The 70,422-nt window shown below is 32.3% G+C and overlaps 10 protein-coding genes across 12 annotated transcripts in view; 4 read left to right on the top strand and 6 right to left on the bottom strand.

Annotated features, from left to right (window-relative positions):
• The first annotated feature begins 13,087 nt into the window (after window positions 1–13,087).
• LOC133675033 (BTB/POZ and TAZ domain-containing protein 1) lies at window positions 13,088–16,557 on the top strand. Its single transcript, XM_062096298.1, has 5 exons — window positions 13,088–13,300; window positions 13,540–13,673; window positions 14,075–14,378; window positions 14,454–14,770; window positions 16,070–16,557. The coding sequence occupies exons 1-5, from the start codon at window positions 13,148–13,150 to the stop codon at window positions 16,242–16,244; spliced, it is 1,083 nt and encodes a 360-aa protein (XP_061952282.1). The 5' UTR covers window positions 13,088–13,147; the 3' UTR covers window positions 16,245–16,557.
• Window positions 16,558–21,795: 5,238 nt separating this feature from the next.
• On the top strand, window positions 21,796–22,761 carry LOC133676213 (peptide methionine sulfoxide reductase-like). The gene is made up of 2 exons (XM_062097834.1): window positions 21,796–22,187; window positions 22,254–22,761. Exons 1-2 carry the CDS (start codon window positions 21,870–21,872, stop codon window positions 22,506–22,508), a joined length of 573 nt encoding a protein of 190 aa, XP_061953818.1. The 5' UTR covers window positions 21,796–21,869; the 3' UTR covers window positions 22,509–22,761.
• LOC133676212 (vignain-like) lies at window positions 22,505–24,579 on the bottom strand. The gene is made up of 4 exons (XM_062097833.1): window positions 24,035–24,579; window positions 23,579–23,814; window positions 23,343–23,483; window positions 22,505–23,204 (listed from the first exon to the last, which is right to left on the bottom strand). The coding sequence occupies exons 1-4, from the start codon at window positions 24,474–24,476 to the stop codon at window positions 22,941–22,943; spliced, it is 1,083 nt and encodes a 360-aa protein (XP_061953817.1). The 5' UTR covers window positions 24,477–24,579; the 3' UTR covers window positions 22,505–22,940.
• A 1,312-nt stretch (window positions 24,580–25,891) lies between these two features.
• LOC133675674 (vignain) lies at window positions 25,892–28,344 on the bottom strand. The gene is made up of 4 exons (XM_062097122.1): window positions 27,181–28,344; window positions 26,716–26,951; window positions 26,470–26,610; window positions 25,892–26,315 (listed from the first exon to the last, which is right to left on the bottom strand). The coding sequence occupies exons 1-4, from the start codon at window positions 27,620–27,622 to the stop codon at window positions 26,052–26,054; spliced, it is 1,083 nt and encodes a 360-aa protein (XP_061953106.1). The 5' UTR covers window positions 27,623–28,344; the 3' UTR covers window positions 25,892–26,051.
• A 1,494-nt stretch (window positions 28,345–29,838) lies between these two features.
• On the bottom strand, window positions 29,839–32,676 carry LOC133675495 (uncharacterized). Its single transcript, XM_062096898.1, has 2 exons — window positions 32,481–32,676; window positions 29,839–30,112 (listed from the first exon to the last, which is right to left on the bottom strand). Exons 1-2 carry the CDS (start codon window positions 32,583–32,585, stop codon window positions 30,026–30,028), a joined length of 192 nt encoding a protein of 63 aa, XP_061952882.1. The 5' UTR covers window positions 32,586–32,676; the 3' UTR covers window positions 29,839–30,025.
• Window positions 32,677–33,498: 822 nt separating this feature from the next.
• Window positions 33,499–37,143, bottom strand: LOC133675830 (autophagy-related protein 16). The gene is made up of 5 exons (XM_062097333.1): window positions 36,913–37,143; window positions 36,607–36,733; window positions 36,224–36,405; window positions 35,921–36,116; window positions 33,499–34,725 (listed from the first exon to the last, which is right to left on the bottom strand). Coding segments are annotated over exons 1-5 (1,530 nt in total). The 5' UTR covers window positions 36,915–37,143; the 3' UTR covers window positions 33,499–33,702.
• Window positions 37,144–37,380: 237 nt separating this feature from the next.
• Window positions 37,381–41,262, bottom strand: LOC133675831 (uncharacterized). Of its 3 annotated transcripts, none has more exons than XM_062097335.1 (6): window positions 40,755–40,893; window positions 39,869–40,111; window positions 39,389–39,425; window positions 39,061–39,297; window positions 38,907–38,954; window positions 37,381–38,112 (listed from the first exon to the last, which is right to left on the bottom strand). In XM_062097335.1, exons 2-6 carry the CDS (start codon window positions 39,970–39,972, stop codon window positions 37,627–37,629), a joined length of 912 nt encoding a protein of 303 aa, XP_061953319.1. In that variant the 5' UTR covers window positions 39,973–40,111; window positions 40,755–40,893; the 3' UTR covers window positions 37,381–37,626. The 3 variants fall into 3 exon arrangements, with proteins under 3 accessions (XP_061953319.1, XP_061953318.1, XP_061953321.1); XM_062097337.1 differs by lacking the exon at window positions 39,869–40,111 and adding an exon at window positions 38,620–38,624 and having other exon boundaries at window positions 37,833–38,093; window positions 38,903–38,954; window positions 40,755–41,262; XM_062097334.1 differs by lacking the exon at window positions 39,869–40,111 and having other exon boundaries at window positions 40,755–41,253.
• An 11,184-nt stretch (window positions 41,263–52,446) lies between these two features.
• LOC133675194 (alkane hydroxylase MAH1-like) lies at window positions 52,447–54,241 on the top strand. Its single transcript, XM_062096486.1, has one exon. The coding sequence runs from the start codon at window positions 53,090–53,092 to the stop codon at window positions 53,999–54,001; it is 912 nt and encodes a 303-aa protein (XP_061952470.1). The 5' UTR covers window positions 52,447–53,089; the 3' UTR covers window positions 54,002–54,241.
• An 11,473-nt stretch (window positions 54,242–65,714) lies between these two features.
• Window positions 65,715–66,452, top strand: LOC133676080 (alkane hydroxylase MAH1-like). The gene has a single exon (XM_062097651.1). It carries the CDS (start codon window positions 65,715–65,717, stop codon window positions 66,450–66,452), a length of 738 nt encoding a protein of 245 aa, XP_061953635.1.
• A 2,699-nt stretch (window positions 66,453–69,151) lies between these two features.
• LOC133675950 (leucine-rich repeat receptor-like serine/threonine/tyrosine-protein kinase SOBIR1) overlaps window positions 69,152–70,422 on the bottom strand; it is a 2,125-nt gene continuing 854 nt past the window's right edge. Inside the window, exon 1 of the mRNA XM_062097518.1 lies at window positions 69,152–70,422. This exon is cut by the window's right edge and continues 854 nt beyond it. Within this exon, the coding sequence (XP_061953502.1) occupies window positions 69,279–70,422 (1,144 nt within the window). The 3' untranslated portion in view covers window positions 69,152–69,278.

Below are 70,422 nucleotides of genomic sequence, written 5' to 3'. Positions count from 1 at the left end.
GTTTAATCTTGAATCTGTCGAAGCAGAGAGCATGAGACTGGCCATCACTTCGAGTTTAAACCCTGAGGGTACCCCAAAATGGGCCCTTCGGTTCCCAGAAGTAACCCACATACACAGTACAGATGCTGTTCCAGTGGTCACGGGACAAAAGCTTGAGGAGAGCAGGGGCTCGCCATTTTATTCTCGAAGGAGCCCACTCTCCTCCTGAGTGCTCAAGGCACATGCTCTAGCGAGAAAGAAAGAAAAACTCAGAATTCAAGCTGGCTAGAAAGTCCTTTTGTACGTTTGACATTAATAACAGCACGTTCAAACAAGTCGGATCCTCATCCCCACCTATCCCTTCCGACTATATGGCCCATGAAGTCGTTAAGGTGTAGCTATAACAGTGGGTTTTCTTCCATTAGCCGACAAACATGGCATGTGATTACTTAAACTGACTCCATGATTTGTTCTTGAACATGGCCATATCAATCCTATCTTCTTGTTTTCTAGATATTGCAAATGACACGGTTGCGTTTGAAATTTATATACGTTCTAATTTAGTAGCAAGGGGAGGCCATCTATCCTTACTAATGAAAGTGACAAATTATCATTAAACTAAAACAAACAAAAAAGACAGAAAAGAAAAGGGCACATTATGTTGGTTTTAGAGTTTGGATAAAACGTCTCATTATGGATTTATTAGATATTTGTTTTTGCATTTGAAATTGTATTTCATGTGTTTTAAGAGTTTGTTTAGTTTCATTAATGTTTGAAAATATATCACCGATTATTGTTTTAAATGATTTTCATTTAAAAATATATTAAAATAATATATTTTTTATTTTTTTAAAATTTATTTTTGATATAGTATGTTAAAACAATAATTTAAAATATAAAAAAATTAATTTTAAGTAAAAGAACAAATAAATTTTAATCGACTTATGTTTGGGATTAAAAAAATCATAAAATCAATATATTTTTTTTATATTGGTATAAAAACTAAAAAAAAATAAACAAATATTTTAATATATTTTATCACGCACCACAATCTAAAGCGAGCTTGAACCGTAAAATTGCCAAAAGATCATGTCGATCCAGGCCGTCCCATATAGATTCTAGTGAACAAAATTTTTTATGTAGATGAATTAATTTTGTTTAACTCATCAATAAATGAATTAATTGATGGAGAATCACAAATAAAGATTTATAATATAATTAATTTGATTACCGTATTTATCCTCGTACTATAATAGCCTTAGATTTTGTTAGTGATAAGATGGACCAATTATGTGTTTTCAAATTAATAGCTAAGAAGATCCCTCGGCCTCACTAATTATTTGTTGGCAAAATATAATTAATTTGGGCCTTCTTCTTCTTATTTTATTTTAGGTTTTGCCTTGCCAGGGAAACCAAAAACTTTAATCTCCCAGTACAGTTTTGATCCTCAACAACAGTATATACCATAGTTTTACTAAAAACTAAGAGTAAAAATATATCGAAATATTTTTTTATGTTTTAAAATTTATTTTTGATATCAGTATATTAAAATAATTTAGAAAGATAATAAAAATATTAATTTGAAATAGTTTTTTTTTAAAAACACTTTTAAAACATAAAAATAAATAGACTATAAGATAATGCTTGAGATAATAGTAATGATTGTTTTTCAAAGTGTTTTTTGCTTTAAAATACATTAAAATATTTTATTTATTTATTTTTAAAATTTTATTTTTCACATCATGACATTAAAAAGATCCAAAATCATAAAAAATAATTTAAAACAAAAAAAAATCTAAAAATTTTAAAAATTGTTTTTTTGAATGTAAAAACAAACCTAACCTAAAAGGTAAGATAATGTTGTATAAAATACCTTTTAATTAAAAATATATTAAAATAATATTTTTTTATTTTTAAAAAATTAAAATCAATATATTATTAATTTAATATATTTTCAATAAAATAAAATAAAAACCACTTATATATATATATATATATATATATATATATATATATATATATATATAAAAGATCGACCACTACAAGAACAAACGCACCTTAAAGGAACCCGTTGATAGTGTTTATGGAAGGCCCCGAACATGTGGCAGACAAGCAGTGGGAACTGGCTTAATTATGGAGGGCGACTAACAACGAAGACAAGTTGAGCAATTTTCCAAAAAGCAGAGCAGCAGCATGTGCCTTGGACAGCCACAGCCACAGCCACAGCCACAGCTACATGGGCCTAAAACAATTAAGAATGCTTAATTGGCTAATTGGGTGAGACAAGTTCTTCGTTGATTGAGAAATGCCATGATTTATGACTTTCGAAATTTAATGGCTTTTCTAGACCTAACATTTGATTCTTGATAGCCTCATTATTGTCTACATCCTGATCAAATCTCACCCAATTGAGTGCGCATGCCCCCACACAGCCACCACCGAGCTAGGTGGAGGTGGTGGTGGTGATCTAAGATGAATCTTTCGACATTCAAGGCCTGCCCAATTATGAAGGCTTAGGTTTGAACTCAAGATATTGTTCATTCAAATCTCACCCAATTGAGTGCATGCCCCCACAGCCACCATCAAGCTAGGTGAAGGTGGTGGTGGTGGTGATCTAAGATGAATCTTTCGACATTCAAGGCCTGCCCAATTGTGAAGGCTTCGACTTTGAATTCAAGATATTGTTCATTCAAAACCTCCATCATGGGCTTGAGGAAACTTGTTTTGCCTTTCTCCATGCTAGGTTTAGTAGACTCTCTACAAATATTTCCCCAAGTATATATTAGTCACGGAGGAAGTAGCCTTTTTTTAAAAAAAATTGACACGCTTTGTGTAAAGTTTAGAAGAAAAATGATATAGGTTAGAAAAAGTTTTAAGAAAATAGAGTAATTTGAATATAACGTGTTTTTAAATATTAGTTTTGTATGCAAGGGAATATCGGCTGTTAAGTGAAAAGTCAAAATGCATGTACTTTGTAATCTACATGTATAAAATTCAATCAAGATTTTTATGAAAATTCATTGGCTGAGAGATGATATTCTAGATTTAATGGTCAAGAAAGAGAAATGAGATAAATTAATATGACGGGGAAGAGAAATGAAGGGAAAAAAAAAACCAGTATATCAAGACTCTGTTTTTGATACACTTGACATAGTTAAAAAGATCTTGATGAGACGATTTAAACCACACCTTAAAATACTACTAAATGATTCTAATCCTAAATTAACCTTAAGCTATTTTAATAATAAATTAACCCCTAACAAATTATGACTTTATTTGATGTTTTTTTAAGGTATTGTTAGAGTCATCTCGTCGAAACTTTTTTAATGATATCGGCTGTGTTGGAAAAAAAACTGTAGCATATTTTTGGTGATCCATTATTTTTTTTTCTTTCCCTTCATTTCTCTTTCCTCACACATGTTTATCTCATTTCTTTTTTTTGGCTATTGAATTTTAAATTTTATCATTTTACCATTAAATTCTCATGATATTTTGAATTGATTTTTATATCTGTGAATTAATTTATAAAATATATACATTTTAACTTCTGACTAAACATGCAGTTGGGTGCAAAATCAATATTTAAAAACAACATAATTGTGTTCAAACTAAATTATTTTTCTAAAACTTTTCCAACTCGTGTTATTTACAAAATTATGTTGGAATGGTAAAAGATGCCGGGAGAAGAGACGCTAGCTAACACATCAATTAATACCTGTTTGTTTGATGGTGAGGGAACAACTTTATTATTATTATTATTAACGTGGGTGTCCGGATCAGTTATTACGCACCTCAATTAATCTTATGGATCCTGAAGTTAATAATTATTTAAGTTTTCAGTGGCCATCATATTAATAACCATAAGGCTTGAACTTGAGATCACAGGGAAAGCAAACGCCTGCCGAAAACAACTGCAATAGCCAATTCACAGAGAAGCCAATTTACTCAAATCGATTATGCTTTTCCAGCAGTCAGCAGAGCAAATAGTAACATAACATTAAATAATTTTCATCCATTAAATAATAAAAATGATTTCCAATAATAATAAATAAATAAACAATGTCAAAGCCTTTTCCCTTTCTTTCATTAATACAATTAGAATTACGCTCTCCAACAAAGACAAAGCTTTCAAGTGATGGAACTTGGAAGGAATCCTATGGGCCTGGCTGCATTTTCAAAATAATGAAAATGAGGATAAGGCCCATTACTTAAGATTTCTCAAATGGGTCGGTCTAAGCCCAGTATAAGCCCAATTGTATTCGGGGCCTTGAGATCAGGTTTTAATCCAAAACTAAATCGAATGTAGAGAGAGATTGATGGCATGTCTCCCCTTTAGATTTATCCATCAAATAAAAGAAATTATTGTATGAGCCTAGTTGTCTAGTGGATTTCATAATCATTTTATACTGAATAATTATAAATTTATAATATATTGAGTCATGTTCACCTAATTTTTTCTAATATATTGAGTTGCAAAATTTTGAGAAATATAGTTTTATATATCATAAGCAATTTTTTCCTGCATTTTGATTAAGAGCTCATTTCCCCTATAAAGAAGATAGATTTATTTGAATGTAGAAAAAAATGCTTTTAATTTTTATTTTTTTAAAAATTATTTTTTATATTAGCACATTAAAACAATATGAAAATACAAAAAATAATAATATTAATTTTTCTCAAAAACATATTTAAAATGTAAAAACAAATAATATCGTAATGTCTCTTTTGGTCAAGTATGCTCTAATCCACCATGATTAAACCCCACATTTTGCAGAATTGAATGTGTACATTTATTGGAATCATTTATTTTAAATATAAATTGAAAACTTGTTCATTTTGAATTTCCCATTGAAAAAAAAAAGACGTAAAATCATCAACGTCTAATGTAATTTTTGAAAAAGTTTAAGAAATCTGGACATTCAATTATTGTTTTTTTAAAATAAAAAAACATTTTTTCTAGTTTTCTTTTCAAATTCAATTATTGAATTTCCCATTTAAATAAAAAAGACGTAAAAGGGTTCTTCTCATGTTTTTTTTTATTTACCTTTACATTGTCTGAAAAATCAAATCTAATCTTAAAAATTTTTGGGTTTTAGATTAAATTTTTATTTTGCAACTTTTTTAGGTTATTTAAATGTTTATTTAATTTTTTAGAGTTTTTTCCCGTTGTTTTTATATAAAAACTGTTAAAATTTTGTTTTTGAGTGTAGAAACCCCAACTTATGGTTTCTAGTGAAAGAATTATTACGCAACTGAAATTGCTCGAGTAAAACTGTGTTTTCTCAGCGCCCCCCACGCACGCACGCACGCACGCACGCACGCACGTAAAGTCTGTTACAAAGGATTAGCTTTACAAGGGTCACACGCTTTTCTTTTAAAATAAAAAAAGGTGGACCCATAGAAAAAATAAAATAAAATTAGGAAGCCTAAACTCAGGGGCTAATCTAGTCCCGTGAGCCTGGGTTTTTATTTTTGAAAGCTCATGTCTTTTTTTTTTATTGGTTTTCTTCCCCACTTTGATGTTTTAAAATTAGATTTTTATTGGTTCTTTTTACTTAATTTTTTAATCAGTTTCATCATTTAATATTTTAATAATAATTAATGAGTAATATAATTTATTTCAGTTTTATATTTATAGATTTATCTCAATCTTAAACAAATATCTAAATATTTAGTTAATTCTCAATTTTATAAGCATATATTTTTATTATCATTTAATTAGATAAGAAAATCATTAAAGAAAGTGTTGAACCATGTTAAGTATATCATTTAAATCACGAGTTTTTATGATTAACTAACTTTGGTTAATTAGAAAATAAATTTCATAGTTTATTTTGATTTATTTTCTATATAGTTATTGAGGTCTCAAATAAATTTTATGATGCTAAGTTGATGCTTGACTTTACAAACAATTAATTTTTTATTATATGATTGTCTAAAAAAATAAAACTCAATAAAGTTTTTGACTCAAATTACTCATTCGGCAAGTTAGACAACAAAACTCAAATCGATCAAATGGATAATTATCTTAGTATATAAAAAAAACTTATGTCGTTTTTGGATTTATATTTAAACTAGATCATATTTTTATTAGTTTTTTAAATTGTTTTTAAATTTGTTATGTTGACTATATTATGTTAAAATAACTTTATAATAATTTAATTTAAAATACTTGGTAGGCAAGAAGACGAGTAAAAAAGTTTCCAGTATTGACCCACATTGGCACCAGAGAAAAAGTCTGTGGTGTTGTGCGGGCTCCATAGCTACTATAGATACAAAAAGTGTAGTTGTATATTTTCTCTTATATGCTTTTTTGTTATTTGTTTTTGAATAAAAATGCCTCCTAAAGCACCAATAGAAAATTAAATTTTTAATATATAAAAAAATTGAATCCATTCGTTTTGAATTTCCCATTGAAAAAAATGTAAAATCATATCAACGTCTACTATAGTTTTTGAAGAATTTTAAAAAATCTGGACAATCAATTATTGTTCTTTTAAATGAAAAATATTTTTTTCTATTTTCCTTTCAAATTCATTTTAAAAAACAAAAAATAAATATTATACCAAAAAATAAAACCCTAACAATTTATTAAGGGTTAAAAAAAAAACAAAGTCAATTTGATGGATGGTTTGGCGAATCACTTAATAACTGCATCATAATACAAATATATTTTCCAATATATGAAACACAACAAAAATAAAAATGTGTAGTGGCATGTATGTAATTTTCTAAGGTGAGTTACCAAGTTTGTACCTTACAAGGAACAAATTTTCTTTTACTCTTTTTTTTTTCCTTGTAAGGTAACTCGACTTGAATGATTTAACTAGTGGAGACTTAAGAATTTATTTGGAAGTGTGGTTATAATATTTTTTAAAATATTTTTTATTTTGAAATGTATTAAAATGATATTTTTTTTATTTTAAAAAAGTTATTTTTGAGATCAGTGTATCAAAACGATCCAAAACATATAAAAAATTAATTTTTAATAAAAAAATTTTGATTTTTTTTGAAAATATAGTTTGGCCCGCGTTTCCAAACGCTCACAGAGTCCTTTACATATTCAATCCTTTTACATTAATTCAAATGATTTGGTTGATAGGAAACCTGATTAGGCCAACCAATTCAAATTTAATAGCTTGATATAAATTATAATAGAATGATGCAAATAACTAGTGATTAATAATAACTAGTTCATCTCGCTGTGAGTGAAATGATGGAGCCGAAACTTTTCTTTACTTAGATAAGTGAAAAGGGAAAAGACACTATAGGTTAAATCCACTCAAACACATATGGAAAATCTAGTTCATTTTGGAAAATATATATATATATATATATATATTAGTTATTAAACTTTTTGTTTGAGCAATTGCACACATTCATGATCAAATTAAATATCAATTGCTTCTATTTTATTAAGAAATGATAAAATTAAAAGACAAGAAACCAACATAAAGTTGGAGAGAGAAATTTACTCGATTTTAGTAGCAGAGAAAGAACATGTTTGTTGACAATGATCCTAACTATCAAAATAGTCAATCTTGATGAGTTTTATTTTATGAATAAAATATTCCTTTACCTATACATTGCTGGAAAGATCAGATGTAACCTCCAAAATTTTTGGGTTAAAATTTTGTTTTGCAACCTTTTTTGGGTTATCTAAAGGCATGAATATATGAGTGTTTCTTAACTGTTTTTGTATAAACAATAGTTAAAAAACAATTTTTTAAGTGTAGAAACTTATAGCCCAACTTTCCAGCAACTTATGGTTTCCAGAATTTGGATAGAGTAGGAGACACGTCACCAACTGTTTTTTATATATAAAAAATAAGGGTGAAACCATAGAAAATAAAAATAAAATAGCAAGCCTAAGCTCATGGGCTACCCTAATCTTGTAAGCCTTAACCTTTTTTCCCTTTTTTTAAGATTAGTTTTCTTTTTCATTTTGATCCTTTACAATTAGATTTTTATTGTTGATTTTTTTTATCAATTTTATTATCTTATATTTCAATGATTTTTAATGGGCAATATAATTTGTTTCAGTTTTATATTCATAGGTTTATTGCAATCTTAAACAAATATCTATATATTTAGTTAGTTCTTAATTTTACAAATGTATATTTTTATTATCATATAATTAGATAAGAAAGTCATAAAATAAATTGTTGAACCATGTCAAGTTTATCACCCAAGTCACAAGTTCTTATGGTTAACTTTAGTTGATTAGAAATCAAGTTTCATAGTTTATTTAATTTATTTTTTATAGAGTTATTAAGGTCTCAAATAAATTATTCGGTATTGAGTTGATACTTGGTTTTACAAGCAATAATTTTTTTATTATATGATTAAATAAGAAATAATTTAAAAAATTAAAACTTGATAGAATTCATAACTCAAATCATCTGTTTTGCAAGTTAGGCCGTGAAACCCGGATCGATTCAATAGATCCATGTCTTGATATTTTTTAAAAAATTATGTCACATTGAGATTTATATTTAAACTAGACCATGTATTTACCAGTTTTTTAGCTTGTTTTTGAATTTATTAAATTAATTATGTTATATTAAAATAACTTTAAAATAATTTAATTTTGAATATAGGGTAGACAAGTAATTTTTTTAGCATTGATCCATTGGACACAAAAAAATAAAATAAAAATCTCGTCACTTTGAGATTTTTTAGTGCAAAAAACAATTTTGAGTGTAGTATATGGTGCTGTGCGGGCTCCATAGCTACTATAGATACAAAAAGTGTAGCTGTATATTTTCTCTTAAATGCTATTTTGTTAAATTTTTTTAAATAAAAATGCCTCTTAGAGCACCAATAGAAAATTAAATTTCTAATTTTAAAAAACCAAGAAACAAAAAAATTCAAATTAATACGAATATTGTTCATGATCTACCCAGAGGAGGCTATTTTCAGAATACTATGCCCATCAAGTATCTCATAGAAACGGAAAGAGCCGCCTGAACAAGGAAGTATATTCCATGAAAAGGACCTCGGACAGAGCTCTATCTTTATCCTTCAAAGATACCAACGATCTTCCCACTTGAATTAAAACTACCTTAACGTTCTTCTCCAAGTGGTTCCATAAACAAATCCTCCCCGTCAATTCACCTCGTCACCTTTTCTCCATTCAAGATTATTTCTTTTCCGGTGGGGCAGTCCACGAGGCCACTACTTCTATGCAAAATCTTCCACTTCCATTAAACTAGCTATTACCAGTCTTTATAAACAATATCAATAAAGAATACCGGAGATGAGGCCTTCCTGGCAACCGGCCACCTGGTTTTCTTTTGCCCTGAGTGGGTCAGCCGGCCAGCTGCAATCGTCCATTAACATCAAAATAATGATTAAGGTCGAGATTATGTGCCACGTGTGGGAACTTTACTGGCAACCCGAGGAAGGAAGTTCACTGCACAGCACAACCTGGGATGTTTTTGTCTTGACGAGCAACTAGGTCTCTGCCACGTGTCATTTACAAGACGTGTCATCTTGTTGGAGGTACAAGTGGAGTAGGAGTGGATAAGAACGAGTAACAGGTCAGACTGAGCTGAGACCCTTCCGGTTATCCAAGAGACGTTTATAATATTTCCGGCCTTAACCCTTCTTCCAAGCTGGTTTATCCCTTCCAGGTCACGTTCTGGCGGCCATTTTTCAGATATTATATATGGGACACGTCGACAGAAAAGAGCTAGAGGTGAAATAAAATATTAAAATGTATGGGGGTATTCATTTATGTGCAGAGTGACATGGAAGCAGGAGGTACATGCTTAGCGTGACGCGTGTTTCCCACGCGCCCATGGATAAATATTTCAGCCTTATCGAAGAATCGCATTGGTTGGTGGGTAAAAAGAGGGAAAGAAAATCTAATCTCAACTTGCCTCCAAATATGGGACCTAATTTGGTTGGTTTTGGATTGGGTTGCCGGAGATTAGAAATGGTTGGAGGCCCGAGGTGAAAAACAAAGTGATTGAGTAAACACTTCAAATAAATTATATATAAAATAAAAATAAATTTCAGGAGTTTTTTTTTTTTTTAAGTAACACATGTCAATTTTTGTTTTGAATATAGCATAAATAAACAAAATAAAATCATAACTATGTAAATTAACTAAATAAACTTGACTAAATATAATTAATAAGAAAAACATAAATTAATTGACTAAATTTAGAATTATTAAAATAATGGCTAAACAAAAAGTCATTGATAATATCATAATCTATATAAAATAGTTTTCATAAAAGTTGCAGATAATTGTCTTATCTTTCCAACCCAAAATAAATGGGATTATTTAGGTTTCTAAAACTTCATATATGGATTGAATATCGAACAAGTTCTGGACTATAAGATATATTCAAAAAAAATTTTGTTGCTAATATTTAAACTTAAAACAAAAATATTGAGTCTTAAGCTTTTCATAAATGTTTTAGGTTTACATCTTATATTTTCATCAAATTAAACCGAACCTAAATCCAAGATCAATATATCAAGTTATAACCTAAAAACCAAATGGTATTTGAGTTTCAATATAACTAGCCCAACTAAGATTTATTCTCTAAGTCTAGTCATTTCTTTGTCTCTTCACATAAACTCTAATTTCAATAATTAAACATATTAATCAATTATTTTAATTGTAAGATATGTTTTTTTTACAAATCTACATTTAAAATCAATATTTATCATAAATTAAAGATATTTTATATTATCAAATTTGTTGTTATAAAACGTGTTTAAATTAGAAAAATTAATAATACTTTAAATTTAATATAATAATATAAAATCCTAATAAAATTCGCCTAATTATAATGAGAGATAAAAAAAAAGAGAAACCTTGTCAAACATTTTTATTGACGGGCAATAACTTTAGCTCTCTTGACTTTTTTTTTTTAGAAACTCGTTAAAATTGTTGTCAATGTTATGAGAAATTAAATTCTTGGATAAATTATAAAAATCAAGCAAGATATTTAAAAAAATAATAAGAAAAGAATAAATCAAATTAGAAGAAAAAATAAGTAGTAGGACAATAAAATCCATAGAAAATAAAAAAAAGCAATTTTAGGCAAGGTTGTCAATTCCGTTTCGGCAGGTGTTTCGTTTTTTCAATTGGAATGGAATGTTTCAGTTTCGGAGTGTTTCGGCGTGCCGTTTCGAGATTGTACTGTTCATATATCTTGAATTTGAATTATGTTTGTTGAATATATATATATATATATATATATATATATATATATATTCAACAAACATAATTCAAATTCAAGATAAATTAATTATAAATTATGCAATACAAACACAATGCCAAACAAATATAATTTTAAAATTTAAAATATTTCTAAATAGTCAAGATTAAATAGATCTTTAACTTAAAGTAATTCAACTTAAACAAAATATCAAAATATTATGAAAGTAAAATGTTTTAACACAAATATTTTAAATATAAAGTTAGGTTAATGTTATCAAGGCTAATAGAATCTAAAACATCATTTGTTTTGCTCAAATTCCTACAAAGTATAAACATGAAAAAAACAACATGAATATAAACCATATATATTAGTGATAAATCTAATTTTAAAAAATTAATATCATTGTTAATGAAAATAGTAATAATAATTTTCAATATTATTATTAATATCATTATTATTGAAAATTGTAATGAAAAGGAACTTTTTATAATTGGGTGGTTTAATTAATTAAATTGAACAAGGTTCAATTTGATTCAATGGCTTTTCAAGAGTGGAACGTAACATGTGGAATGAAACATGAACGTTTCGGGTGGAATTTAGCCGAAAAATCCGGAACGGATCGAGATTTAAAATGAGATGAAATTTGTTTTGTTTTGTTCTGTTTTTTGAATTGGTATGGAATATTTTAACCATTTCAAATGAAACGGAATGAAATTGACAACCTTGATTTTAGGACGAAACCAATAGTAGACATCCATAAAGTGGCTTGGACAAAGACTCCAGTCAACGACGATGGAAAAGTGGTGTACACTATCTCCATGTTGTGTCTGTTCCTAAACTTAGTTTTCCTTCACATTTGAAATTCGATCAATATCACAAAAGCTATTTGCAGTCATGTAAAAAATGCAGAAAATAGACAACAAATCTGACCAGCAGAGATAACAGCAAACCATTAATGGCGAAAGGCAGGAGATAAGGAGACAAAAACGGAAATTATTGGATCTTGGGCTTCATATTATTATCCCTCAACAGGATTAAATCCATGACTACAACTGAATTCTGAAACTAAAATCCAAAGTCATTAAAAGAATTCCTTTTTCCATGGTTAATCTGCAGTAAAAAAACAAAATCAAAGCAAAGAAGAGAGAAATAATCTTGTTTCCTGCCATGTAATTAATTCTCATAACATGTTCCATCTTTTGCAGTTGAAAGAGGATGAAAATACGATTCTTTTTTGTGTCTGTGCTAATTGATCATCAAGAAACAAACAAAAATTAGTTACAATTCTGCAGACAGTACTGCCATAACTTTGATTCCCGAAGCAAGCTTCATTGGTGGCACCTGTAAGAAAATGAACTTGACATTTACAACAGGAGACATCCAAGTTTCCCCCATTTAAATCTGGGTTAATTGAACCAGAAGAAACAATTATCAAAGGAGAAGAAGGCAATCGCCTTGTTTTCATCTATAACTCTAAGCTCTAGATAAATATTCTCAGTGGCAGCGAATCCAACACCTTCTCTTTTATCCCTTGATCTTATTTTCATTATAGATGTTCCTCTTCCCATAAAAAATCTCCCTTGGAGTAAGATCCCATAACTAAAAAAATTAAATTGAAAAGAAAAATTTTAATTTTAATGAAAATTCAAGAAAAATTTTAATTCGATTAAAGTTATGAGTTAACGTTTTATCGAGTTTACTTGCAACTAAGGGTTTTTTTTTAAAATGTCTTCCTGTTCGTCTTTACAGAATAGTAACTGACTTGAATGGCGTTGTCAAGTGAAACCAAAAAAAGGGATAAAAATATTTTAATAATAAACGCACCGCCAAAAGCGCGTGGGTTAGATATTTCAGTAATTTTACTCCCAATGTCCATTTTCCGAATCACCTGCCTCTGTCATTAGCTGTCTATAAAGCCCGAGACAACCAACCCCATCTCCCCCATATGCATTACACATCCCATAGAAAAACAAATCGTGCATCTCATGGAGGAATTTAACAACACCGCCTTCCCCACCATCTCCGGCGACCTCATGAGCGATCATTTCCAGTTCTCCGATCAAGATTCATTGACAAAACCCGACGTCGAAATCCTCACTTCCAATGGCCTCCGCATCCCGGCTCACACTGGCATTCTGGTACGTCATCCCCTTTTCTTTTCTTTTCTTTTCTTTTCTATTGGCTTGCACTTTCACTTATGTTAATTGATTCTCAGATCGAGTAATCTTCGGAAACACCTATAAAGGGTCCAAATCTTTTAAACCCGTTTTTGTTTTTTTCAATCGAAGTTGGCCTCGAAACGTTAACAACCAGCAGATTTGCTTTGAAGTTTTATATTCTAATTCTTGTCTTTTATATGCTGTTGTTTTTTTGGCAGGCCTTGGTGTCACCGGTGCTGGAGAATGTCATAGAAAGGCCTCCTAAACACCGTAGCTCCGAGAAAACCATTCCTATCCTCGGCGTTCCATGCGAAGCTGTTTCTGCTTTCATTCAATTCCTTTACTCCTCAAGGTTAGTTTTGCCTTTTCATTAATTTTTTTGAATTTTTTTGTTTGATTATTATTGATAAGGTTATTAATTATTTATTTAATTTTACATGCTTTTTTGGTTAGTAAATTGTCATGTTAATCAGAGCCCTTCATTCTTTGAAATCCAAATCAATTCCAACGGCTAAAAATTAACAAGAGCTCTCAGTCTAATTTGACGGCTTATCAGATATTTTTGACTCTTTTTTTCCTTAAATTCTTGGTGTCCGAAAAAAACCTTACCACACAATGTTTTTTTAGGCTACTTTAGCTTTAGTATTTTGGTCGGTTACGTAAGCGAAAATAGGGATATTTTCTCCAAAATCCGAGGGGCAAATTTGATTAGTCTTCAGTTTCTGTGAAATGATGGGAGTGGCCCTGGTGCAGGTGTAGCGAGGAGGAGTTGGAGAAGTACGGGATCCATCTTCTGGCATTGTCACACGTTTACTTGGTCCCACAATTGAAGCACAGATGTTCAAAAGCTGTTGGGCAACGGTTGACCATTGAGAATGTGGTGGATGTGCTTCAATTGGCTAGGCTCTGTGATTCACCGGATCTTTATCTCAAGTGCATGAGGATATTGTCTAGTAATTTCAAGGCTGTAGAGAAAACAGAAGGGTGGAAGTTCATGCACGAGAATGACCCTTTTCTTGAGCTTGAGATTCTCCAATTCATTGATGAAGCTGAATCTGTAAGTTTTAATCGTTAATTTATGGGAATATAATTAAATAACAAACACAATTGACCCGATCGAGATGATGCACAGAGGAAGATGAGAACAAGGAGGCATAGAGAGGAGCAGAGATTGTACATGGAGCTAAGTGAAGCAATGGAGTGCTTAGAGCACATATGCACAGAAGGGTGCACAACTGTCGGTCCATGTGACTTGGAACCTAGCAAGAAACGGGATCCGTGTGACAAGTTCTCCATATGTGAAGGTCTCCAGCTTTTGATCAAGCACTTTGCCAATTGTAAGAATCGGGTTAATGGAAAATGCTCAAGGTGTAAACGGATGTGGCAGCTCTTAAGACTTCACTCATCAATCTGTGACCAAACTGATTCTTGCAGGGTTCCACTTTGCAGGTAACTGATTAAAGTTCCATTATTTTGTTTCTCTATTGTCTACTTTAGCTTGTTGGATCTTAGTTAGTAAAAGAGTTTTTAATTGTGCATTATACAGCTAATTGGCCTAACACGTTTCTTAATCATCCGTGTTTGATATGTACATGACCTGAACTTGCTAGTTGGCTATTAGTGGTCCATGGAAAGAGAGATTTTTTCTACTGGGATGTGGAAACAGTGTTAAACTTATCATTTCTGATTGGATCTTGCCTTCTTTTTTTTGGAATTGGAACTCTTCAGAGATTCCCCACCAAAGAAAGAAAGCCCTTTTAAGGATCTAAAGTTGACACGTTTTACATCATTGCTTCCTATCCCAATGGTTCCAAAATGTCTTGCCCTGGATATGACCCCATGCCAGCCTCCACCTTTTGCCTCTTATCACTCCGCGAATCTTCAAAAAAAAAAAACAAAAATCTTCCATTTAGTAGGTAGGGCTCGCAAAGTGTATTTCGCCGCATGATAATAACCTTCAATTAATTGACACAGAACCACTTTTTAGTAGTTAGTTGTCATGTAGTGTCGGCTTTTGGATTGCTTTTGATTTTTCAATGCTAATTTGTTTGCCTCTTGAAGAATAAAACTGGTAGGTGGCGGCTTATCACAGTTGCTTAGCCTTTCTCTGTTGAGCCTTCTAGGGTTTACCCTATTGTGTGGTCATTCTTTGGCTCCGGATTCCGCATAAGAATCCGGGGGAGGAGTTATTTATGTCCATTAAATTCCCAATGAAATGACTGCTGGTTTAATCAAAAAGAGGAACATTGAACCAATCTATCAAGGCCAGGCGAGGGCTACCTCAATGTGACAGATAAAAATGGAAATTTCAACAGATTTTTTTTAATCTTGATTATGGTTAAGCCGACTAAGTATTTTGGCTGTACCTGGGGATGGCCCAACTTGACTGTTTATGGACTGGGAGGGACCGAGGGAGGCATAGAGCCTCTGCTAGTGGATCACTTCTCTCTGCTTTTAGGAGGCATAACAACGGAGAAAATGCTACTATCTTCGATTACAAGACAACCAACAATTTATTGTCCTGTTAGTAATAATTGAAGATGATTAAAGTCTTGTACAAAAATTTCTTGGAAGTTCTTCAAGTTGTCGTGTCCTTTTATAGAGCGATAAGGGGTTCCATATTATGGCATGTTTTTTATTTGAAGTAATGCTATGATATCATGGCTTTGAGTTGTAATAATCTATTGCAACTGTACCAGTCCAATACCTAAGCTAGTGCTATTGCTGTTTGTTTTTAACCTGTGACAGGCAATTTAAATTGAAAATGCAACTAGAGAAAAAAGGAGTTGAAACGCTGTGGAGATTACTGGTGAAGAAGGTTGCGTCTGCCAGGGCCATGTCTTCTCTTTCTCTCCCCAAGAGGAAAAGAGAAGAACCAAGGGAGACCATGCATGATCATGGTATTAGGAACTTCAGACTATAATTGGACAACTGTACAAGAGTCATTATAATTTCAGTTCTTTTTTTATTTTTGATATTGAAGAGCTGTCTCAGGTTTTTGTTAAAAAGAGAAGTGTCATGTTGTGATAGTTTAGTCCTCCGGTCTCCCAAGGAGTAGAGCTTGTAACTTGCATGATGAGAGAGTGGTAGTAGATAGGAATGGTTGCTTGAAATTCTAAACCTCTTTAAGTTATGCAAGCAAGTCTTTCTTTTGTAGCTTGCCTTGCATTCCTTAGCTTTCATTTCTTTGTTCAAGTTGTCAAATAATATAAGAGTATTTGATATTATGCAAACAAGATTTTCAAATTTCAATGCCAGAAGAAACATGCCCACAACTAACTCTTGATGCCTGTCTCGTGTTCCTAATCAACCATTTCAACTCTTGAGATTTGTCTTGCTCCATGGAAACTGATGAGCTCCAACAGGTTGCACATATGGGAAGTTACAGGAAAGATCAGATGAAGTAAAGGGACTTCCGATTAGTAATCACAGAAGAGTCCTGTACTCTTGTTCAAATTACATTGAACAAGTCAGTCAAACTCGGTTATCCTCAATTTCGTGACTTGGATCTTGACTGGGTTATTGTTGGAGTCTGGTTTGATAACCTTTTGCTTTTTATCCGGGGAACATACAGGAAATTTTATTCAGTCATGAAGGGCCACTCTCGGACTATTCTGCACATTTCCTTTTTCTTTTTGGAGTGATGTTCCTCAGTAAATTTACACGCTGTAATTCACCAGGGAAACATGTGATCATGAAACATAAGCTTTAGATCGTTTCCAAGAAAGAAAATAAATAAAATAAATAAAGGGAATGCCTTTCAGAATCAGAGCACAGATAGGATGTGAGTAACTTTAGGCCCCACTGCATGCTCAAAAGTTTCTTTTTCAGAACAAACATGGATGATGCAGAAACATTCGAACATCGATATAGATTGACCTGATCCCATTAGCGTTATCCCACTAACAGACTTCTAACTTAAGTAAATTCCTAATAAAACTAGAAACACTGAAGGTGTTTACAGTCTATGCATGAGAAAGTTAAAATTAACCTCTCATCCTTAGTCAGATTAGTATCTTGACGACAAGTAAATAAGAGATGGCAAAAAATGAAATGAAATCCGAGAATGGGTTTTCTGAATATGTTATGCAGGTGAAGCTGAGATGATGAGACCGTACTGTTAAAGGGCAACAAGAAATCAACTCAGGGGTCTACTTGGATTTGTCATCATTGCATTGCTTCGATCACAGTGATCCTCTTGCTGTTTAAAGCTTCTTCTCGAGAAACAACATGTGAAGGCCCTCCTAAACAATAACATATTGAATTAGGAGGGCCTTCATATGTTTTTTCTCTCACCCCATTGCGCACAATGACATATTGAATTAGGTTTTTGTTAGCAGAAAGTGCTGCTTCTTCTTCTTTTTCATTGCAAATAGGTGTCAGGGTGATCATTATTATGACGCAATCAGCAGTCCATTGTCAGGTGTTCAAGGCGTTATTGATTCGGGTAGAATCCTTCCCATGGGAAAAGATTGAATGTGTTGTAGAATTTTGGTTCGCAAGTATAACTTCATGAACAAATTGGGTGCACAATGCTCGTATCAAGTACCTTTCTTTCCACTCCCTTGGGATAGGAGAGGGTGGGTTGCAGTTGCAGCCGATATTTGGGATGGGGAAAAGGATAATCACCGGCGGGTGAGAGTTGGGTTTAGCTGTGATGTTGTCGATTCATTTGGAAGTGCGGTGGCAAGGAAATTCTAATTCCAGGTTAGGTCGGCCTTAAAGTTCCTCTGTACAGAGGTTCAGTTGCAGCAAAATTGGAACGGGAAATCAACATAGCCTTTTCAGCTATTAACCAAGAACAATTCATTTTTTTTCACGTTGCAGTAAATATTTATTTTATCATCATAAAAATAAATAGAAAATAATAATTTATTAGTGTTATTAAGAATATTATATAATTTAATTTTCTATTTAAACCAAATTTTAAGATTTTCAATCAACTAATTATAATTATCATCATTATATTTTTTATTTTTTATTTTTGTTTTTGTTATTTTTAAAGACTTTAAAACTATTCTTCTCAATGTATTATATAAAAGCTTTCTCGACAAATTTTTAGTTAACGAATGTATAATATTTTTAAATTGCTAACTATTCTAATATTATGTACCCTTTCAATTGCTGACTATCACAATGCACAGAAATAACTGGTATTGGTTTAGTTAACATGGAATATTCTCTAAAAAATTCAAAAGTCATTTGGCTTGCTCTCCAATTTTATCAAAAATAATAAACTCCAATTCTATAGCGAATCTTGCGATATACATTTATTTAGAGAATTTTCATGATACATCTGCTCCACTAAGTGTGAAGACATATCTATTAGTGGATTTTAAATTCTTAATGTCAGATATCTAATTAACGCTATTATACTTTTCAAGTATCGTTAAGTAATCAATATAGTGTAGCTATAGTTTAATTTGCACATTAAATATTTAAGTACCATTTATATTGCTTCCCAATGATCTATATTTAGATTACTTGTAAATCTACTTGATTTGTTAACTGAGTAAATAATATTAGGTGTTGTATACTTCATAATATATTTGAATTCAATTTTAATTTTTCAACTATTCATTTTATAAACACCAAGAAAATCTTGCTTCTTTTCTATGTTGGATAAAATTATTTTAAAAAGTTTTAAGTTTCACCAAAACATGTCAACCAAGAGTTTTTTTAGATTAATTTTTTATTTATCCATAATTTGTTTAAAATATATTAAAATTTGATTTTAAAGAATTTATTTTGAAAATTAAATTCCAATAAGATTTTAACTCAAAAAGTAAGGGAATTCTAATTTTTAATTTGATATCAAATATACTCATATCCAAGCTTTAACAAATTTTCCAACACCATTTTCAAGAAACCAACAAAAGAAATTGCGTAACCTGTAATTAAAATATAAAAATGTCACCTTTACAAAACTTGAAATATACTCCCTCGCTCTGATATATAAGGGAAAATCAATAATTTTTTCTGTAAATATTAGACTTATTCTCTGGGACAAGCATAATACTTAGAGATATTTAATTTTTTAACAACGTTTTACATACTAATTAAATGATATAGCATCTGTCACAAGAAAATAATAATCATATAATGGTATATAGAACTTAATTACATATTTACTGAGATAATTATAACAATGAAATTCCATGACACTTAATAAAGAATTTTAGTAAAGAAATTAAGTATTTCTAACATTAATTATTCTATCATGTAATATGTTTCTTCTAGTTTGAAATCAAGATTATGGTAAGTGTAATATTAAATGATATATAAAGATTCCCCCTCCATGATTTTAAAAAACTTTCTTCCATAATTGATGTCAATATAATATTTTGATTACAAGTTTACTATTATCACACATCTAGATTTGTTCAAGGATTATATAAATATATGACAATAATTGATGAATCAGTTTGTGGTTTGAAATTTATTATATCAAGTGGAAGATAAATTACATCAAGTGAAATTAATATTTTTTATACAAATATTTAAAATTAAAAAATTGAAGTTGATATCTATCATTGTTATATACTTGATATTAAAAAATAAAAAAAATTGAAAAGTCTTGATTAGATAACTACGGGATTGAGATAAGAACAATTTAAACTAGATAAGGAGTTCCTTCGAGCTCATGAGGAATTATAGGGGACATTAATTGTTTTATTACTAGGTAGCTTCATTATCGTGCCTTTTCTTCTTCAATTAACATGACAGCATCCCCGCTTCCATATTCTTCCTCGCAGAACTCAACTTGACAGTAGTATCCCCAGAACTCCACTGTTTCAGCAAGCATTTAATGGATTTGACAAAATTTGCCACCAAAATTCAGCCACAGTTAGAGAGTGATTGCTAGGATCTAAAATGGTAAGATTTTCTCTCCTAAAATCTCATCTTTAGACACAACGAAACTGACTTCCCTTAGCCTGTAAAAGTTTTGACGGATCAAACTCATTCATCTAGCGAGTAGCAAGAAGAAGAAGAAGAAGAAGTTTTTTGGAAGTATAAACGGGCCTGGCTACCCTTGGAATGAGATGTCACCTTCATTTGCGTGCCCTCCTCCACAAGGGTGATAAGGTGATGATGCGTTGCTGGTCTGACTTTACGTTTGTTCTTACAGCTCAAGCTACTGAGAAATGGACCAGACATGGATAAATATAAATGATATCTATATAAATGACTACCATGACATGACATGTCATAATATGATATGGTATTTTCAAGTTCGTATAGTCTATTTCTATTAAAGTAGAGAGCAACCATTCTATCCTGCAGTGAGTGATCATTGACTTCAAGACTCTTGCTTTTTAATTAACATCTTCAATCTTGATCAAGATGAAATGAAAATAAAATAGAATAAATCTTTACTTTCCCACAAAATTTGTTTCAATAATAAATCAAATACCCTTGTGGTTTCGAATTATGATTAAAAAAAATTGAGTTTCAAGATCCTAGATGGGATTTTAACATTTTAATTTTATAGTAAGCTAAGATTCTATTTGAAATTGCATTTGTTAATATATTAAAATCATGATTGATTCGGACTATAATTGATTTGATAAGTTAACTTATGAGTTAGAAAACCTGAGTTTAAACCGACTCAGGTTTGAAAAGAGAATTAAAATAAAACATGAAAAACATCTGATACTTGTATTTAATTCGGATGCGAAAATTCTAAGAAAAAAAAAGTAAATTGAACAAAGCCTAAAAACAATCCTTCAAGTAACACTTTTTTATTTTCAAAACAAATGGAAAATCTAATAAGAAATGGAAAAAAAAAAACATCTGAGCCGTTATATAACACACACAAGTATATGTAATTTGTTTGTAAATAAATTATTTTACTTGGTGGTTATAAACTTATAATTAATATAATATGCAGGTGTTTATAGACATAATTATTTATATAAAAGAAATTATTTAAGAATTCATATATCAAATATAAAAAATCACATTCATATAAATTAAATTTGCACCAATTATATTATAGCAAAACGTCTAAAAATCGTATACCAAACTCAAAAAAATCATTTTTTAGAATTGAGTTTTCATTATCTAAAAAATCAAAGACCGACGCCTGTATTAGAATGATTTTGGATTCCAAAAGTATTCATAGGATGGGCACCTAATTAATTAAAGGAGTAATTGGTTGGAATTAATATCAGGATACCCATCAAAAGATAACAATTGTTGTGATATTTAAAAAAATATTTGAGATTGGGTTATCGGTTATTTTTTAAAGTGTTTTAATTTAAAAATATATATTTTTTATTTTTTAAAATTTATTTTTAATTTCAGTATATAAAAAATAAAAAAATATTTTAAAGCAATAAAATAAATTCAAAAGATTTTTAAAATCATTTTTTGAATATAAAAACAAATGCACTCCAAATGAGCTGGCGAATGGCGATTGATGACCCAGTACCCAATCCCATACTGCCAACGTAATCAAGGGCTCCCTACCAGCTTGCATAATCATCCTCCACAATATTTATTTACACTCGTATTTTCAAGCGCCTAATACAGTCCACGACAGAAAATGGCAACCAGCACCACCAATCCTGCTCTGGATCCGGATCTAGACCAGCCAGACAACCCGAATCACGAGTTCGCTCAATTCGGAGCTGGATGTTTCTGGGGGGTTGAGCTTGCCTTTCAGAGACTGCCTGGTGTGGTCAAAACTGAAGTGGGCTACTCTCAGGGTCACGTCCCTGATCCAACTTACAAGCTGGTATGCACCAACACCACCAACCACGTTGAAGTTGTTCGTGTCCAATTTGACCCGGAAGTTTGCCCATATACCAACCTCCTCTCTCTTTTCTGGTCTCGCCATGATCCTACCACCCTCAATCGCCAGGTATTCGTCTTGCTTGACTTTGCTGGCAAATTTCCGATGAATTGATGTTTTGGTTTGATTTTACAGGGTGGCGATGTTGGTACACAGTATAGATCAGGGATTTACTACTACAATGAGGCCCAAGCTAAGTTAGCCCAGGAATCAAAGGAAGCTAAGCAGTTGGAATTGAAGGATAGCAAGGTTGTGACAGAAATTCTGCCAGCAAAGAGATTTTTCAGAGCTGAAGAGTACCATCAGCAGTATCTGGAGAAAGGTGGAGGTCAAGGTGTTAAACAGTCTGCTGAAAAAGGTTGCAATGACCCTATTAAATGCTATGGTTAAAACTTTTTCTTTTTTCTTTTTAAATAAAACATCTTTATGATGAAATAATATAGGAATTACACTACTGGGGCTAATTTAAATGTGAAAAATTCATTTTGTTTCAAATTGAATTCCACATTTTAAACTGGTCTTGATAGTTTGGTTTCACTTTACTAGGTTGTCCTGTCCACTTGCACCAAGTATCAATAAGCTTATTGTGTATTGTATTCTAAAGACATCCTAGTATCAATGAACTTCCTTTTTTTTTGTTTTATTTATGCAGACAAGGTATTTTGGAAATATTTATTAATCCCTGACCAGTAAATGGATTTGAAGCAGGTACATCGTTAACAAAAGTTTGTATTTGTTCAAGAGACCTGAAAGTTTCAAACTTTGATGCAGTAAAAACAACATGAAATGACAGCAAACTGAAGTCAATGGTATATGTGTAGTTTAGAGTTCGTCCTTGGGAGAATCTGTGGGTCCTATAGGATTAGTTGAGGATTTCTTGATGGGATAAGAAGCCTCCATTGCGATACCACAGAGTCCCCTTCTGTCAGAGATGCCACGCTGCATCCTGATGTAGCCTTTCTCTCCCCATTCAGGTCCCCAGGAATTCCTCACAATCCAGTACTTGGTGCCATCAACTGTTGTTCCATAGCCTACAATTGCAACTCCATGATCCAGCTCTTTTCCACACTCTCCAGTAAATACACCCTGCGTTGATATTGATATTCAATTTGTAAATGTTTAATCACAAATGCCTAGGCATTTTGAATTTCTCATTGTCTTGTCTGGTGGCAATTCCTTCTTTAAATTGATAAGTTTTCAGGAACTTTTCCGAAGTTAATTTACCTCTGAGTAGAACTGGAAATCTGAACCTCCAGCGTCTATGGCAACAGATACGGGTTGGTTTGCAACAGCTTTTAGTAGTGCATTCTCATTATTATGAGGTACATCCTCATGTCCATCAATAGACACTGCTGGCTGGTTTGCCTGCAAAAAACATAAAAAGAGTAATGCTTTGTGCTGATCATTCTCCAGCAATTTACTAATTCCATGAACCATATTAGTTGAATGTGAAAAAACACCTTGTTAGCATCACAGTGTCCATCTCGAGCACGGTAAGGATAATTAGCTCCTGTTGTTATGCCTTTCTGTTTCGTAATGAACTCAAAAGCATAATCCATTAGCCCTCCATTACATCCATAGTTTTCCCCAGTGTTACAGTCCACCAACTCCTGCTCAGACAAAGATATCAACTTATTTGTCTTAATAAAGTTAATACCTTCAACAGCTACAATTGTCGAAAATGCCCAGCAACTTCCTGTACCACATTGAAAACATTTTACAATTAAACAGCGATTAATTGTTCTACCCCCCTTTTCTGACAGTGCTATGTTCAGAAGGGAAGTAACCTTTATTTTTGCTTAATCAAAGCACGAGTATATTCCCTTGTACATGTTTGTTGCATGCCTGAACGAGCTACAGAAGGGAAATACTAAGGTGAATCTATATTCATGTGAGAAATGAAAAATAAGCCTTACCGCATTTGCCCTGGTCCTTAACAGGAGTGACGGCGCCTTTCTTCCTCCAATCAATAGAGGCTGGTACTTTTTCTATGTTCCCATACATGAAGCTTCCATTTCCCAGCGGTGCTCCCCGAAACATAGTATGATGCTTAACTTTAGAGCTAGCATAAGCGGTCCTGAATTCATGGTTTGTCATGTCTGCAAACTTATTCAACTTCAACTTATAAGGCTTATCCATCTTGTTAGTATTATGAACATGCAAGACATTAGCCCTGAACACATTGAAACGCTTGCGTTTCTCGTCAAGATTCGTAGAAACAGTGTGGTGGCTCCTCCACTTCTCATACAAATCCCACAAACTTTCCTCGGATTCTAAATCCTTTTCATGGAAATCAAAACTCTCGGTGAATCCTAAAACCAAAGCTAAATAAAGAGCAACAAATAAGAGTTTCTTCATTTTCGTTGATTTGCTAGACTAGAACTCAACACAAGATGGGAAATAATTAGGAACTAATGATTGCTTTATATAGAGAAACGAAAGGAGAGGAATGATGGAAGATAAGTAGAACAAACCAGAATAGAAAAAATAAAAATGAAGAAGTTACAAGTTCCTTAAGGGCATCAATTATCTGTATATAATAATCGATCAATGTACAAGAATCACCATATATAGTTTCAGTTCTTTCCATTGATATTGAAGGAATTTTATCAGGTTTTTGTCATCATATTGAAAGTGTCATCTCTAGCTACGTCATTCCCTCTCCATTTCTTTATCAGGGTTCTTTAGAGAAGTTGAAGTGTTGAAAAGATATGAAATTGAGTGGAGTATTCTTTAAATGAGGGAAGCGGTAGCTGATAGGAGTACTAGTTGCTTGTCACTCTTAATTTCTTCATTTTAAGAACCAACTTGTTCTCTTGTATCTTGCCTAGGAATCTTTCAGCTTTCATTTCTTATCTAACAAGTTATCAAGTCAAATTAACATTTGAAAGCACGAAGAAATTTTCAAAACTTGAAGAACAAGGATGCCATTTCATTGTCTCGGCCATCTGGTAAATGAATTGTGAGTGAACTTAGCTCGGCCCAATTCCTGTACATGTGAGAAGTTGCAGCAGATTGGATAAAGGGATGCTGGATCTCCAATTAGAAATTACAGAAAATTCCTGTCCTTTGTTTACTGTCTGGAGAACATATGATTAGGAATTAAGAAATTCAATCATGGAGCACTACTCTTCCTCTAAAGGCTTTAACTCGCATTTCTGTTTGTTTTACAGTGAATTCATTCGTTGACTCACCAGGGAAACATACAACCATGAAACTAAGCCGATTCTAAGTGCATTGTTAGACTCACCAGGGAAACATACAACCATGAACATTGTTAGATTGAAATTTGAAAGTGGTAGCTGTAGGCTTCTGTCATTTCTATGTGCATCAGAAGTCAGATTTCTCTTTTTCTCCGCCATAGAGAGTGCATGCTATAAACATCCTCCTACAGCTACCCAACTAACATCATCCATAAGCCGATTCGGAACACTGTAGTTATCTGTCATTCAATTAAATCATTCTCGTAAACTGAAACGATGCCCCCTTTTAGCATAAATGTGAAATTTCAACTTTTTAGTTGAAAAGAATTAGTCCGAAATTTCATTTTTTTTTAATCTCAGATTTCATTTCCTTATGCAATGCTGATAAATAATGCTGGTAAAGCGGGCAGCTGCTGTTATTTGGGAGAAAGCAAATGCAATGGTTGACAGCTTTGTTGGGTTCTGTAACGAGAAGGCAAATAGTCCTGACATTGCCTTGGATGGTTTAGGACTTGATTGACTTGCTTTCCTTATTTTGTTTCAAGTTTCTTAAGTTCTGCAACTGTGAAGTTTTTCAAAAATTTATTCTTCAATATATAGTATAACATTTTAAGAAATTACATCATGATCAAATTAGGGATACGTTATTTTTAAGAAGCAAATCTGATACAGCAGGAAAAACAACTGAAATGGATAGCAATTCTGAAACCAATGATATTGCTTATGTAGTTTAGAGTTCATCCTTGGGGGAAGATTTGGTTCCTGAAGGATTAGTTGAGGAGTTTTTGATAGGATATGAAGCCTCCATAGCAATACCACAGAGTCCTTCCTTGTCAGAGATGCCTCGCTGCATCCTGATGTAACCTTTCTCTCCCCATTCGGGTCCCCAGGAATTTCTAACAATCCAGTACTTGGTTCCATCAAGAGTTGTTCCATAGCCCACAACTGCCACTCCATGATCCAGCTCGGTTCTGCACTCTCCAGTAAAGACACCCTGCATTTCCCATTAAGCTTGTAAATATTTTGTTTCAAATGCAAGTCGTTTGACAGACTACTCAAATGAACATTCTATTCATCATCTTTGAAAGTGAGAGTTCTCGGATTGAGGCTAAATTCACAAAGTATTTCAGTAACTTTCTGAAATTTACCTCGGAGTAGAACTGGAAATCTGAACCCCCAGCATCTATGGCTACAGATACTGGTTGGTTTGCAGCAGCTTTCAGTAATGCATCCTCATCATTTTCAGGAACTTTCTCATACCCATCAATAGACACTGCCGGGTTGTTTTCCTGTAAAAAAAGGAGTTTTACTTTTATGTTATGCTGATCGTAATTTAGCATTGATTAGTTAATAAATCAAATTTAGTTTAATGTAAATGTAATAAGAAATGAAACCTTTGCAGCATCACAATGTCCATCTTCAGCTTTGTAAGGATAAGTAGACTCTGTTGTTATGCCTCCCTTTTTCTTAATGAACTCAAAAGCATATTCCATTAGCCCTCCATTACATCCTTGATTTTCTGTAGTGTCACAATCCACCAACTCTTGCTCAGACAAAGATACTAGCTCATTTGTCTTAATATAATTAATACCCTCAACTGCAACTATGGTTGAAAACGCCCAGCAACTTCCTGTACCACATTGAAAAGGATATAAGAATTAAATTGCAAGCAATCCAAGCAAGCAAGGAAGGATGAAAATTTGCAGTGCTGTTTTTGATAGTTCTATGCTCAAATGGGATGCAGCCTTTCTTTCTTCTTGATGAAATGTCATGTATGTTGCTTTGTGATGAATGAACGAATTATAGAATTTAAAAAATAAGGTAAACCTTCATTGTAAGAAATGAAAAGTGAGCCTTACCACATTGACCTTGGTCCTTAACAGCAGTCACAGCGCCCTTCTTCCTCCAGTCAACAGATGTGGGGACCTTTTCTACCTTCCCATACATGAAGCTCCCATTTCCTCGTGGTGTCCCACGAAACATCCTATGATGTTTAACCTTTGATCCAGCATATACACACCTGAATTCATGGTTAGTCATGTCTGCAAACTTGTTCAATTTCAACTTATAGGCCTTGCCCATCTTGTTAGTTTTGTGAACATGCATAACATTTTCCTTGAACACATTGAAACGTTTGTGTTTCTCATCAAGACTTGTTGAAACGGTATGATGGCTCCTCCATCTCTCATACAAATCCCACAAACTTTCCTCAGATTCCAAATCTTTTTCATGAAAATCCAAACTTTCAGTGATTCCTAAAACCAAGGCTAAAGAAAGAGCAACAAGTAAGAATTTCTTCATTTCCGTTTGAAAAACTAGAACTCAACACAAGATGGGGAATAAGGAACTACTATTGGTTGCTTTATATAGAGAAATGAAACAATAGTGGAAGATATGTAGATGAAGTTGTAGAATAGAACAAAGGATCATTAATTAATGAGGTTACAAGTTCCTTATGGGCATCAACTATTTATGTATAATAATGGAGGAGGATATGGAGATAGTGTTTGAGAAATATGGAAAACAAAATGTGTGTGTACAAATGGAGTGATTTCAACTAAACAAGAAAGTCCAAATATAAGTGAGTTTGGTTCACATGTATGTATCAGAAGGAAGGATACAAGTAGTTCCTGAGCAGTTAATAACATAAAAAACTTGTGGGCTTAGGGCATTTTACAGGATGATCCTTACATGCAGAACACGCTATCGCACCATGTTATGATATAAGAAAGAGAGGGGAAGAGAAAAGGGGCGGTGACCACTGATTTACTAAAATGGTTGCGTCCATAGAAGCTTTTGAGCCACGATAGTTTTGCAAGTTCGGAAATAAAGTTGCTTGCAACTGCTTCGGCTTTAACTGAATCCACTGATCATAAAGTCTTTGAAATGGTTTGGTAGAAAAAACTGTAAAGGGATTGAGTGAATTCTGCAAGAAAAATCTATTTTCAGACCCAACGAAACATGAGGACGGAGAACTCTCTCCAGATTATGGCACTGAGCCACGTTTTTTGCACATGTGTGCCCACCGGCTACTGCCAAACTTTCCCACAAATTGAGGTTAAAAGTGGATGAAATGTTCTTTAATTACCACCAACGTGACCATTCAGTATCTACCTTTTGCGTTTTTTTTTTGTGGGATTATTCATTGAAGGGTCAATTATCCTCAGGTAGTTTGCTGATGTAGTAGTTAGACAATGAATCAATGGAAAAATCCAATTTCTTTAAACAGAAAATGACTGGATTTTTTGTCAAGGCATTGCTTGTAGGACTACACTAGCGTAGGGTGTTGGGTGCTTATCCCTTCCACGGTTACAGCTCAAACCACACTATATTATCACTTCCGCGGTCACGAAAACATCCTTGAAGCTTAGCTGTCGTTCGATTTTCAGCATTTTTCAAAAGCTAGTCATCCCTTCTTGAAATGACAAAAGATTTTGATATACTATCACTTATGAGCTACAAGACGGACATGATTTTCTGCTTGAACTAAAGGGGTTGCGTGCCTTGTTCATCTTATAAGAAATTATGGTAGGCATGAACCCCATTTCAAATGATTAATGATCCTAAAGTACGGCTCAATTCTTGAGGACATGTAAATAATTAAGGAAATCCAAAATACCAAGGCTAGGCTGTTCCTCCGTCATCTATCAACAATATATCCAAGCTCGGCAGTTTCTCTGCCATCTATTAACATGGCATGCCGGGATTAGGCCAGGTAATACAAGTAGAACCATAGCACGAAACCTTTCTTGTAGCATTATTGTTTGATTGATTGATCCGGTACACCCCAAGCAAGTATAGAAGCATTGGTAAAGCAAACTGGAAGAAGAAATTAGTTAACAACGAACAATCTCTAGAAGTTGGCCGGAGAGAAATACCAGTTCACAAACATACTGGTAACTTGGCCTGGAGTTGAAGGAAAAAAAGAGAGCATGCAAATGCTTATGGTCGTCTTATTAACTTCATTAGATAACAGCATTGAGCTTCTTCAATCTACATGGTGGGCAAGGGAGGTCTGTTTCCAGGAAGAACGTTATGGTTTTGTGACTGCAAACGGGTAAAGGAAGAGAATGACAGAATACAGGACCACCAACAGACCGGCATGTTAACTCCTTTAATTTATCGTGGGACTTCAATTATCAGCCATATAAAGATAATTAACAACGGTTCACTGAAACTATTGACTTTTGCAGAATCATCTAAGACAATTGGTCATGCTGTTTTTCGCATACCATATCTACGAAACCTCAACTCTTATATCCCCAACTCCCAATTAAGTCCATATAGCACGGGCAATCTGTGCTTTACAGTAATTGCAGTTGCAGGTTCAAAAGAACTAAAGACATGATGACGCTGAAATCACATCAAGCAGTCTAGCTAATGCAAAGGCTATATTCCTCTGTTCTCTTTAGTGCCAAAGAGTACTGAAAAGGCCTTATTAATTATTATCTCTTATGGTATGATTAATTAAGGCATGCAACTCTTTCAAAAATAGCAGCTATTACTTCAACAAACAATTAAACAATTTCCATATGTCGTCCATTAAAAAAGAAGAATAAGCAACAAGAGATAAGAAAAGATGGCATGGGCAAACTAATTTGCCAATTCATTTATTTTCAGTGACAACATTTGTAAAACGAAGTACCAGCCAATTATGGTACTTTGGGGAAATGTGGGAAATTGAAATTTGACCATACAAGTAACTCATGCGAGAGCATCCTTATCTTTAGCTTGTCGCAATAACTCTTCTCTGACCCTCTTGATCTCCATCTCCTTTTCAAATCTTTCTTGCTGAAATGATGATAGACAAACCCAATTAATGGCAAGTATTTATACACAAAAACTGAAAATTCAAGTAAGAATTGATAAAACAGTGGGTAAAGACACCTCCAATAGCATGATGAAGAAGATGAATAAAAAATGTTTTTAAACAGCAACACAGTTTATTTTTCTGACTATGTATATTGCTCTGCATACTTTTCATAAATACTTCCATTTAAAATTTGGTCTCCGTGTCTGCAATGCTATCTGCAATGCTCAAACTTGTAATTCCTTCTCCAAGCAAATAAATCAACTCAATAATTTTAAAACCACTAAATGACAGCTTTGGCACATCCATGTGCCACCTTTTGCCTTGACAAAATCAGCTACAGGACATGAGTTGTCTGTAATGTCTACAACAAGAATAGTTAACTATACCCATTGTTGTAATGAATTCCCATGTCTACTAAAAGCAGCGATACTGATACAAGAAAAAGTTTCAAGCTTTGCATCCAGAAACTTGTCCCTCCATAATGACATACTATAATTAGCATTCATGCTGATGTATAACAATCAGAAACTTTTAACTTATCATTAAGAAGCATATCAAACTCTGGAACATCCTCCATGAGACTAACTCATCCTCCAAATGGTTCATGGCCAGATTTATTACAATCTACATTGTCCAAGGCCCAAGCAAGATCACCTTACCGGTTTCCGTTTATTTTAAGATATTTCCTATTTAAGAACCAGATGGCACAAGTAAAATCTCATGTAAATGATTTCAAAGCTGGCTAAACAGTAAGGAAAAAAACTTGAATTCACAATGATTTCCAGTAATCCACCTAATCCAAAGCCAGCTATGCTTTCTTCGGTGGAAGGATAAGAACAACGAGCACCAAAGGAGTAAAACACAAGGATGTAGAGCAATCCTTCCCTCTAGTTTTTTAGTTCTTGAGAGGAGCAATGAAACAAGAAAAAAAATACAGATAAAAACACAGAAGCTCATGCCTTCCTCATACTATCCCTCCAGTTTAGAAGGATTGGAAAAATGTGAACCTAGGAGGAGAGCATAGAACTTCTCCCATTTCTTGGGTGTATATCCACTCAACCTTATTGAATGGGTACTTCATCCTTTTAATCGTTTCCCTCCCTCCCTACCCATCCTGTTTCCTCTCAAGCAAACATAGTGTGAATACATATCCATCAAAATTCATGCAACAGGATGTGGTACACAAGAATGTATAATTGCAGCTTAAAAAATGAATGAAATGCTAGCCTTTGCCAATGAAAATTAAAGTAGAACTTTTGCAATAGAAAGACACAAAGGATCAAAAGGAGAAACTTCACCTACAATCAAAACATTTCCAGGTACCTTATCTATCAAAACCATAACATGCTATTCATCTTTTAAAACTTCTATAACTAAAGTAGCACTACCCTGCTCTGTAAAACAATAAAGGGGAGAAAGAGGGTGCAATTTGGGACAGAAACCAACTCCAGAATCATTTCCGACAATTTAGAGTTACCCTATCACCACAATAAATTAACAGATGCTCAGTGATTGATAGAGCCACTTTTTTCATAGAATATGTTTTACTTATGGAGATTAATCAGATCAATGGTACAAAAGTAGCTGGTAACAGAAAACTAATTAAACCAAGCAGCTGTCTTGCGGGGAATGCAGCACCAAAACTTACAGAACGCCCATAACACATTTTTCATTATTAGTCACTAATCTCAATAACGACATGTGCAAGCAATTACATCACAATCTATTAGAAAGGAGTTGCAGAAATGCCAAAAAACAATTACGCAAGACCATATCTTTAGTATATTTCATCAAGCCTATCATTAGAAATCTTTCAAAAACTCAAGTATAGGCATGCATTGTGAATGGAAAGGATACCCCATTGTCAACCAAATACAAAGACCCAACAATCGATAAATTTCTACTTATCACTTAACCTAGCAGGTCAAGATTTCTTCTAGGAACCCAAACTTAATAATATGCTTTCTATTAAGCTAACTACTAAGGATTTCGATTATCTTTCTCACTCTCTCCTTTCATTAAATAAATCAATCAATTTCTAAGGGCATATTTCAACTGTACCATCAAATTACCAAAAAAAAAAAAACCCACATCAAATTCCAACCACATTTTAACCAAGTAAACTATTTTCATCGTAAGAAATAAAGATTATCCAAGAACAAAGAAACAAATTTATACCATCATTAGACAAATTGGTGAAGATCCATATTAAGAAATGAATTGGGAAGCTCCAATTCACACTTAGTTTTTGTTTTTGAAAAGGAAAAAGAACGAAGGAAGTGATCAGAAACAATATTCAATTCAAACTTGAAAAAACAAGAAGTGAAGAAGAGATGAGAGACGAACCTTCTCATCCTGGCGAAGAGCATTCCAGACATGGATTTTGTCCATAGTTTGCCAAAATATAAAGGCTCCCACTGACATGGCGAAAAAGCCGGCTACTTTCACCATCTTCGCTTAGCTTAGCTTCTCTTCGCTTCCTTCAAAGTGTGTCTGATTTGGGAATCAGTTCTAATGATGGATGGGTAGACGCGGCTTGGATTCAATGGCCTATATCTTAATGATGGGACTGTACAAAATTAAGGCCCACGTGATTAACTAATACTCTAACTCTGGCCCAATCTCACAATACTTTCTCTTTTCTTTTTCTTTTTTCCCAACAAATTTAACTTCTTTTTTTCTCTTTACAGAAAATAATAAAATTGAACTTCTAGCCTTTAAGGTGCTGCTTGGTATGATTCTTTTTTCTCAATGAACAATTTTGAAAACAAGAAATTTTATTTGGACCTTCAAAAATGAAAAATCAAATTTTCATTAGTTTTTTATTTTTCTTTTACAAAAGAGAGAGATTCTAGATTATAGTTATAAAACCTAATTTAAAGCAATGTTTAAGCTCAGGTTTACTTGGACAATAACCCTAGATCCCAACTTAATAAAAAATCACAAGAATAAATAAAATATATTTTCCAATTATACTTTATAGAATTTAACAAAAAAAACCCCAAATACAAAATGAAGATTATCAGATATGTCTGACATACATTAAAAAAAATCTTAAATATTTCTTAAATTTATAAAATGAATAAAATTTTATGATCCTAAACACAGACGCATCTTTGTCCTGTAGACATTATTCAGAAGAGGAAATAACCTAATGCATGTCACCACCTGAACACCCTCTTACTTTCTGCACAAATCAATTTCCAACAGGTTCCTTTGTGGAAATTATTCAACATAAATGTCCTTGTACTGTAATCTTCGAAACTTGAAACACTAAGGACAAGTACAGTAACCAGTACGAAGCACAAAACCAGTAAATCAAGAACGTTATTAAAAAAAAAAACCTGTCATGCTCTTTCAGCAATTGAATTCAACCAACCGAATAATTCAGTAAGAATAAACTAATCAACTATGTCTGTACAGAAGAAGAATTTTTTGCCATATTGCTAACTTTGGGTTCCTTTGTGGAAATTATTCAACATAAATGGCTTACAGTGTCCCACACACTAGTTTGAAGAAATTCTCCGTGTAGACAACCTATCATATTTACAAGTGAAGACTCAAACCATCATGTCCAGGTGTAGATAATTCCATTCTTGTCAGAAGAGGCTAGTGGTTTGCCAAGACCACTCCATGAACAACAAAGAACTGGAGCTGTGTGTTCCTTCAGGGTGCTTACTATATCACCTTGAGATATTGACCAAATATGTACAGATCCATCAGCTGAACCAGCAGCAACATAGTTGTCATCAGGACTGATACAGGAGCGACTCCAATTAGAAGCCACCCTGTTTCCAGTTGCTCTTAGAGTGCCACAAACTTCCAAGGATCGCATATCAAATAAGTTATGCAAGTTGTCTCTCCCACTTGTCAATACAACACTTCCATTTCGAGACACAGATATAGATGTAACAGCAAGCGAATGTGCAGCAACTTCACTAAGTAGCTTTCCTGTCTGAATATCCCACAAACGAAGATTCCCATCAACATGACCTGAACAAATAGTCTGTCCATCCATGCTGAAGCAAAGAGAATTGCAGTTGCTGTGGAAAATGATCGTGTTGGTGCAGAAACCTTTTTGCAGATCCCACACTTTTATGGTACGATCATAAGCAGCACTGACAACATGACGAGTTGAAATTTTGCTGACATCAACAGCACACACTTTATCAGTGTGACCTGTGAGAGTGTGACGTACTCGCCCTGTGGTAACATCCCATACATACAAGTTGTTTGAGCTGCTAGCTGCAATGATGGATCTATTGTCATGAGTGATGGAAAGATCAAGAACAGAGCCAAGACAACCATAAAGAGTGTGACTTAATGATCCTGTATTTGTATCCCACATCTTGATTGACCGGTCTTGTCCCCCACTAATTAATTTTCCAGAATTGTACTCAAACAATATAGAAGCACAGCCACCCTCATGAGCAGTGATCTTGTGCTTGCATGTAGAAGGGATCGTTGATTCAACAAAGTACTCAGCACCATCTTCATTTCGCCGGACAACTCCATCCACTTGTTGCCTAGCAAGGCTCTCTAAACCACTTGCCTTGAGCCGATCAATCATTTCTTCATAAAGTGCATTAGCCTAAGTTATAAGGACATCTTTAGTTAACTGCATTTATACCAGCAATAAAGCAGGAAGAAAATAATTCCCACGTGCATCTCTTCAGAAGCAAAAGCAAGAACTTAAAGACACTGTATGCAAACTCCACAATTTCACAACAGATTTGATGAAGGTTGGTTCTGCAGATTGGTTTCAGCATCTTTTGCAATGCATGTTCACTCTGAATCACTCAACTTACAAAAGAGTACAACCTCTCAAGTGTCACGTTGCATATTCAACTTTCTCTATCATGAAAATACACAAGTCCAGAGAAATGGGGAGACTTCTGTATGAAAACTTTTACACAACATCTGGAATTTCATACACAAAAAAGGAGCCAACAACCTTCTGCAAACTCAATACCAGATCCAATCACAAACAAAACATATATTTTCTAGAATTTCTTAACCATCCATGGGCTTTATGAAGGAAATGACATGGAAATAAAACAATATATATACTCCCAAATGTCTGCCAAAAAGGATCTTCCAGAGGAAACTACTTCAAGAAGTGTTGGTCAATTCTAAAAACATCAAGAAGAATTTCTGCTTCAGATTGATTTTTTTTGTAAAATACAAAAAACCCACAAAATTCATATATAAAAAGGAGGTAAACATATATTTCAGAAGCCACTAATGTTCTTCTAAAACAGCAAAACACTGATTGCCTAGCAAAATCTCACCCAACAGTTGATACCCATCCAATACATACACTCTGCATTATCAAACTATAGCAACACTGATAAGCAGCCAAGAAGATCTCAAAGTGTGCCTATCAAGAATCCTAAGTTCATGTAGAGCTATTGAACATTTAATTGACGTGATGAATAAGCCATGTTCTGTTAAGCTACACATGCAAATAATCACACAAGAGGAGGCAAGCAGAGGAATGAGTCGAGCATGTTATTAGTCAAGTCGGTTAGCTAGTGTTTTGTTATTAGAATAAGTGCCAGCTATTTAGTTGGAATCAGTTGTAGAGTCTTGATTTCATGTAGTTGTGCTATTAAATTTAGGAAGAGTCTGTTATTTCCTTATGTATTTAAACTCTAGTAATATGCAGTAAAGGAACAAGTTGATTCAATAACAAATTGTTGTGGTTTATTCTCACCCTAAGTAGAATCCTATTTGCATATAATTACAACAGCTTTGACAGGGACCTATCAAACACTACAAAGTACCTCATTAAGGCGTTCCGCATCCTGCATCTTTTGTAGCATCCATCGATCAATCAACATCTTATTTTCAGCCTCAGCATTCTTAGCTTTAAGAGTCATCTCTTCCAATTGTGTTCTAAGTGCCTGGTTCTCACTCATAACCAATTCTAATGCTTTAATCTTTTCCTCAAAATCCTCCTTCAACTGACCATACTCATCCCTGACGAAAAAACACAAGTCTAAATAACCCCACAATGCCAAAAACATTAAAATCATCTATCTTCCTAACAGGATAAAAAACATAAGTAACAGGATAAAGAAGACAACCTTATTTGAGTAGCCTCATTTTGCAAATCAGTGATAGCTGCTTCCTTCTCTTGAAGTGAAGTCTTCGCTGCTCTCGATTCGGCCACCTCCACCACAAGTTGGTTGGATAAAAGAGATTGAGCTTTGTAACATTGCTGAAGTTCTGCTTCTAGATTTTCTGCTTTCTCTTTCCACTCTGATCCCTTCAATTATATACAAAAAACCAACTTGAACACGGCACTAATACTAATTAACTGCAATCTCATCATCATCATTATTAGTTTCATTAAAGAAAAATACAATCACAAAGCCCAGAAAGAAAATTACTCCCCAAAAGAAAGCATGATTCGCGGTGAATAGCAAGTAAGAAATTAACAAAAAGAAAAAGGAAGAAGAAAGAAGACCTGAGAAATAATGGGCCTGGAAAGAGCAATAAAGGCAGGAGCATGAGCTCCTTCTTCCAGTAAATGCCGCTTCTTCAAAGCTTTCAACGCCTGCTTTATTGCTTCTCGACCAATCTCTTCTTGCGACCTTAAAAACAAAAATATTGGAAACCAAAATTAAGCGAAACAGTCGAGTTTTTTCTTCTCTTTTTTTTTTTTAAAAAAAAAGTAGGAGGATCCGGAAACGTAGGAGTTGCTTCTCCTTTTAAAAAAAATAAAAATCAAAGAAGAGAATATTAATAAAGGAATCTGTTTTGATTTACTTACATATCGATCGATAAATTGATCGATTGGTGTTTCGTGGAATCAAATTTCTTTTGGATTATGGAGTTTGCGATGAGAGGAGAGGAGAGGAGAGGAGAGCAGGAGCCCCGCTGCTTCTTGCTTCAACTTTCAAGCAAAGAGAGATTGAAAATTCGAAAGGGTATTTCTGGAAATATAAAACTTCGAAGATGAAGAAACCAAAGGGAAGGAAAGATTAAGTTCATTTTTTTCGAATGTTTTAAGGATACACTCAAAATAATTTAATAAATATTTTCAATTATTGGTTTGAAGCTTATAACCTACTAATTTAAGAAAAAGACTCATAATTATATTTTTTCAATTTTATTTTAAATATTTTTATTAAGAGACCAGTTGCTTATAAAATAACTATATCATGTTAAATTAATTTATATATAATTTAATTTTAAATCTAAATTAAATAAGAAATAATAATATAATTTTATGGAAAAATTTAATCGACCCGAGCATACCGCAAGCCCGTAATAAAGGAACTTAATATCACAAAGAAACTCTACAGTTACATGACAGTCATTATGCAACCGTAACAAGAAGGCACACACTGAAATCCATAAAGTTTAAATAAAAAGAAAACACAAATAATTTCCCCATCTTTATCCTCTTTCCTTTCTACTTTCTTATCTCCTCCCCTCCTACAACACATTTAAACAACAACTTTTACAGATGATTTTGGTATTGTTATCGAATTCTATCCACCCAGTCCACACTCTTCCGTGCTTTTTCTAGCTGTAAATCCATGCTTTTTCTCGATTTATCGCAGTATTCCACGCTTCTCCGTGACCTCTCCATGTGCTCAAACGAGACCTTTAACTTTTCTGCCTTGTCCGTGTGCGTGAACTTGAATTCGTGAAATCTCAGTCTTTCTGGCCTGTCTGTGCTCTTCCTTGGTTTCTCCCTCCTATCTGTGCTCTTCCTTGGACCCTCTAACCAATCACTACTTCGTCTGGCCTGTTCAAACCCATCTACACTTCTCCTCCCGGCATTTCTTCGGTATGCTGATCTCTCAACTGTTGATATAAACTTCCTCAGATGCCTCAGATACTCCGGATACATCTCCAAATTACAGTGATTACCCCCTTTGAGCCACAGAGGTTCATATTTCTCTTGACAAAGCTCCCAAAGTTGCTTGCCATGACAACAGTCAACTACTTCATCAGCAGTTCCCTGCAAGAAATACTTGAGATTTCTTCAAAGGGTCCAACAAGAAATGGCCGTGTGGGAACAAGAAAGCTGAGATAATTATAATATGTTGAAAATAAAGTTCATTGCATTCTTCGAGTTTGCAATGATGTACGGAGTTGGCTGATAAGGAGCATGCGTCGCCTTTAATCACCCCTCTATCATCAGTTAGTGAAAACGACAAGGAACACAGGATATAATCTAACCAAGGAACTAGGGAGACATGAAGGTGGGGGCGGCGCTATTTGTTTGATCTTCCAATACTTGATATTAGCTGTCCTCGATTTTCAGATGTTTTATTTACCAAATGTACTTTCACAGATGCATTAGCCTAAGCCCTATAATTAAACTTCAATGTAACCACACATTCAATTTCACAACTCATTGTATCTAGATCCAACAAAAACCCGTCCTCTCGGTGCTTTAAATTGCAATGAATTTATACAGTTTGGTTCTGATTGCTAGAAAGTACCACGTCTGACTTGATTTCACCCAACCTTCTCTTTCACAAGAACATTTCATTTACCACTAGTTTCTCAAATGTATTTTCATGTTCTGTATTGTCCAAATACTGCGCATTCATATGCTATACAAGACTTACTGCAGGACTTGCACAGAGGTTTTTACTATCCCCAACAGTTTATTTGCATGGAGAATTATAATTGCGTGATATTAAATTGGTTGACCAAACACTATTCAGAAAGTTTCATGAATGGAGAAAATACTGGAAATAAGTTTTCGTAATTTAAAAACACTAGATATAGAACTATGATACTTACATGGATTACCAGCGTGGGACACTTCACCAGAGGAATTTTGTCTATGTTCTGGACAAATTTAAGCGAAGCCATGATCAGAGGCATAGTAGATGCATGAATACTCTTTAAAACATATGACATGATATTTAAGAAGACCAAGAAACAAAATATTAACCTTGTAGATGTCAAACCAGTATGAGCGTTTCACAGGATACATCACTCTTAACCCTGATAGTATAGGACTATGCAGTACAACAGCTCTTAGTCGAGGTAAACGTGCAGCAAGATCCACGGTTGGGCCACTTCCCACAGATTGGCCATAAAGGATGATATTTTCCTGCTTGGCACCATAGCTCTCCTCGAGACACTTATAAGCAGCTTCAATATCTGCATATGTATTGTGTTCACTGGGCTGCAGAAAGTAATTGAACGACCTTCAGAGGATCGGTTGCCGAAATAATTTTAGTCGAATATAAAATTAATGAAGATTCTATACAGCATACCTTTCCTGATGATTGTCCATAGCCAGAGTAGTCATACCTAGACAAATTGAAAAAAAGATGCTTAAATTCCCTTTCTATATCTGATGCTTGAGTGCTGGATAAACTACATAAAAAACTTAAACAAACACAGAATTGGACTGGTCCTCTATGAACTCTGTAAAAGGCAAACCACCTATAAGAAAAAAATGGTGTCTTTGACTACTTAATATTTAAGCAAGGCACAGGACGCCTCCCAGTATGAGGTGGTGCCAGTGTCTATATGATTGCTGTGACAACTCTATAAAAAGTTCTCTGGCGTGAAATATTTTTTTCCTTTTCACACCAGAGTTTTCCCAAGTTTGTTGCATGCTTGGCCACCTATATTAAGTTGCATAACAACAACTTGATGCAGTAAAGAACTCTATATAATGGATCCAATCAACCTAAGATCCAAATTGGCACTTGCAAGTCTAGATTTATGCCAGTAAGGTAGATCCGTACCATTTTTTTCCAAATAAGCAGCCACATGGAGTTCTGTCAAAATCCAGACAGAAAACTAGCTTGCAAAAGCATGCTTCTGGATTTCTGAAACAACCCTCATGCATAAATGCTTGTTCTTCTTCAATTTTCAGGCCCCCATTTTTGCTTGCCAAATTTTTTATTCATTTAAGTCACCTCATACAAAGACTTGGACTTTTTTGATAAAATTGCAGAAAATAGAAAACAGTAGACTAGTGTTAAGACCTTGCAAGACAAAGAAGATGAAAACATGAGTAGAATACACAGAACATCAGAAAGTTAAAAGCAGCAAAGCTAGTCTCAAGTTTCTCCCTTAACAACTATTAGCCCTAAATCGCCTAATTGATCCAGTATGCTAATTGCCTAGATCAAAACTCATAGGGAGATTCCATTCTTTCACTGAAACTATCATAATTCCTGGCTAAAACCAAGAATCTTGACCAATCTAAGAATAACATCACACAATCATGATATCAGAGGAAGGGATCTGCATAAAACAACTCTGTTTAGCTAATCTGTGAATCAGACACAAATCAATTACTTGATCTCAAATTCTTCCACCCACTTTAACCAAATAAACAATCAAGCTTTATGAAAAATACCTCCTAGCCCCACCAAAAAAACAACACCTTTCACCTGCTTGTAACCTTTTCCCAATAACCCCAAAAAAATCCCTTCCTTCTACACAAAGCAAACTAAAACTCACTCAGAAATCCCAACTGGGTATCACTAATTCACCTGATTTTCACCAAAAACACACACTATCTCCACATGCAAACTCTCATAAACCATTAAAAACCACACAAATGAACAAAATCTTTAAACTTGAACAAAAGGGTAAATGAGAAAACAGTGAAAAAGAAATTACCCCATGAGATTAACACGCAAGTGAATACTCAATTCCATGAAGAGCTCATACATCTGACCAATATCAGCTGCATTTCCATGAGAGTAAAGCAAAGTAGAAGTTGCCATTGGATATCTAACGTAAACAGCAACAATCTCAGTCCCTCGCCGAGTTGGGAGACGCAAAACATCAACATTTTCACGGTGAGAAAAGTGTTCAAGAAGTAAGATACCAGTGGCATCATCTTTAATTAGCTTGTATGATGGTGGGTTTGGTGGGAAAAATGCTAATTTTGCTGCCATTGATGAAGTCACCCCTCCCATCTCTTAAAAAAAAAACCAAAACACTTGTTTTTTCTTTTATTTTCTTTCGCAGTAATAACAACCTCAGCAGCAGCAACAGCAGAAGTAGAAGAAGAAGAAGAAGAAGAACACTCCTTTCCTTTTCTTTTATTTTCTTTTGTTGGTTTGTGAAGTGATATGAGAGTGTTCTTCAATGGAGAAATGTGCTTAGAGGGCATGATATGATTACAGGTTGGCTCATGCAAATATCTATGATACCATCCATACTCACGTGCGAAACTGTTGTCCTGATATTATTTTAACTAGTCTTTTGCTCTCTATTGCACAAGTGTCACTTTTTATGCTATTTTATTTTTGCCTGCAATTTGGAATCAGGACACTTTGAATCCATGTAGCGGTTAAATTAGGAACCACTGTCATGGGCTTTTTGTTTTCGTTTAATTTAAAAAAAAAATGTTTTTGAATTACAGTTCTTAAAGTGATTTATTTAAAAAAATTTAAAATAATATTTTTAAAATTTATTTTTAACAACAATATATCAAAATAATTTAAAAATATCCAAAAAAAAATTAATTGAAAACAAAAAAAATCAAAAATTAATAAAATAACAATTCAACCACAATACTAAACAAATCATTCTTTCCAATAATTTTATTGTGAATTTTTAGTTAGTTACAAAAACAACTTTACCAATTATACATTATATTATATTATTATTTAAAAAATAAAATAGTATGGTTTTTTGGAACAATGATTTTCACTATTTATTTCATTCTCTCACAGAATATTATTTATTTATTGTTCTCTTTATACTTTGATCCCTATATTTTTCAACTTCTCTAGTTCGGTCCCTTGACTTTTTCCTTTTCAAATTAGCCTTTATTAGTAATGTTATCGTGGTTTGATGAGACAAGATATGTGATTGTTTTGTCGTTGGAAATTCATAGATTCACATTATTATTATTATTTTCACATTTATGGGGTGCAAAAAATGATTAAAATTTAGGTTTTTAAATAAAAAATGAACCCCGTTTTCTCAATGACTAGAGAGTAGAGATAGGTTCGGTGACTTTAAAAAAAAATTAAATTGCGTGGCCTTGACTGCAACTCAAGAGCGCCTAGGCTTGCTTCTCTATACCATCTTAAAAAAAAACACATTTTTATATCTTAAAAATAAAATGATATTTAGATAATTAATTACAATATTTTTTAAAAAACTATTCTATGTTTTATAAATGATATTTAATTTTTTTATTGTAATATTTTTTAGTTTTAATATTTTTGATGATTATATAAAAAACGTATGTGCACATTTTTTAAAAAATTAGCATAAATATTTAATGAGAATCAAATATATATTATATCATTGTTATTTTTTATATTTTATCAATTTTTATATTATTCCCTCCAATTAATATTTTTTTATACAATCCCCTGAAAAGAATAGAAATATGATTTTTTATTATTATGTGCTTTATTATTATTATTTTATATAAATAATGATAAGTTTTAATCTGAATAATTGTATTTCCATAAGAAAAAATTATGTTCTCTTAAAAAATAAAAAGAAATTAACAAACAAGAAAAATGAAGTTTTGGATAAAGAAATGCTTTTTTTTCTTATTTAATATAAATCATTTGAGTTCTGAAAAATATTTATTTTATTTTCTACAAGTTTTTATTAATAAAAAATTCATTATTCCATCAAAATAAAAAAAATTAATAAAATAAATACACTTTTCTCTTAAAATATAGATTATTAAAATTCTTACAAGTATTTATTTTTAGATAAAATAAATATCGTTGAATTCTTTTGAATATAAGTTCTCATCGTTACAGAATTAAATAAAAAACAAAACAGGTTTTAAAAGTCACTCTACAAGCCGTGTTTAAAAGAGAAGGAAAAGAAAGTAAAGAATATTGGCTAAGTATCGAAGAGAGAATAGCAATAAATGAAAATACAGGGACATCATTGCAAGAGAGGTTTTTTTTAATTTTTAAATAACTGCGCAGCTGACACCAGGGCATCCAGGCTGTCCATTTTGTTACACGTGTCCTACCATCCCCAACTGGAAATAAAATTCGTCAACGTTTAGATCCACTGAAGCAGATATCTAAAAACAACATATCGGGAACGTCACGTCGTTGATATCCTGTTTGAACACCATAATAAGTTACCGTTTGTACTCGTGGTGTAAAATTATTTTTGAAAAACATTAAATTCTTTTTTTCTCAAATTAATTTTTTAAAAATATTTTTAAATTATTTTGATATATTAATAATTTAAAAATATTATTTTAATATATTTCTAAATAAAAAAATATTAAAAAAAACAATTGTTATAGCTTTCATCTCTTTTAACTTCCAACTTCTCCATGAACAACACTCCATGGTCTAATTCCAATTAATTATATGCAACAAAATCAATCACAACAAATGTCAACAACGATGCTGCAGTGCTGCCATCACAAAATAATTGAAGTAGCAAGAAAGAAAGAACCATAAAGTATGGTTATGTGGTGGTGAATCAATTTATTAGTCACTTATGACTAAGACAATATGTTTTATCAGCAACAATATCTTGCTTGGGTTTTAAATTTATTTTGAATTAATTTTTAAATATTTTTATATTATTTTGATATACTAATATTAAAAATAAATTTTTTAAAATTTAAAAAATATTTTTTAATATTTTTTTATAAAAATCACTTTAAAAAATAATATTTATCAAACTTTCAAATACCCTAAAATTAAAAGTTACTAAAAGAAAAAAAATATACTTTCAACAATTCGAGTCTTACAAATTTCAGGACAACAGGAGAATTACATGATTGTTAATTTCAGGAATCGTGGGATTAATTAAAGTGCGCACAAGCTGATCCGAATATCCACATTAATAATTAAAAAAAATTACTAAAAGAAATTATACATTTGAATTAAGAAAAAAATGTGTGGTATTAAAGACGACTTAGGATCCTTTTCAATCGCTTCGATGTGTTTTGGCAGCGGGGGAAATGCTTTACAATCTTTCATGCCTCTATTATTATTATTATTATTATTATTATTATTTAAGGACAATGGCTCGATTAATCCTCCCAAAATTTATAATTTATTTGTATCAATTCATAATTTGAACAGAGGCCTAATCTTCAATTAACGATCCTTTCCTCAAGATTTTCCATTCAAACTGAGTAATCTTCTCCAGAGCATCATCAAGCGAGGCCCATAACAAAACAACTAGAGGAATAAGAACAGATTTATTAACAATTAAGATTTACGTTTGTGTTCATATCTGGGAATGGAGGTGGGGAAATATGGGAGGCCGGCGTGCATCGGGATGGACCCGTATGGCCCCAAAACTAAGGGCATAGTCCTACAAAGTATAAAGCTAAAAAGAGGAGTACAATATTATTGCATTGCCTTTTCTAGGAAAGTGCAGAATGTAGAATCCCAGGGAAGGAGACGGGTGGGAAATCTGCAGAATCTAGAGCAGACCACCGCGGGCCTCCTTGGCCCTAACTATTCCAAAGATCAAAGACCCCCACCACAAGAATGCAAGGAGCATGTTGGCGATGCTCGAGACAATATCCTCGAGAAAGAGAGAATACCCACATGTCTGCTTGTCTAAATCCTAATGCCATTATCGGCGGCCAACCATTGGGCTTGGAGTCTCTTGGCTTTATGCCCATTAATTCCTTTTCTAATTAATTAGCAAGTCTTCCTAGGCAAGATGATAACTGTTATTGGCTACGAGGAAAATCCTTCGTGATCTTGAAGGGACTTTCATTCTTTTTTTTTTTCTTTGATAATGAATCCTGAAAGCTCCCTGAACCAGATCCAAGGATTTTTTTTTATAACGTGGATATCCGGGTTAATTTTTACACACCTCGACTAATTTTATATGTTTTAAAATTAACAAGTAAATCTCCAGTGGTCTAGAAGTTTGTGAGACTCGAACTAGTGACCCCTAAAGAGCAAACTTAGAGCCTGACCAGTTGAGATACACTCCTCAAGATTAAATTTTGTTGTTTTTGCCCATGCATACCCACGGGTTGTGACTTTAATATAAAAAAATATAGAAAAAAAATAACTAAAACTTCAAACCAACCTAAAAAAAATCCTCAAACTAATATGACAAAGATGGACTACAAAAATTATATCATAACATATTATATTATATTATAAACAAAGAAAAACTAAAAGGGCTCAATAAATTATTGTATTATGTGAGGAGATTTATTGTAAATTCAAGCAGTGTAATAATGATTTTGCTCTTTATTGCTTTTAACAATTGTCTTTGCACCGGGTGTAAAATCATATTTTTTGTTGTTTTTGCCCATGCATGCCCACGGGTTGTGACTTTAATATAAAAAAATATAGAAAAAAAATAATTAAAACTTCAAACCAACCTAAAAAAAAAATCCTCAAAGTAATATGACAAAGATGAACTATAAAAATTATATCATAACATATTATATTATATTATAAACAAAGAAAAACTAAAAGGGCTCAATAAATTATTGTATTATGTAAGGAGATTTATTGTAAATTCAAGCAGTGTAATAATGATTTTGCTCTTTATTGCTTTTAACAATTGTCTTTACACTGGGTATAAAATCATATTTTTCATGGGATCTAAATATCATTTGAGAATTGATTGAGGGCAAAGTTAATGTTATGTATATTTTCTGTACAATAAAAATACTATAATGCCTTTAGGAGCTCAAAAAATTAGCCTCTAGTCTAGGGGCTTTTTGTCTTTGTAGGTTTATTTGCACAGTTAGATAATGTTTGCGCCCTTTAGGCTTAAAAAATATTGGCCTTTGAAGAAGAGGTTGTCTTTGCACATTTTATGTATAGTAAAATTTCATATTTGCCCTCTAACCTCAAAAAATTAAAGGTTGTATTGGGTGGATATTTTTGTATTTGCATCAAGTTTTTTTTATAATATTCATATGCCCTTAGAGCTTTTTTAGTAATTTCCTTTATTATAATATTAATAAATCAATAAAGTAAGCCTACGCATGCCATAAACATATAGGCGCATCATCACTCTTTGCGCCATTCTGGCGGTGCGTGAGGGCACGTATGGTGGCCAAAAAGAGTCGATCACCTACTCACCTGATGTGGAAGGTGGCAGCACATCTTTAAGGGTGGCGTGTTTTATCATCTGAGCGACGGTTTGACAATGATTGATCTTTTTTCTCCTCCCATTATTTTCTCTCTCCCAAGCCTCGGTATGCCTGCAGAGTTTGAAAAATTCAATTGAGTGGTGAGTTTAGGTTTTTTTTTCTTGTTTTAGAAAGAGAGGTTAAATATGAAGGTTCATTTTACCTATTTTTTTTTCTCATTTTATTTTTCCTTTATCTCTTTTTTTTTGTTTTTTAATTGCATGTTTTTATCCCTCCCCCTCCCTCCCTTTTTCTTTTTGATGATTTGCTTTACCTCCCCCTCTCCCCCTCTTATTCTTTTTATTTTTATTATTTGTTTTACCTCCCCCCTTACATCTCGGTGAGACCTTTTCAGTGATGCAACGTGTGTGGCAATTGGTTATGCATAAATGTCTATTTTTTCTTTTCTTTTTTCTTCTCCTTCTTCTTTTCTCTCTCATCTTTTTGGAACTTACTCTTCTCTATCCAAAATTCAAAGTTGTCCTCTCATTTTGTTTTTATTTCAGTATTGGTCCTCATTCTTTTGAGTTTTTTTTTTGTTCTTAAAAATCAAAATTTATTTTCAATTTAATCCCTCAACATTAGATTGGTTAAGAATTAGCTTTTGTGATTTTTTTTAAAGAGGTAACCCGGTCTCATGACCCAAGTCATAAGTTTAAATAGTTAATTCGAGTTAACAATGTTATTTTTTAGGTTTTTTTATATTAATTTTATTTTTCAATTTTATTTGTCAACATTGAATTTATTGGAAATGAGACAGCTTCATTTTCTTTGTTTTTCTTTCTATGAAGCTATTCTAATCTCATGACAAATATTCCAAGTTTGACAAGTTAGGTCGGGTTAACCAGGGTTTTCTTTAGTTTTTTTTAATAAAAAAATTATTATTTTTTTTAATTTTAAACACAAAATTTGTTTTAAAATTGAACTTCATAATTTTTCATGTTTTGCTTTTTATTAAATGGTCCAGGCCATATGATTTAGTGGTCCGTATCCAAAAATATCCATACCCAATATCCAAAACCCATACCCACAGAATATCAAAGAATAGAGATTTTATCAATAAAGCCCGAACATGGTTGCAACCCAAATAAAAAAAACATGTACAAAGAATGCAGACTTCAATAATGCTCGAATACAGCGCACCATAAGCTCAATCGAAGGGTCATTTTGTAATTACCATCAATATTGAGAAAGAGAGCAAAAAGTAGAGATCCAAAAAGCCATAGCCAAGAGGGAGAAAATATAATAGCAAAATTGAAATCATGAAAAATTAAAAGAATTGAAAAAAAGAGAAGATATAAATTAATCTCTATATTACATGAGCTGAAGCATTTTAGACTAAATATATCCGTCGATAAATTGCCAACCAATTAGATGTTGTCACGTGTTCTAATACCATTGAAAATAATCTGAAAATGATTCATTTCATTTAGGAGAGGAGAGGAGAGGACCTCTAGCATGCCCTGCATCCTGCGAAGTTCTTGAGAGACTACTTTTTTTTTCTTCTTTTTTTTCACATACTGTGAAGTTCTTGAGGTTTAAGGAATTAGCCCATTATCTGAAAAGATATCATAGGCCCAGTAGGTCACTCGTGCTTGAAATTGGGTTGCCATTTTTTTTTTTATTCTAATACACTAAAAAAATAAAATAATAACACAGTAGATAAAATATTTTCAAAGAAACTAGATAATATTATCCATGACTCGTGAATTGCAGGTTTTTTTAGGTACTGTTTTAAATTATAAAGAGATCAACACAATATACAGTAAACAAAGAAAGAGGAGAGAAGAGATAAATAACAAAAACTAGAGGCAGATCAAAACTCTGATAATAACACTATTAATATTATTAAAAAAATATTGATAGAAAAATAATCATCAACGATAAAAGCACGCATTTTTGTTCTCTTAGTGGCATAAGGGTTTGCTTTTCCTGTAATTTAAGTTCGAGCTCTGTAGTTTCTAATATGATGGTCACTGGAGGCTTACATGGTCGTTACCTTTAGAGTCTGTGGAATTAGACAAGGTACGTATAAGCTGACCCGAACATCCACGTTAATAAAAAAAATATCTCTATGAAAAAAAAAACATCAACTATAAACAACATAAAACACACAATTTTGTTTCTTTTAATGGCATAAAAAATTGTATACTTATAAGCAGACCAATTTTTTTTTTCCCTTAATTTTTTCTTAAATGTTGGTGTAGTCTTCAGTACAAATCAAAGAGTATCAAACCACTTAATAATCTGAACAAATCGATTCCAACTGGACGAGAGATATTACATGTATTCGGTTCAAGTTGGATCGCATATTTTTAACATTTAGAGCAATTGTTACTAAATTTCTTAACAAGGAATTTGAACTAAAGTCAACGCCTTCATGTTCTTGCCAAGAAACAATTTCCCTTAATTATCAAGTTATTGTACGGCAAGGCTAAATTCTTTATTGGCTTGTTTCTTCCTAGACGTCGCGGCTGATTTAGTTAGTGTAACCTAACAATTTTATAGAAATATATATCATATAATCAATTAAACTATTGGCTCTAGTAAATTTAAACTAAGAAAAACATGTCAAAAGTATTAACATGTAAATAATTATTTCATATTAAATAAAGTATTCTAATTACCAATAAGAGTTTTCATTGAGTTACAAGTGCCAATGAACCATTTATAGAATCATTTTAATTTATTGGCTCATGTATTTTTTTAACAATTCCAGTGCATATTATCATGTAAATAAAAAAATAAATTGTTTCGTTATATTTTTTTTTTCATATATATGATATCAACATAATTTAAATAAGAAAATAGGTAAATTCATATGTTAGATTGCATGAGGAATTATTTGTTATGGTTAAAAATCTCTCATTTCATTAAAACTTAGGAAAGACTAACCCCATTTGATTGTTAGAAAATAATTTTCTTTTGAAAAGTGGTATTTTTGGAAAATAAATTTCTAAAAAGTGAATTATTTTTTAATATTTGGTAGTGTCATATAAAATAAGTTAGAAAACACTTTCCAGTGTTTGGTTATGTCATGGAAAATGAGCTAAAAAATAATTTTTTAATAATTTTTTAAGTTTATTAAAATAATGAGGAACAAGTCTTATAAATTAAAATGTTGAATGAGAATAAAATTGAAAAAATCTAATTCATAAATTATCTCCAAGAAAATAAATAACAATTAAAATAATAGAGATCAAATCTAACAGATAAAAAAATTAAAAGATGATGAAATTAAAATAATAATAATTAGAATTTCATAAATTATTTCAAATAAAATAAGTACAATAAAAAAATAAGGACTAAATTTGATAGATAAAAAATAATAAGAGAAAAACAAATAACAATTATAAAAAATGAGGACCAGAGTTAATATAAAAATCAAATTAAATCAAATTCTAAGGGATGAAATAGAAAAAAAAAGATTCAAAACAAAATATATAGTAATCAAAAGTTTGAAGACCAAATTTGTTATAATCAACAAATAATATGAAATTTCTTATTTTTTCACAACTTTTACAAAGTGTTTTCTGCCCAAAATAAAAGAAAAACACTTTTCCGGAAACGAAACCAAACCAAATTTTTTTTTGACTAGAAAGTGTTTTCCAGTAACTAATTTTTTTAATGATAAACAAACACAGGAAAGTTTGAAAAGTAATTTTCTCCGCCAAACAAACGAGGCCTAATTCTTTTATAAGATATAATTGAATAATCTATACAACTAAAGTGACTAAAATAAACTTTGAGGGAGCCATGCTCCCCTCCTTCCTTGGTGAAACTTCGCCCATATTTAGCCATTATCTCCATGGCTTCGGTAATCTCTCTCTTTTCTCCAGGAGTTTTCATCAAATTCAAAAGAATTCATGATAAAAAAATTACTAAGCTTGATACTCAAGGAAGTAATGTGCAATTTAAAACTTGATTTTTGCTATTATATGAAGGAAGTTGAAGCTTTTATATATATATATATATATGGCTAAACTTTCAGGATAGCTAAAACTTGTATTAGTATTTGTTTGGAATTGTGGAAGAGTGGTAAATACTATTTTTTAAAATTGGTTTTTAATTAAAAATATATTAAAATATATATTTTTAAAATTTTATTTTTAAAATTAACACATCAAAACAATCTAAAAATTTTAAAAAAATTTAATTTGAAATAAAAAATTTTAATTTTTTTCAAAAACACGATTGAACCGCAATGCCAAACCATTTTTAATTTTTATTTTTGTACTGCTTTTTGTATTTTTGTTTCTTCTTAAGAATCACAGTTCCATATAGTAATGCTTGATTCTCGAGGAATTAATAGACTATTTTATTGTGCAATTTAAAGCTTGATTTTTGCTATTATATGAAGGAAGTTGGAGCTGTCTTTCTCTTGCGATTGTGAGATTTAAAACTTGATTTTTGCTATTATATGAAGGAAGACAAGAAAGACAGCTCCAACTTCCTTCATATAATAGCAAAAATCAAGCTTTAAATTGCACAATAAAATAGTCTATTAATTCCTCGAAGAGAGCAAGATATATATATATATATATATATATTAACGTGCTTAAATCTTGCTCTCTTCGAATGGAAGAAATTCGGCTAAACTTTAGGATAACTAATACTTGTATTATTATTTATTTAAAAGTGTGGTAAATATTATTTTTTAAAATATATTTTTATAGAAATATATCAAAATAATATATATTTTTTATTTTAAATTTTTTTTTGATATTAACATATTAAGAACAATTAAAAAATTTAAAATTTTAAAAAATAACCATTGGAAAACAATGCCAAACCGGGCTTCAATTTCCACTCTTGCACTGCTTTTTGTATTTTTGTTTCTTCTTAAGAATCCCAGTTCCATGTAGTACTGCTTGATTCTCAAGGAATTAATAGACTATTTTTATCGTGCAATTTAAAGCTTGATTTTTGCTATTATATGAAGGAAGTTGGATGATCTCTCTCTCTCTCTCTCTCTCTCTATATATATATATATATATATATATATATATATATATATATATATATAATCTTGGCTTTTACATAGAGTTGGCTAGAATTAATTAGGTTAAGTGTAGTCATGAATATCCTCCAACCTTGGCTTTTATATGGATATGGCGGGAATTAATTAGGTCTGGTTGTTTATATTAATTAACAAATCACCAAAAGCGTTAGGAAATTTATATGGAGATGGCTGGAATTAATTGGGTTTGTTTGGTTATATTAATTAACAAACACCGATTATTGATTGTTTAATTGTTGTCTTTCCCCACTCAATTATGGATTGGTACGGTATAATTTTTTTTTATATAATTTTTTTTTTATTTTATCATTTAAAATTAATTTTATTCAAAATTAGTTTTGATAGTTTATTCTGATAAGCCGGGTTTCTCACGGGGTCAAAAAATATTCTATCATTGGATTGATACTTAATTTTATAAAAATTGTTTAAATATTTTGTTTTTCAAAAGAATAAAACTAAAAAGACTATAATTGATTTTTTTTTAAATAAAGCTCTTTTCATCCTCGAAGGAAGGGAAGAAGAGAGAGAAAGAAAAAAGAATTAGTTATCAAAGCTCTATAACCACCACATGTCGCCTAAAAAGTAAGCTCCAACTGAGAAAAAAAGAAGGAATGGAAAAGAAAGAACAACCTACCAACTTGGTTACCATATTGTGATTATGTTCATAATCTAAATTACGAATTTAATGTTTAACTCGGGTTCACCAGGGATGATTCTATATGTTATCTTCTTAATATTAAAAAAATAATGTTATTTATATTTTTTTTTAAAACCAGCCTACATTTATACTTATCATTTGGGTTTTTTTTAGATTCACTAAATTATTTATATGTATCATGACAACTCTTATATCATTTAATTTAAAGCTTAGATTAAACAAATAATTAGATTAGGAGATTTGAGGGCCGCTAAGCTGGTTTCAATGATACTATTAAAAATTTCTTCATGGTCTACCCAATTTTTTACACTAAAAAACATTGCTTAAATTTTTCGAAAAGAAAACCAAAATTTGAACAATATTATCTTATTTTTTGTTTTTAGTTAAATTAAGTTTTGACTGGATAACTTAATATATTATGAATTTACACATGTTGTTTTAGAAATTTGCTCGCAAAAATGTAGTTGAAACTTAAAATTCATGCCTGCAGCAAAGCGTGGCGAACGAAAGTAGTATATAAGTAGGCTTTTGGAGGACTTGTAAGACAACATGAGACATAAACTCGCATCCAATCAATGGCCATGTTTTCTTATACATACATGCTATTAGCATTTTCAACTATCATTTTTCTTTGCCTTCTCTTTTGGTGGAGGAATAGAAACTCTGTGCTTATCAACTGGCCTATTGTTGGAATGTTTCCACGGCTTTTACTCAATGCATCTCGAGCCCACAAGTTTGCGACTGATCTTCTTCAAAAAAATGATGGCACATTCGTTTTCAAAGGACCTTGGTTTGCTGGCTTCGACTTCATGATCACCAGTAATTCCATGAATGTTCAGCACATTTTGAGCAAAAACTTAACCAACTAACACAGAAACCTCGAGTTCAAGCAGATTTTTGAACCGTTGGGTGATGGGATTTTCAATTCTGACGGAGATTGGTGAAAAACCCAAAGAAGAATAATTCACACTTCGCTTAAGCATAGAAAATTTGAGCTCGCTCTCGAGAAAATCATTCAACAAAAAATCTTGCAAGGACTATTCATGGTTCTTGATCATGTCTCAGTCCCAGGAGTTGAAGTGGATTTACAAGACGTGTAGCATCGATTAACTTTCGACAACGCCTGCGCCTTGGTATTGGGATTTGATCCAAATTGTCTTTCAATCGATTTCCCTCAAGTTCCATACGAGAAGGCTTATGATGTTATGGAGGAGGTTGCGTTTCATCGGCATCTTAAGCCACATGGCCTTTGGAAGCTACAAAAATGGCTTCAAATTGGAGAAGAGAGGAAGATGAAAAAGGCTTGGGAGATCATTGATCATTTCTTGTACCAACGTATTTCAAGAAAGCGAGAGTTATTAAGCGAAAGCAAAATCCAAATAGAAGGAGAAGATGACTTCGACTTGTTAACATATATTTTGGTCGAAGATGATGATAAAGGAGGAGAAAAGGGTGTCTTCAGAAAATCAGATAAATTTGTGAGAGACATGGCTTTTAACCTTTTGGCAGCAGGGAGTGATACTGTAGCTTCTGGCCTCGTTTGGTTTTTGTGGCTTGTGTCGACACACCCATTAGTAGAAATGAAGATTTTAGAAGAAATAAAAGCAAATTTAAGTGCAGAAGGAGAAGAGAAGTGGAGGTTTTTCAATTTTAAAGAGCTAAGTAAACTAGTTTATCTTCATGCAGCTATACGTGAGGCCCTTAGGCTGTATCCACCCATTCCTTTCGAACACAAAGATTCAATCGAATCAGACATTCTTCCAAGTGGGCATCATATGGGTCGAAATACAAGGATCATATATTCTCTTTACTCAATGGGAAGGATGAAGGAAATATGGGGTGAAGATTGCCTAGAATTCAAGCCGGAAAGGAGGATTTCAGACCAAGGACAAATCAAACCTGTTTCCCCTTACAAGTTCATAGTATTCAACGCAGGACCGAGGACTTGTTTAGGTGAGGACTTGACCTTGGTGCGAATGAAAGCTATTGCCTCTGCAGTGCTTTGGAATTATAGATTTCAAGTGGTTGAAGATCACCCTATTTATCCAACTTCGTCTATGGTGCCTCATATGAAACACGGCTTGAAGGTTAGAGTTCTTCAAAGACGTCAATCTTAGAAGAGCAGGCTATTGAGTTCATGACGAGTTTCTCCCTTTTGGCTATTTAGATTGCCATTAGCTATTCTATTTTTCTGCTTTTATTGTTTTTTTGTTTTACTCTTCTTGTTGTCGTCTCCTGTTTTCTTGTCTTGTGGGTTTTGCCTTGGTGTTTCTTTGTTCGTTTGCCTCTCTCCCTCCCTCTGTATGCATGCATAAGCAAGTGAATGCTAATTAATAAAATCTTGTATTTTAAATTCAGTAGCCAGCCTATCAATGTTTGTTTGAACTTTCTTCAATTAATCCCTGTAACCAAAAATTATTAACTTTACCACAAAAATTTATAATATTATCTAAGAACCATAAAAAATGAATAATAATTTAAATATAATATCAAGCATTTTTTTATATTGTTCAATAAAAAATATATATAAAAGGGCTGGGTATCTGGGCTCATAAGATGAGGCTTGTGCACCTGCCCAGTAGAAAGAAGGCTTGTGTGCCTGTCCTTCAACATTTTTTCTGTTTGAGTAAGGTCGGACGACATATCGTGTGTCATTTTATTTTATTTTTTAAAAAGTCAAAAGACGTGTTGTCTACTTGATTATGGCATATGACGCACCATTTGATTGATCAAATTCTGGCCATAGGAGCCATTACTGAAAAATCGAGTTGTGTTCTTTTGGATCCAAGAATGTATTTTTAACCCATTTTATTTTAAAAACATTTAATAAATATTCTTAGAGTCTAATTAGACTAATCTCTCAACTCAAACACCGTTAAAAAAACATAAAATTAAATAAAAAATTTCTTCCTCAACTCTAATTTACCTTTTGAGGCAATATAAAAGCTAAAACTATAATGATAATTTCATCATAAAAAAAAAACAAATTAACACCATGTTTTTTATTTATTTATTAATGATGTATGTCTAACCAACCTTTCTTTCTTTTTCATTTTCAATGACATTCTTTACTCTCATTTACTCTCACAAACTTAAGTATCAAACTTAAGTACTGAAATGTAAATAAAATAAAATATTAGACTAAAATATATAATTGTCAAATTAAAAATACCAAAAAAAATTTGAAAAAAATCTCCAACATCTTTGGGTTCAATTATATGCTGAACTCGGGCGGATACAAGCCTGATAAGCTGTCAGATCCAATACCATTGGATTCAATTATATGCTGACTCTAAACAAATATGAATATGATGGATTGTAAAACTCAATATATTTGAGTTCATCAACGTAGTAAGCCTAGACAAATATAAATTTAATGAGCTGTCAAATTTATTTTTTATAAATTTAGCTATATGATAAGTTAAGTCTAGATGGCTATAGATATGGCGAGCCGGCAGACTCATCCAAAATGAGGTAGGCACCGTGAATCAATACCATAGAGTCTCGTGGTTGTCTTAGAGTTGGCAAAAGAGACTTGTTTGTTTATAAGAAACTGTGTTTTTCTCCTCATCTTGAGGAGCCCCAGGTACCCTTACTTGCCCCCTAAGGTCCGTAACCTCTTCCTCCTGGATAATCTTGTCTCCTCTTCTGGGGAAGGAGGGCTGGTCGAGATCATATGAATTTTTCTTTTATTTTATATTCCCAAAATAATTTTTATATTTTAAACTTCAAACTTCTTAGAGACATTCAATCATCGTATGCAGTTAACGGTAATATTTGACATCGTTATTTTTATTAACTAGCACAAGATTGTAACAGAGATTAAAGAAATAATTAATTATATTGCAGGAGCTTACCTTGATACGAAAGATGATAGAATGATGTTTTAAACGTGAAAACAGGAATACAAGGACTTTTTGAAGCAGTAATCTGATAGCAGTGGGTAGAAAATTGGCAGCCTTAGCTAGGCATTTCTGAGCGTTTTTTTTTAACTAGCTGTTATGTCCCGAATTGTGAAAATATTTTATACAATTGACAATTGTTGCATTATCAACGGTTTAATAATATATTCTTTTAGTTAAATTATGATATTTTAATTAAATAAAATATAATTAAATGATTTGATCAGTCAGTAATCTAAAAATTCAAATACTCTTTATCAAATCTTAACAAATTCCTATAATATAATTTATTACCTTCATTCTAAAAAGTATTATTTTCAACATTTATTTTACTTATAAATCAATTTAAAATGAAAGGTTTTTGTGATATATGTGCAATATGATATTTTGCAAGAGAATGAGCGATTATTGGAAATATTAGAAGGCACTAATACGAAAATTAAAATAAACTTAGCGGTCATGGCATGTTAATCAAGAATTATTTAAAATAATTTTTTTATTTGTAATTTATTTAAATTATATTAATATTTTATATTAAAAAATTATGTTGAAAATTAAATTTTAATAAAATTAAACTAAAAAAATGTAAACCTAATTAAACAGATCATGTGGTATCCAAGGCTTTGGCATCTCAGAAATGGAGTTATTCTAACATGATAATTTTTTTTTTGATAAAATAATACAATGCAAAAAATATTTAGAGAAACAACACAATTTAAAGAGTCGCAAATAATATTTGTTATTCACGAGTTGCAAGGGTCATTTACGACTCTTTTAAATTATAAAATTGTTGGATACAAGATTCAACAAAGAGAGAGAAAACATGAGATAGAAGAAAATAGAAAGAAAGAAAGAAAGAAAAAAGATCTTAGAGGCATACCAAGACTTTGATGATGACACAACTAGTACTATTGGAAAGATCTTGACGAGACAAATCCAACAATACCAAGAAAAGTCATCAACGATGATCGGAGTGGGCTACATGAGTAGCCCAAAGGCAAGTGAGCCTTAAACTTTTGAACGACTCGTATGACCCACTATGTTCACTATTTGTAATCTTCTTTGGTGATGTTGAATTTATCTTATCGAGATCTTTTCAGTGATACTGGTGGTATCTTTATCAGAGCTTCAATGTGCTTTTAGTGTCGTTTTTTTTATCTCTTCTCTTTCTTTAATGAATAAAAAAATAGCTAATATTGTTGAGCTATAACACTATATGGAGCTAGAGAACACGATCAATATGGCTATGAAAGTGGAGAGGTAACTCAAAAGGAAGAGGAATGTATGACCAACTTATAATTTGGGTTCTTCATCATCATAAAAGTCGAATTTCAAGAGAGAAAAGGGTGCCCAACCAAAACCCTTCACTAGCACCAAAGTCTAACTACTCAAAGCCAAGGTTGATGCCTATACAGGTTGCAAAGGTAAATATGATACTCAACATAAACGTACTCATGATGTTTAATGTTTTAGGTATTAAGGGCTTGGGCATTACTCTTCAGAGTGTCCAAACAAGAGAATAATAGTTATTAGAGACAATGAAAATGTGGGGTCTAAAAGCGACATATATGATTATAAATACATGCCAGCATTAAAGGATTATATTGATTAGGAGATTGCATACCTGGTTGAAGGTGAGGCTTTGGTTATAAGGCATACACTTCTGGTTCAGGTCAAAAGAGATGATATTGATCTACAAAGAAAAAACATCTTTCATACATGTTGTCATGTATAAAATAAGGTGTGTAGTTTGATTATAGATAGTTGAAGTTATGCTAATATAGCTAGTACTACCATTGTTAGTAAACTGAACTTGTTTACTATTAAGCATTATAGATCTTATAGATTGTAATGGTTGAGTGATTATGATCTTGGTTTTGTTTCTTATTGGGAAGTATATTGATGAGGTTCTGTGTGATGTGATTCGAATACATGCAAGTCATATCTTGTTGGGAAGACCATGACAATTCAATAGGAAAATAACATATGATGGGGCTAGAAATAGGTACACTACGATGGTAAAACCATTACTCTTGTATCTCTTACACCCCAATAAGTGTATGATGATTAAATAAAGTTAAAAAAAAACAAGATTAAATGGGTAAAGAAAATCAAAATGAGGAACAAGGTGAGAGAAAACCATCAGATTTATCCACAACACAAAACACTACTCCCACTACCCAAAACCATTTGGCCAAGAACCTAAAACATTTAGCCACTTCTAAAACAAACCCAAATCTAGCTGAGAGAGGAGGTGAGACTAGATAAGCGAAAAAAGTAAAAGAGCAAAGTGTGAATTGTATGGAAAAACTAAAGAAATAACCTATTTTTTATGTTAGAGGGCGTAAAGTTAAATCTGCCTATTATTTAAACTATCCAATAATCATACTTGTTTATAAGAAAGTTTATTTTAATACTAACAAACTTGACCTTTATATTCCTAGTTTTTGTGTTTATTTGTTAAGGGAGTTTGATGATGTGTTTCCTAATGGATTGTTAGTAAATTGTCACCTATAAGAGGAATCGAACATCAAATTGATCTTAAACCTGGCACATCAAATCCTAACCAACTAGTCTATTGAAGTAATCCCAAGAAAAAAAAGGAGCTTCAAAAACAGGTAGAAGAGTTGATGACAAAAGGTTATATTCGTGAAAGTATGCATCTTTATATGTTCTTGTTAGTTCTATGCGTGAATTGCTTATTTGTAAAGTACATGAGGGTGATTTAATGAGGTATTTTGGTGTTGTTAAGATTTTTAATGTATTGCATGAACACTTTTATTGGCTAAAGATGAAAAGATATGTGCAAAAAATATGTGAACAATGCATTGTATGGAGGAAAGAAAATCAAGAGTACAACCACATAGATTATATACGCCTTACTTGTATAAACTAAATCTTAGATAGATATTTCTATGGACTTTGTTTTAGGTTCACCTAAGTCAAAGAAAGATAAATATTTTATTTTTATTTTGGTTGATAGACTTTCCAAGATGGCGCAATTCATTACATGTCATCAGACTGATGATACATCTCATATAACATATTTGTTCTTTAAGAAAGTTATATATTTACATGGAATTTTTAAGAGTATAGTTTCAGATGATGATGTTAAGTTCTTTAGATACTTTTAGAAGACTTTATAAGAAAAGTTAGATACTAAGCTTTTATTTTTAACAACTTGTCATTCTCAAACTGATAGACAAATTGAGGTAGTGAATAAGAATCTATCATAATTTTTACATGTTATTATTCAAAAAATCTAAAAAGTTAGGAGGAATGTTTTCCTTTCGTTGAATTTTCTTATAATAGAACTATACATTCAACTACTACTTTTCTCATTTTGAAGTTGTTTATGAATTTAATTTATTTACTGACTCATATGGATTTGATTCCTTTGCCTATTGAAGAAAGGATAAGTTTAGATGGTGAAAAGAAAATAAAAATGGTGACACAACTTCGTAAGGATGTTTAGATACAAATTGAAAACAAGAACAAGTTGTATGCTTCCAAAGCAATAAACAAGTTGTTATCCAACCAGATGATTGAGTTTGAGTGCACATGTATAAGAAATAATTTCCTAGCCATAGAAAACCAAAATTACAGTCACGTGGTGATGGTCTATTCTAAATTATATAGAGGATCAATGACAATGCTTACAAATATGATCTTTCAAGCGAGTATGATGTTAATGTTACCTTTAATATTGCTAATCTTTCTTTGTTTGAAAAGTCTTGATTCAAGGTTGAATCCTTTTAATGAGAGAGGGGATGATGTAGATCAGCTCACAAAACACTCTCAAGGATCCATTACATGTTCTAATTAGGCTATTTACAAGGTCCAAAGCAAATACATTAAAGGAAGCATTAAATGAACTTGTTTTTATAGGTTCCAACCAAGGCTAATATAAGAGATCTATTAAAGTATCAGGAGAAGGTTCTAATTCATCTAATCCAAGTGCAAGAAGGGTCAATCCATGTTCAACATGGGCCTGATATGTCTTGCCTAATGGCAACCTTATTTGGTAAGATTTTCTAATGTTACAAGGATTCCAAGTCATCAAATATTCTTCTAATAATTCAAGAAATATTTTATCTAGATTTGATTTCTAAGCTAGGTGACACGATCAAAAGATTGATGTCTTATCCCAAGTGCAGGAGTGTCGAAGTAATAAATAACCCGGTAAGACCGGGGTCAAACCACATGGAGATGAACTATATAAATTACAAATAATAAAATGTTATTAATGTTGAAGATAACTTTGAGATGTGATAATGATGAAAAGATTAAACAAGGATAAAACAATTGTCAAGGTTAGAAGATTCACTAATGATATTTCAAATAAGTATAGTATAAACTCTTTTTATTACTCAACTAGAAACCATACACAAAGGAGGTTCCAATCGAATTATAAATTGTTAACATGATTATATTAGTTATCTTATTCGAATAATGTTAATACTTGTATATGTTGTCAGGTATTCATGATGTTAATTTATGTTAACAACAAATCAAGTTCCTTTCATAACACAGGTGTCGGTTATATCATACAGTTGGTTATGAAAAGATCAAGTATTTATTGTATCAAGGGTTATACAACATAAATCTAGATTAACCATTTAACAAGCAAAGTATTAAGAGTGAATAAGATAATAAATACAAAACATATTAGTATCAAACATCAAAGTCCATGTTAAGTTTACACTATACTTATTCTTACATCATTGGTGTAACCATTTCACCTTGATATAATAAACTTAACTAAACATAATGAAGAAGAGAAACATAAATAAACAACATAAGAACATAAGTATAGTAAAGGAAATGAAAAGCATAAACAAGAGATTAAGAAAAATATAACATGAAATAAAACTTAAACGTTATAAAAATATAAAGAAAGAAATAAAGAGTATGATCTTGATCTGAAAACCAAGATGCCTAAATACATAACAAATGCCTTCTTTTATAAGCCAAAATTTGAATCTATTGATTTGATAGCTAATTATTGAATGGGTGGCCAACTCTTAACTTGGTAACAATCTTTATCTTCTTGTCTGAATAAAACGTCATTGCTAACATCAGAATTTGAATAGATAGTCTTCATGAAAGTTATGGGAAATTGTCTCAGCTTTCCAACAAAACTAAACTCGGCATATTTGGACTTCTAGAACTCAAGATATAAACTGAACACTGAACAATGTTTGTGCTGTAGGACAGATTCTGACTTCTCCATTGTTGCTACCATTTGAACTTGAAAATGACACTTTTAAATCTTGGACTCTTCATGAAAGTTTTAGGCCCATGTCTTAGCTTTTCATACATATAAACCAGACCTAAATCCAAGTTCTACAACTTCAATTATGATTTAATAACCGAATGGTGTTCCAGTTTGGATTGAACCAATATCTCTTTTCTAAGCTTAGTCCTCTTTTTGTCTTCTTAATTTAGTAGTTAAATTCATCAATCAATCAATCCTTTAATTTATGTGATAGACCTGCATTTAAAATGAATATTTACCATAAATTAAATGTATCTTATATTATTAGATATGTTATTATAAAACATGCTCTAGTTAAGGAGTTATTGATACTTCAAGTGCAAAATGATGATATAAAACCTTGATAAAAATGCACTTTTAAATACTAATTACTAGGAAGAATTATTTAATGATTATCCTAGTCTAGGAAGGAAACTAATAAGGCAGCAACAAAGAAAGATATTTGTATTTATTGTTGTTCAAGTATTGTAAGGGAACCAATCTCTTCAAGGAAACCTAGCATAACAAGAAAATTAAAAGGTGTCAGAATTAACTTCATATTCAAATAAGATTTTCCTAGTCTATTTAGGACATCCAGAGGCAATACCTCTTCCTAGAGATTCAAAGAAGGTTTATTTCAACTATAACACTTTTTAAGTTAGGAAAACCATACTCATCTTTTTTATTTCTCTTTGGTTATTTGTAGCAACGTAGAGAACCTTTATTTTAATTTTAATATTTTAAATATTTTAGGTTTGTTTAATATTATTTGGGTTTATTTCAATTAAGTTTTAGGTTTGATTGTAAGTTGGCTTCATATCAGCACATAAGAGAATGACTTATAAATTAAGATATATTATTTATTGGGCATAAGGGTACTAAATATCAAATTTGATTTTATTCCAATATCGTTTGGTTTGGATTTCAATTATGGTGTTTATAATTGTGTAACGAGTCAGATTTGTATAAAGTTATAAAAGCATGTTTTTTACTATTTGTTTTGAACTATTCAGTTTGTTTATATTATATTTGGGTTATTTAGGAGTCAAATAAGTTTTTTCATTAATTTTTACTTCTGTTTTATTTGGATTTTTTGTATCATCTATTTTTCATACTTATTCGCTTTGTTACTCATAAAATTATAATCATAGTTTTGCTTTGCTTGTTTTCAATATCTTATTAATTCTTGAGTCACTTTATATATATTTGGACTGGGTTATGAATCCATTGACTTTGGTTCGTTGATTTTCAGTTTTAAAAAAACCAAAAAAAGATGAGCCGAGAGGTAAAAAGTGTAGTAAGAACAATTGAGTGAAAAGCCTTGAATTGTGTGAAACATGAGAGTTATGAGGTATTTTTTTGTTATTAATAAATTTTTACAAATTCAAATATAACTAAAATAATAAGTCTGCGACACCAAAATTGGATAAAAAAATTTAGATGCAAGGTTTCGCCTAACAATTTGAGATGCTTACTAAGGTGATAAAGGATCTGAAAGATGAAATGGTTTTGATGAGACAACAAAATAATAGGATAAATAGATTAAGAATGGGGGCTAATCGGAGAGGAAACACTATTCGAAGGGCCGTACAAAATATTAAGACTAACTTTATTGATTTTATAAATGAAAACACAAATCTAGATGATGATTGCTATAACTTTACATTTATGGGTAATAGTGATTGATTTGGGCGGAATCAAAGCTAAAAGAACGTTTTGGCTAAGGTGGAACATTCAGTCAGAGGGAGAATTCTCGTGTTTTTTGAGCTTCATGATTCAAGTGGAGAATTGAGGTCAATTAACATGAAATTTTTGCTTTTCAAGGAAAGAATGATCCATATACATATTTAACGTGGGAAAAGAATGGATCTTTAACTGTCATCACTACACATAATAGAAAAAGGTAAAATTTATTGTCATTATGCACTAATATGATTGGATCAGATTGTTTTGAGTAGGAGAAGGAATGGAGAAAGGTCTATTGATACATGAGATGACATGAAAGTTATAATGAGGAAACAATTTGTTCCTAACTTCTATTATAAGATGCTTTTTCAGAAATTATATAGTTTGCATTAGAGGTAAAAAAAATATGAAAGATTACCATAAAGAGATCGAGATTGCAATTATCATGGTTAATATGGTTGAAGATAGAGAAACTATCATGACTAGGTTTTTTAATGGGTTGAATACAGAGATAACTAATTTTGTTGAGCTACAACACTATATAAAGCTAAAAGAAAGTTTATATGGCTATGAAAATAGAGGGGTGACTCAAAAGGAATGGGAATGTATGGCCAACATACAATTTAGATTATTCAATGTCATGAAAGCTGAACTTAAAAAAAAAGGAGGTTGCCTAACCGAAACCCTTCACTGGCACCAAAACCAAATTGCCCAAAGCTAAAGTGGATGTCTCTACGGGTTTCAAAGATAAATATTATATTCAGCTTAAAAATACTCATGGTTTTAAATATTTCACATGTTAGGGCTTGGGCACAATGTTTCATAGTGTCCAAACAAGAGAATAATGATTATTAAAGAAAATGAAGACATGGATTCCAAAAGTGACAAATCTAATTATGAAAACATGCCATTATTAGAGGATTATACTTATGAGGAGATTACATATCCAATTAAAGGTGGGATCTTGATTATAAGGCGTATACTTTAGGTTCAAGGTAATAAAAATAATTTTAATTAGTAAAAAGATAATATTTTTCATATGTGTAGTCATATACAAAATAAAGTGTGTAATTTAATAATAAATATTAAAAATTGTGATAATACAGCTAAAATTATCCTTGCTAATAAACTACACTCGTGTAATATGAATGTAATATGAAGCAAGGTTGCCAATTCCGTTCCGTTTCGTCCAGAATAGCCGAAACATTCCATATCAATTCAAAAAACGAAACAAAACAGAACAAATTTCATCTCATTTTAAATCTCGGTCCATTCCGGATTTTTCGGCTAAATTCCGCCCGGAATGTTCCGCTTTCATTCCACATGTTCCGTTCCGCTCTTGAAAAGCTATTGAATCAAATTGAACCTTGTTCAATTTAATTAATTAAATCACTCAATTATAAAAAGCTCTTTTTTATTACTATTTTCAATAACAATGATATTAATAATAATATTAAAAATTATTATTACTATTTTCATTAACAATGATATTAATTTTTTAAAATTAGATTTATTACTAATATATATGGTTTATGTTCATGTTGTTTTTTTCATGTTTATACTTTGTAGAAATTTGAGCAAAACAAGGGATGCTTGTGTTAAAATAACATTGACCTAACTTTATATTTAAAATACTTGTGTTAAAACATTTTACTTTCATAATATTTTATTTAAGTTGAATTACTTTAAGTTAAAGATCTATTTAATCTTGACTATTTAGAAATATTTTAAATTTTAAAATTATATTTATTTGGGATTGTGTTTTTATTGCATAATTTATAATTAATTTATCTTAAATTTAAATTATGTTTGTTGAATATATATATATATATATATATATATATATATAATATAACTCTGAAACGACATGCTGAAATACTTTGAAACTAAAATATTTTATTTCAATTAAAAAAATAAAATACTTATCAAAACAGAAATGATGATATTAATATGAAGCACAATAGACATGGCAATGATTGAACGATTGCAATCACGTATGGTTGTAATTACATAGATGGTCTCGAAGACGTTGACATGTCAGTACTGACCCAATTAATGGCATTTCCCCAATTAATGGCATTTCCGAGCATCACTCCTTCTGCATTTAGATTTGTTTTGATCTCTGCAATTTATCGATGTAATAAAAGAGTTGGCAGGACTTGCTAGACAACACAAAAAATCGAAAAAAGAATTAAAAATGCTACTACTGGCTTTTCTATGCATCATCTTTCTTTGGCTTTCCTTTCGGTGGTGGAGGAATAGAAGCTCTGTGATTATCAATTGGCCCGTGGTTGGAATGTTGCCGGGGCTGTTTTGCAATTCATCTCGAGTCTACGAGTTTGTAACCTATGTGCTTCGACAGTGTGGCGGCACATTTGTTTTCAAAGGGCCTTGGTTTGGTGGTCTTGACTTTCTGGTGACCAGTAATCCGGCGAATGTTCACCACATTTTAAGAAAAAAGGCCTTCAATTATCACAAGGGCCTTGAGTTTAAGGAGATTTTTGCTGAAAGTTTTGGTAATGGAATTTTTTGTGCTGATGGAGATCGGTGGAAAACCCAAAGGAGAACAATTCACTCTTTTATAAAAAATAGCAAGTTTGAGGAAGCTGTAGAGCGAAACATTCAACGAAAAGTCTTGCATGGAATATTTGTAATTCTTGAGCATTTCTCAGAACAAAGAAAAGAAGCAGACATGCAAGATGTGTTAAAGCGATTCATGTTTGACTATAGCTGCCTATTGTTGTTGGGATTTGATCCGAATTCTCTTTCAATTGAATTCCCTCAAGTTCCATACATGCAAGCTTATTATGATATGGAGGAGGTTATACTTCAACGACATCTTAAGCCACAAAGGTTTTGGAAGCTACAAAACTGGCTTAATTTGGGGAAGAGAGGAAGATGAAAATCGGTTCGGAGATCTTCGATCGTTTACTGTACCAGTGCATTTCAAGAAAAAAAGATTTATTAAACAGAAGCAAAACCCAAATGGACAGAGAGGATTTCGACTTCTTAACATTCATGTTAGTTGAAGATAATGATCAAGAAGAAAGGGAAATGAGTGCCTTCAAAAAATCGGACAAATATGCAAGAGACATGGCGTTTAACCTCTTATCAGCTGGAAGTGAGGCCGTAAGTTCCGGTCTTACTTGGTTTCTTTGGCTTGTGGCAGCTCACCCACTGGTAGAAAAGAGTATTGTAGAAGAGATGAAAACAAATTTAAATGCAAAAGGAGATGAGAAGGGGAGGTATTTCAGTTTTGGAGAGCTATCTAAGCTAAATTATCTCCAAGCAGCTATATGCGAGTCCCTCCGACTCTATCCACCCGTACCTTTCGAGCACACAGTTTCGATTGACTCGGACAGTCTTCCAAGCGGGCATCGAATCGGCAAAAATACAAGGGTTATTTATTGTCCTTACTCAATGGGAAGGATGGAAGAGATATGGGGGGAAGATTGCCTAGAATTCAAGCCAGAGAGGTGGATTTCAAACAAGGGAGAAATCAAACATGTGTCGCCTTACAAGTTCATAGCATTTAATGCAGGGCCGAGAACTTGTATAGGCAAGGACTTGGCCATGGTGGAAATGAAAGCTGTTGGCGCCGCTGTGATATGGAATTATAGCTTGAATGTGGTTGAAGATCATCCTATTTTACCAGCTAATTCTATAGTCCTTCATATGAAACATGGCTTGATGGTTAGAGTATTGAAGAGATGTCTTTCCTAGAAGAGTTGTAAGGATACCAAACCCAGGACACAGCCATCCATGTCCCGGACAGCACTGCCCCTGTTTATTGTAATTTTCTCTCATCCTTCACTTTGTGAAAATAACTAGTTTGATCTTCCACCCTGTCGAGAGGGTAAAAGTTCAAACTAATTTCGAAAATAATAAAAGAAGGCGTTAATATTATAAATGCTTTTCAAATTCTCATATGTTTTTTTTTAATTTTATTTTGGAGGTTTTTTTTAACCAAGAACATATGAATTTTATTGTAAATACATCTTGGAAATAAAACTTATTTATATAATTTATGAAAGGTTCAAAATAAAGATAAATTACAACAATCGAAATAAAAAAGGGTGATATTTAAAATTTATGTGTTTCATTGTTGTTTGTTGGCATTGTAGATTTGTGTATTTAAATAGTAGCTCATTTTTTATTGTTAGATAGAATCATCAACTCATGATTATTTCTAAAGGTTTTGAATAGAAATTTGTTATTAATGGATCATATAAAAAGTTTAACAAACTCATTTACTAGATAAAGTAAAAGATCTGGTCATGTTAATACAAAAATATCATAATTTTTAATTTGATTATTAGATTGGATTTAAATTTTATTAAATAATTTTATAAATTCGATTCTATATGAGACTAGGTTTATTGTAAATAGTTGAGCACCATAAAACCTTTAAATTAGACTACGATGATGCTATTTGAGCCAATTTTATTTTTCCTTAACTCTGTCAAATTTTTTATTGATATTAGATTTTATGTTTTTTTTTTTGTTTTAAAATTTTAATTTTTCTATCCTATAAATATTAGTTTATGGTCTATTTAAAAAATTATAAACCTGTTATAAAAAAAGATGATATCAAGATTATAATTTAAAATAAAACTACAAGTTAGGGTTCTTTGTTTGCAAATCTTATTTGCCAAAAACTATCTTTTTTTTATTATTATTATTGTCTTTCTTTACTCGTGCTTCTGTCTATATCAATATTTCTATCTTATTCCATGAGATTATATATGTCAATGGAGTTTACAATTTGATGCACATGTTTTTTTTTTTTTTTTTTGCCGAGCTTGCTGCGGCAAAATTAAGTTATATTGAATATGAGTCATGATTGTTTCTCACATGCTAGACTTTCTTTTAGGAGTAAATGCCAATATAATTGAGTTTAATAAAAATAAGGCAAATACACTGTGCTACTTGCTGCATTCAATTTAAAATACAAGAAATTGTATTTCGATGTGCACCTCTGTTGAACATTGTGGAAGCACAATCTAGATCGCATCATCTTCCATTGTGTTTTTAAATTGGCCAATGTCTGGAGTGCCTTTGTATCAATTTCTACGGCCTTTAGGGTGGATAAAGAGCTACAGGCCTTGGTGTTTCTTTGTTTGTAGTGATCCTTCTGATGTCTAGAACAACTTATGGCCATTGCAGTTCTGAGTATTTTTCCCAGCCAGAAATTGCTTGCAGAATGTTATTTTACAACTGTTAAGTCTGGCAACTAAAACCATGTAGGATTCCGAGCGAGGACAGCTTTCCATGTGCTTCATGTTTGACAAGCTGAAGAACATAGAAAAAGAGTGAACCCCTAGGCCAATTTCTTGCATTTGCTTTGTCTTGAAAAAAGATTTCTTGCATCATTTATCTTGACATGTTGGGGGACAATTGTTTTGCTGTCATGGAAGTGTTAATTTGCATGTTTCCTTGCTGTTGTTTTCTTTATGACAAGCGAAATGTAGAAATAAATTTTGGATCTGATTGGCTGCTTTAGAGTAAACTCTCCCATCAATGAAGAAGAGGAAGGAGCTGTCATGGAACTTGCATTCTTAAAATCTATCTGCTAAAATCCTTCCTTTTCAAAGTGCTCATTGCAAACAAATCATGATTGCAGTTTCTGTGGCCATCTTAGGATTTATTTATGCACAATATTTTATGCTAGATCGGTTGCCCTTCTTCCAAATGTTTGTTACACAAAATCTTTTAGTGCTTTAGAGCAGGAAGTGGAACAGTTTATTTGCAAGTCAGTTCTTTGTGAAGCTATTTGCTGTTTATTCTATGGACGATTTTTAGCACTGAAACTAAGAATACTCCTGAAGCTCTTCAAGATTAATTCCTTGTATGAAGATTTGACTGTATATTTGTGATAGATTTGCATAGATATCACTTCTGTTTTGGCTCAAATGATGAAATGAGTTTATCAAGCATGGAACCATACACTAAAAAAACGCTCAATCTTGTATCATTCTTCCCTGCTAAGCAGAGAGAGAAGAAAAAGATTCAGGTTCCAGTCTTGTTCTTGCCATCTTCAGAATCTACGCAGACGCATTACATGCTATACGGAATTTGTAATCGAGATTTATAGATTTTTTCTTTCTTTCACGTTTCATAATTTCATATCAAGGGCTTACCGCTTCTTTCCTTGGAGCTCTGCTTTGTGTGTATAAATCATATCCTTCCCCTGTTTCTCTTCTTATCACAGCAAACTCCCCTGATCGTCAAGGTTATCTATGTATGGTGAACGAGTTTTCTATGTATACTAAAGAGAATTGACCATGGCAGCGTCTTGTTTCGGATAAGTCAGAGGATTTGTGCCAGACTTTGATATAAGCATGAACTAGCGAGAGCCTTTCATTTATGTTATATGCAATTCAGATTGAACACGCTTAATTTGTGTATGTAGACAAACGATAAGATGGAAAAACATTTTACAGGCTTCCTTGTATATAAACTTGTTGATAATTCTTAACACAAGTTCGAAACATATAATTAAACCGCATTATTCTTGATTTCTTACACATCCTTGCCTTCCATGCTCAACTAGTGTTTGATTTGTGACAACATGCACCTAACATCCTTACTATCTGGCCTCTGTTTTGGGTCATCAATAGTGCAGAAGCAAGCAATTTTCAGAACCAGCAGCATTTGCTCCTCTAGCCCATTGCCCATCAGCTTTGGATCAATAGCTTGTCTTGGATTCTCCGAAGTCATTATATTTCTCATCCACTTAACCAAACTCATTTCACGAGTGTTTTGAAAAAACTCATCAGATGGAAGCTTTCCCATCACCAATACCCCAAGCACCACTCCAAAACTGTATATGTCACACTTGTCTGTAAATTTGAGCGTTTGGTGGTACTCTGGTGCTATGTACCCCACTGTTCCTGCAACATTAGAAGTTGTGATATGTGTTTTGGCATCTGGCATTGCTTTTGCAAGTCCAAAATCGGCAATTCTAGCTTCCATGCTGTCGTCGAGAAGTACATTTGCAGGCTTGAGATCTCTATGAATGATCCGTGGACTATGGCTCAAGTGAAGGTACTCAAGTCCCGATGCTACTCCTACTGCAATTCTGTGGCGAGCTAACCAGTCCAATTCTCTTCTCCCTTCAGTAACTTGGTTCAACGCATCTTGTAGACTTCCGTTTTTCATTAATTCATAGACAAGATAATGACAATCAGGACGAGACACATGAGCTAGAAGAGGAAGAAGGTTTCGATGCCGAATGTGGCCGACGGTATTGATCTCTGACTGGATTTGTCTCATTTTCTTGTGTAGAAGCTTACTATCTTCTTCAGTCAACTCGGCAGCATCTTTTGGAGGCTGAATAATCTTTTTTATGGCAATCATTTTGCCATTACTTCCTGGCAGCTCAGCTTTGTAAACTTCTCCACATCCACCTTTCCCAATGACTTCCAAGTTTGCAAGCCCATCATCTTTTTCCAAGAAAGCTAAATCCTCTGCTCTCTTGATCATTGGACTAAATATTGCAGGCCCTCCATCTCTCCCTCCGCCTTTTACTGCTGCCAATACTATCTTAAACAATAATGAAAACACAAGCCCAGATAAACACCCAGCTACTGACCCGGCAAGAAATCCAAGGAGCCAACCGGCAAGCTTCCTTTTGCCGTTCTTGTGCTTGTGTGGCGCTGCTGCTGATGGTGCAGGAGCTGGAGCTAGGTTG

The sequence above is a fragment of the Populus nigra genome, chromosome 16 (assembly GCF_951802175.1).
Source record: "Populus nigra chromosome 16, ddPopNigr1.1, whole genome shotgun sequence".
In the NCBI taxonomy this organism is placed as follows: domain Eukaryota; kingdom Viridiplantae; phylum Streptophyta; class Magnoliopsida; order Malpighiales; family Salicaceae; genus Populus; species Populus nigra.
The sequence above is the reverse complement of the archived record's forward strand: the minus strand, read 5'-3'. Positions and strand labels throughout refer to the sequence as shown.

Excerpts from the sequence above, each read along its gene's own strand:
- LOC133676213 (XM_062097834.1), top strand. The coding sequence starts at position 21,870 with ATGGCAACCAGCACCACCAATCCTGCTCTGGATCCGGATCTAGACCAG. Across the intron at positions 22,188-22,253 it reads CTACCACCCTCAATCGCCAG|GGTGGCGATGTTGGTACACA; the intron begins GTATTCGTCTTG and ends TTGATTTTACAG.
- LOC133676212 (XM_062097833.1), bottom strand. The coding sequence starts at position 24,476 with ATGAAGAAACTCTTATTTGTTGCTCTTTATTTAGCTTTGGTTTTAGGA. Across the intron at positions 23,815-24,034 it reads TAAGGACCAGGGCAAATGCG|GAAGTTGCTGGGCATTTTCG; the intron begins GTAAGGCTTATT and ends AATGTGGTACAG. Across the intron at positions 23,205-23,342 it reads ATTTCCAGTTCTACTCAGAG|GGTGTATTTACTGGAGAGTG; the intron begins GTAAATTAACTT and ends ATATCAACGCAG.
- LOC133675194 (XM_062096486.1), top strand. The coding sequence starts at position 53,090 with ATGGAGGAGGTTGCGTTTCATCGGCATCTTAAGCCACATGGCCTTTGG.
- LOC133675495 (XM_062096898.1), bottom strand. The coding sequence starts at position 32,585 with ATGGTGAAAGTAGCCGGCTTTTTCGCCATGTCAGTGGGAGCCTTTATA. Across the intron at positions 30,113-32,480 it reads CTCTTCGCCAGGATGAGAAG|CAAGAAAGATTTGAAAAGGA; the intron begins GTTCGTCTCTCA and ends TCATCATTTCAG.
- LOC133675674 (XM_062097122.1), bottom strand. The coding sequence starts at position 27,622 with ATGAAGAAATTCTTACTTGTTGCTCTTTCTTTAGCCTTGGTTTTAGGA. Across the intron at positions 26,611-26,715 it reads GACATTGTGATGCTGCAAAG|GAAAACAACCCGGCAGTGTC; the intron begins GTTTCATTTCTT and ends CTTTTTTTACAG. Across the intron at positions 26,316-26,469 it reads ATTTCCAGTTCTACTCCGAG|GGTGTCTTTACTGGAGAGTG; the intron begins GTAAATTTCAGA and ends TGGGAAATGCAG.
- LOC133675831 (XM_062097334.1), bottom strand. The coding sequence starts at position 41,056 with ATGGGAGGGGTGACTTCATCAATGGCAGCAAAATTAGCATTTTTCCCA. Across the intron at positions 39,426-40,754 it reads TTGCGTGTTAATCTCATGGG|GTATGACTACTCTGGCTATG; the intron begins GTAATTTCTTTT and ends CAATTTGTCTAG. Across the intron at positions 38,113-38,906 it reads GTCCCACGCTGGTAATCCAT|GGAACTGCTGATGAAGTAGT; the intron begins GTAAGTATCATA and ends TATTTCTTGCAG.
- LOC133675830 (XM_062097333.1), bottom strand. Across the intron at positions 36,406-36,606 it reads CCAGGCCCATTATTTCTCAG|GGATCAGAGTGGAAAGAGAA; the intron begins GTCTTCTTTCTT and ends ATATAATTGAAG. Across the intron at positions 34,726-35,920 it reads ATGCGGAACGCCTTAATGAG|GCTAATGCACTTTATGAAGA; the intron begins GTACTTTGTAGT and ends CTTATAACTTAG.
- LOC133675033 (XM_062096298.1), top strand. The coding sequence starts at position 13,148 with ATGGAGGAATTTAACAACACCGCCTTCCCCACCATCTCCGGCGACCTC. Across the intron at positions 13,301-13,539 it reads CGGCTCACACTGGCATTCTG|GCCTTGGTGTCACCGGTGCT; the intron begins GTACGTCATCCC and ends TTTTTTTGGCAG. Across the intron at positions 14,379-14,453 it reads TCATTGATGAAGCTGAATCT|AGGAAGATGAGAACAAGGAG; the intron begins GTAAGTTTTAAT and ends GATGATGCACAG.
- LOC133676080 (XM_062097651.1), top strand. The coding sequence starts at position 65,715 with ATGGACAGAGAGGATTTCGACTTCTTAACATTCATGTTAGTTGAAGAT.